The sequence below is a fragment of the Stegostoma tigrinum genome, chromosome 18 (assembly GCF_030684315.1).
Source record: "Stegostoma tigrinum isolate sSteTig4 chromosome 18, sSteTig4.hap1, whole genome shotgun sequence".
Lineage (NCBI taxonomy): Eukaryota > Metazoa > Chordata > Chondrichthyes > Orectolobiformes > Stegostomatidae > Stegostoma > Stegostoma tigrinum.
This window is the reverse complement of record NC_081371.1, coordinates 42,654,842-42,726,930: the sequence shown is the minus strand read 5'-3', so window position 1 is coordinate 42,726,930 and position 72,089 is coordinate 42,654,842. Positions and strand designations below refer to the sequence as shown.

The window sequence follows — 72,089 nt, the reverse complement described above, 5'->3', positions numbered from 1 at the left end:
ATATGCTCAGGTACGGCTGTGGGATTCCAGACATTGTAATGAAATGAGCAGTTACTTTTGCATTTTTAAAAAATTAGGTATATTCCTCACATTCAGCGTCATCGAACACTTTAGCGAACGAGTCCCATTCTTGATGATGTGGAGAATCTATTGAGTATGCCTCAACTTGTCCAATAGCCAGGCAAAGGTGTTGAATCACATGTCAAGCAGAAGATCTTCATCATCATAATCTAAATTATTGGACATGACATTTTCATCTATAGAGTTACCTAATTTTGAATAAACAGAAAGATGAACAATTTTGGCATGAAAATTACTGAATATTAAACAAAAAAAATTAGCAACATCAAAGACAAACAGTAAATTGCAAACTTTCATTGCTCCTAGAAATAATAAAAGCAATAAAGTCAGTGCATCTTTTTAGCTTGAAGGCATCGCCTGGCTTTGGAAAAGAACATCTGGTATGACATAGGCTGATATCTCACTCGCTCTGGGTGTTGAATGAACTTGTAAGTATCCTTTTATCTCTTTGTGTTCTGAAGAAGGAGCACTGGGCTTGAAATGTTAACTCTACTTTCTCACCACGGATACTGCCAGGCCTGCTGAGCTTCTCCAGAAATGTCTGTTTTTATTTCAGATTTCTTGAATCAACATTTCTGCTTTATCATCCTTTTGTTAAATCTACTCTGGTAAGAAATCTGGCACTTCCAACCTTAGCAATACAGACTTCCAAGCAAAGAATTTATCCGGGATCTTCCTTTGTTACGGCATTGATCTTCCTGTAGTCTATGCAGCATTTGGATGAACCATCAGGTTTAGGTGCTAATCCAGCTGGGAATCTCAAGGTGCTTTGACTAGATTCAATTAGGTAGTTTTTAAATATATATTGGATTTCTGTTTCATTTTGTGATATCATGCAGGCCTGTTTCTCTAGACCTAAGCAATAAGGATGCAGCTTTATCTGAGAGAATTATTCTATGTCTGTATCATGTAGTGGTAGAGTTGTACACGCTGGCTTGTCTTTTTAAATGTGATAAATAATCTTCTTAGGTTTGTTCATTCTTCAGCCACTAAATATGAAAGTATGGTGTTTTATCTTTCAAACAGTTCAGTGTCAACTAACTGGATAATAGGTGGTTCAGTTTTGCAATTAACTCATCTTGCTTTTGTGTTGTCCTTGGTATCCCTTCAGCTTCCACTGTCTTTATGCCCCTGGATTTGCTATCCTCTTCCCAAATGTTATAAAATGCTTCAACATGTTGACGTGACAAAACCAGTTGCTTTCCTTGATCATCCAGGATGTTAATTAGATAATTTGCCAACACTTTTACTCTGCTATGTGGAACACTGAATCATGCTATCAATTGTTCACCTTGTGAAGGCATTGATAATAATGCCTCAACCGCGGTTGAAATATTTAGGATTTGGCATGGTTGTAGTCCTTTCGTTTCATGGTTGTTTGCAATGCTTTAGAGTGTTCTTGGGCTATGTTGCAGGCTCATATGCGATGTTCCCAAAACACAGCTAGACAGTTTAACATCAAAGAATTGTCCTTAAATCCTAAAAAAAACTTGATTCGTTTCAGAAATCCCCTTATCTCATGACCGTAAACTAATTAAAGAAACTAAACTGGTAGACTCACTTGGTAAATAAATTCTGTTAGTCAAACAAATTAATTTAAGTTCTTTGTCCCAGTCATGAGGAATATTCATGACAGTATACCCAATCATCATTCTGAAAGTTGGATAGTATGTTTCTGAAGTTTCTTATGTATATTGGTGATCAGCTGAAGAATATCTATGTTATAGCCATACTTTGTAAAAAGTTTTAGGCATAGATTTGGAACCTTAATCTGACTAGACCAACACTTTGAATGAAGAACTGGATTAACTTCTCTCACACTAATTTAACAGTGAGAGTATGACCTCTGGAAATTGAACAGCATATCCTTAATTGTAAGGTTATATTGGTTTCCAGCTTTAAATTTGGTAATGTTCCACGCAATTTATTAACAGCCTACTAATGGTTTCTCAAAAAAAGTGAGTTAAAGGTGGCCATTTGATTGCTTGATGTAATTTTCTCACAATTTGACACTACCACTATAAAGGTATGGTTATAAACTCACTGCAAGGACCAGTTGCCAAAGTTCTGGCATTCATATCATCTCTGGAAGAGAAGTTATTCTTTTCCTCAGCAAAAGAACTTGAGTGGCCCTTGTATCTTTAAGTATGACTATAGGTGAACTTGCCTCACTTAACAACAATTCCCTATAACTTCCAGGTAGCTTGCTTACTTTCCCTTTCCCTGCATTCTCAACAGTATTAACACCTGATCTCCCAACTGCAGTCAGGGCAACTAGATCTGTTGGAGTCTAATCAGCGGCCTTTTCTCTGCATGGATCTTGTATGCCTTTATAAATCTTTCAGAAATTATGACAAAGATGTCCCAGATATGGAAACTAAACAATTCCAAACCTAGGCAAATGTCTGTGTGAAGTTTGCACATTCTCCCTGTGTCTGCGTGGGTTTCCTTTGAGTGCTCTGGTTTCCTCCCACAGTTCAAAGATGTGCAGGTTAGGCGGATTGGCCATGCTAAATTGCCCATAGTGTCTGGCGTGTGTAGATTAGGTGGGTTTTAGGGGATTGGATCTGGGCGGGATGCTCTGAGGGTCGGTAGGACTTGTTCGGCTGAAGTGCCTGTTTCCACACTGTTGGGATTCTATCAAAAAAAATGTCCTTGTTGGCGTTATCCTTTCAAGCCTCCACTTTTATGTTATGATCAAGGCTGAAGAAATGCCCTGCTTCTCTAGTCCTACCAATCTGAGGATTACAACATAAAATTAAAATGGTTTTTGCAGTTAGTGTAATGGCAATGTAAATGCCTTATCCATATCAAGTTTTAGGCAATAATATCTATCAATCGCGTTTCTGAATAAACAGTGATTGGTTCATTTTCAAAAGAATTGTACTCAATAAAGATGCAATAACTAGTTAACACACATTGTATGAAAGAAATGTAACATAAATGCTTGCAGCTTTAGATATTCCCAAACACAAACATTTATACACTCACTTTTCAAATAGAGGAAACAACAACAGATATAGAAATTGGCTTTCTGGAAAGAAAAATGCTTTGGTCAATGTGTCATTCTTGATTCTGAATGGATAAAGCTTAAGATATTTCAAAGTCTAATGCTCAGATGTTCTGGCATCTGTGGTCAAATCGCTAATCTTGCGTGGCTCTCTCTTAAGTCATTGAGACACAGTTTTTACAGGACCTTATCTTTCTTCAACCATTCTTGCAAAAGGACAAATCAGTTTTACTCTGACCTCAAGCATTGTTTTCTTTTCAAATATGACAGTGATCAGCTATGCAGCTGGCTCTTAACACGTTTTACTCCAACTCAGCTTGGTCTAACTAGGTTTTCTTCCACTTCAACTGGTTTCTAGCAGGCAGTTCTCGAATTCAATTAGATAAACCAAAACCAGATAAATCTATCCAAGTCAGTCACTGTTATTAACAGCCCCTGCAGAGTCTATGGTAAAGCCATTATCACAAGTCAGATGAAGCTTGTTAAAGCAAAGATTCCAACATCAACAGTGAACTTTCAATATCCTCTTTTAAAGAAACAACTTCAAGCATTCCACAAAATTTGAAATAAGCATATGTTGCCCAATCCTTCAAAACCCAAGTCCTCCAAGCAATATTAAAAGTATAGCATCTTCATGTTAATACCTAGGACAATAAGCAGTTGAGTGCTTGGTAATGAGGCACAACTCCTATGCCTCTTCATAATCTGTAAAAGAACACTGTATTGAAAAAAAAACATACAGACATGGATACAGATTGAGTCTGTACAATACCATAAACCATTTAGATTGGAGTTCGTGATTGTCCTGAGGCTAAGGATCTCAAAGGGGGAGCCACAATAATTTCAAATAGAGGTCTTGGAATGGTAAAGAGCTGGATTAATTTATTCTACCGGGTTAGCTCCCAACAAGAGGAGAAATTCCTTTATGAATTGTGATAATTCCAGCTGATGTTACTAACATACAATTCAGATCCCAGGCAAATCTAACTTGAGATCTTTAAAAATTGGATGTGGTGTTTTTGCAATGAAACATAAACATGCAATGCTACACTTTTGGTTTCAAAATAAATAGAATGTTATGACAGAAACAAAACTAAGATAAAACAGGACAAACTGAGCTATTTACATAAAACACAACTTAACGTTTCAAAATACATGGCAAAACAAAATCCCATCAATCACAACAGAATCACTTTGCAATACTCAAATACCAGAGAATTCCTGTCTGTATCACATCCATAGGTTTAAATTAACTGTTCCTTTCAAATTACTGTTTTGAGAACTTGATGGCCTCTTTCTTTATAATTCACATAACTGTGCTCAAATCTACTCAGCTCCAAATAACCCCTTTAGGGATCTAGCCAAACACTTCTGCTCTGGAATTTTCAAACTAAAATGTTTATGGCGAAGCTACGTATTTCCTAACTGCTCTGAGCTAGCTCCTTTCTTCAGGAGAAATTGTTCTTACATCTGACTCTTGCTTCTGAGAACTGCCTAAAGGATTTTCAATTTCTAGATTTTCCTAAGCTGAAATCAAACCTTGATTATTCAAAACCAAAAGCAAACTAATGCTTTTCAATGTTTGCTCTCCAATCATTAAATTCTGACAATACAAACTCATATTATCAGCCCCAGTCCCCTGAACTCTGGCACATACCAGTTTAAGCTTATGGCCCCAGGAAGATTGGCAATTTTTTTTAATCTTTTCATACACACAGAGCTAAATTCATATGCTACTAGTTCAAAATCACATACTGTACATCACAGAACCAAATGAAATTGTCCTCCATGCTGCTGCCAGAAGGGAATTTATGCATTTGAAATGCATCTGAAGCAAGCATGTTAATACATTGCTGATGGAGGACCAGAATGTTGATTATCAGTGATGACTGGGGGAATAGACTTGTTTCAATCAAAAAACATCAACATAATTCTGACAGGCAACTGCACCCTTCATCCCTCCTGCATTCTGATTACAACTGGCTTCTCCTGATTTAAAAGATCTACAGTCCTTCATTCAATGCCTTTTTATTGAACTGATTTACTTGCCTGGGTCTTTTAAGAGGCAGTGGAAGGTTTTCATATGTTCCTAAAGCTAACACTTTGTGAAATAACTGCAATTCATCAAGTTGAAACCTTCTCAGAAATCAGCAGGCAGTATTTTAATTCCAGCATCTGTTTTTGAGGAAAGATCAGATTGAACTTTCATGTGTTTTATCATAACAATGGACCAGAACCCCAAGCTACATAAGGACGTATTGGAATTTTGGACAAGGAGATTTAAGAAAATAAGCCACACTTGAAATGGTCCCAGGCACGGATGATAAAATAGGTAGATAAACATGCCAGGGACCTAATATTTCTGCCAGGACACAGTTCCTACCAATACCATGTGAACCCTTAAAAGTCTCCTATAGAAACCAAGAAACTCAGGCAAGCGAACTATCCAATTGAGTTCCCAGATTAGGAGAGAAAGCAAAGGCTATGACAACATGATAAAGCAGTACCACCACAGAGAAGGCAACAAGCACGTAACAGGTTTGTCCCATTGCCACTGACCTAAAGGACGAGGGCAGCAGAGGGAATGACTTGGAGGGAGACGATGTGAGGCTCACATTGAATCCCCTAACACCCAGCTCACCAATGCAGAAATAGAATCAGACGGAGATTCTTTATTCACTCACTGGGGCACAGAAGAGAGAACAGACTTGAAAAGGCTGCCCACTGCAATAAAAGGCTTATGGTGTACAAGCTAGGCTGTACTTCCCGAGCTCTACATAGTGTGAATGTGAGATTGACTCCTTCCCTAAGTCACTGCCCCACTTGTTTTGGCCTAGAAAGGCTTGCTCAGGTTTGATAGGAGGTTAACTACAAGTTGGGGGAGCATCAATTAACACAGCCTCACAGAAGCTGCTGGAGCTCCCAGTTATGCTTGTCCTCTGGCTCCAAAAGGCTCTTTAATGACTACCAGATCCAATCAGATGACCAGAGCTGACTCCTATCTGATACCTGGGCTAGAAAGGTGCAAACCTTAAGTATGCAAAGCTGCCTATACTATTGAGGTAGATTTACTCAAGAGATTCTGGCAGGTTTCCTTGACTGGCTGTTATGCCTGTGGTGTGTTGAGCTTTTGTTTTCACCACATCACCGCAGCGTCTGTTCACATGCTGACAAATCAAATAGTGGCAAAGTTATTTAAGTGTGTAGTGTACCTAGACAATTCCCCAGTGGACAGTGACACTTGGAAAATGCACTTAGAACAACTGGAAACTCTCTTCCATGTAATACAGTCAGCTGACCTCGTGGAATGTGAGGCTGGATGAACACAGCAGGCCAAGCAGCATCTCAGGAGCACAAAAGCTGACGTTTCGGGCCTAGACCCTTCATCAGAGAGGGGGATGGGGACAGGGAACTGGAATAAATAGGGAGAGAGGGGGAGGCGGACCGAAGATGGAGAGTAAAGAAGATAGGTAGAGAGGAGAGTATAGGTGGGGAGGTAGGGAGGGGATAGGGCAGTCCAGGGAAGACCAACAGGTCAAGGAGGTGGGATGAGGTTAGTAGGTAGGAGATGGAGGTACGGCTTGGGGTGGGAGGAGGGGATGGGTGAGAGGAAGAACAGGTTAGGGAGGCAGAGACAGGTTGGACTGGTTTTGGGATGCAGTGGGTGGAGGGGAAGAGCTGGGCTGGTTGTGTGGTGCAGTGGGGGGAGGGGACGAACTAGGCTGGTTTAGGGATGCAGTAGGGGAAGGGGAGATTTTGACACTGGTGAAGTCCACATTGATACCATTGGGCTGCAGGGTTCCCAAGCGGAATATGAGTTGCTGTTCCTGCAACCTTCGGGTGGCATCATTGTGGTACTGCAGGAGGCCCGTGATGGACATGTCATCTAAAGAATGGGAGGGGGAGTGGAAATGGTTTGCGACTGGGAGGTGCAGTTGTTTATTGCGAACCGAGCGGAGGTGTTCTGCAAAGCAGTCCCCAAGCCTCCGCTTGGTTTCCCCACTGTACAGGAAGCCACACCGGGTACAGTGGATGCAGTATACCACATTGGCAGATGTGCAGGTGAACCTCTGCTTAATGTGGAAAGTCATCTTGGGACCTGGGATAGGGGTGAGGGAGGAGGTGTGGGGGCAAGTGTAGCATTTCCTGCGGTTGCAGGGGAATGTGCCGGGTGTGGTGGGGTTGGGGGGCAGTGTGGAGCGAACAAGGGAGTCACGGAGAGAGTGGTCTCTCTGGAAAGCAGACAAGGGTGGGGATGGAAAAACGTCTTGGGTGGTGGGGTCGGATTGTAGATGGTGGAAGTGTCGGAGGATGATGCGTTGTATCCAAAGGTTGGTGGGGTGGTGTGTGAGAACGAGGGGGACCCTCTTTCGGCGGTTGTGGCGGGGGCGGGGTGTGAGGGATGTGTTGCGGGAAATGCGGGAGACGCGGTCAAAGGCGTTCTCGAACACTGTGGGGGGAAAGTTGCGGTCCTTGAAGAACTTGGGCATCTGGGATGTGCGGGAGTGGAATGCCTCATCCTGGGAGCAGATGCAGCGGAGGCGGAGGAATTGGGAATAGGGGACGGAATTTTTGCAGGAGGGTGGGTGGGAGGAGGTGTATTCTAGGTAGCTGTGGGAGTCAGTGGGCTTGAAATGGACATCAGTTACAAGCTGGTTGCCTGAGATGGAGACTGAGAGATCCAGGAAGGTGAGGGATGTGCTGGAGATGGCCCAGGTGAACTGAAGGTTGGGGTGGAAGTTGTTGGTGAAGTGGATGAACTGTTCGAGTTCCTCTGGGGAGCAAGAGGCGGCACCGATACAGTCATCAATGTAACGGAGTAAGAGGTGGGGTTTGGGGCCTGTGTAGGTGCGGAAGAGGGACTGTTCCACGTAACCTACAAAGAGGCAGGCATAGCTGGGGCCCATGCGGGTGCCCATGGCCACCCCCTTAGTCTGTAGGAAGTGGGAGGAATCGAAAGAGATGTTGTTGAGGGTAAGGACGAGTTCGGCTAGGCGGATGAGGGTGTCGGTGGAGGGGGACTGGTCGGGCCTGCGGGACAGGAAGAAGCGGAGGGCCTGGACGCCACCTGCATGTGGAATGCAGGTGTATAGGGACTGGCCGTCCATGGTGAAAATGAGGTGTTGGGGGCCAGAGAATTGGAAGTCCTGGCGGAGGTGGAGGGCATGGGTGGCATCACGGACGTAGGTAGGGAGTTCCTGGACCAAAGGGGAGAAAATGGAGTCCAGATAGGTGGAGATGAGTTCGGTGGGGCAGGAGCAGGCTGAGACGATGGGTCGACCAGGGCAGGCAGGTTTGTGGATTTTGGGAACGAGATAGAAACGGGCCGTGCGGGGTTGGGGAACAATGAGGTTGGAGGCTGTGGGTGAGAGGTCCCCTGAGGTGATGAGGTCATGGATTGTGTTGGAGATGATGGTTTGGTGCTCGGGGATGGGGTCATGATCAGGGGGCGGTAGGAGGTGGTGTCGGAGAGTTGGTGTCTGGCCTCGGCGATGTAGAGGTCAGTGCGCCATACTACCACTGCGCCTCCCTTGTCTGCAGGTTTGATGGTGAGGTTGAGGTTGGAGCGGAGGGAGCGGAGGGCTGCCCGTTCTGCAGGGGAGAGGTTGGAGTGGGTGAGAGGGGTGGAGAGGTTGAGGCGGTTAATGTCTCGACGGCAGTTAGAGATGAAGAGGTAGAGGGAAGGTAGGAGGCCTGGGGGTGGGGTCCAGGAGGAGGACTTGTGTTGGAAGCGGGTGAAGGGGTCAGTGGAGGGAGGGTTAGGCTCCCGGTTGAAGAAGTAAGCGTGGAGGCGAAGGCGGCGGAAAACCTGTTCTATGTCCAATCGTGACTGGTATTCGTTGATGTGTGGTTGTAGGGGGACAAAGGTGAGCCCCTTACTACGGACTGACCGTTCGTCCTCAGTCAGTGGAAGGTCTGGGGGGATGGTGAAGATGCGGCAGGGTTCAGTATGGCTGTCTTCTCTGGGGTTGCTGGCTGTGGAGGTTGTGGGCGGAGCGATGAGGTCGTCGGCCATGGGCGGGGTTCCGTCGGCGTCGGCGGTGGGCGGGGTTCCGTCGGCGGTTGGAGGATCGGGGTGGGCGGCAGCAGCTGCGGTGAGGGTGGTGTGTGAGGTGTTGTACCTGGAAGTGGAGGTGGTGACTGCAGCAGCGGTTCCGGAAGTGGTGAGGCCGGCGGAGGCGGATGTGACGTCATCGGTGGGGTCTCCGGCCGTGTCCTCATGGTCAATGGTGGCGGGTGCATGGTGGGGGAGGGGCAGGGACAGACTCGGGATTTGGGAGGTGCAGGAATCCTCTTGTGGGTGGCAGGGGCCAGTGACTTTGTTGTACTTATGATTTTTGGTGTCCAGCAAAGCTGAGTGGAACTGGGTGTTCAGTCTGTGGATCCTGCGGTGGATAAAAAACAGCAGGGGTCCTTTGCAGGTCTGGGAGAGGGAGGCTCTGAGCTGGGGCAGGCTGGATTGTGGAGGTGCCGGCGCATGGCTGCGAGTGTCTGTTTCAGGACTCGCAGGGAGAAACGCTTCTGAAGGGTCTGGATATTCTGGGTGTAGAGGTGGTCACGGTTGGGGCCAAATTGGGAAGGCTGAAATGTAGACTGTAGTCCATTGGGGATGATCCAGTTCCGTAGGCAGGTGCTGAGGAAGGTGATGTGGCTGTGGTACCTGGTTTGCTTCAGGACATGGTCGAGCAGCTTCGAGGCCGAAGAGATTATAAGAGAGTTGCAATGGGAGAGAGATTCCCTGAGGTTGGTCCGGAGGGAGGAAGGTAACTTCTTCAGGTTAGGCATCCCTGGAAGAGGCTTCGCAGTGAGATTAAAATTGTATCACGAAACGTCAGCTTTTGTGCTCCTGAGATGCTGCTGGGCCTGCTGTGTTCATCCAGCCTCACATTTCATTATCGTGGATTTTCCAGCATTTGCAGTTCCCATTATCAGCTGACCTCGTGGTCTGTCTTAACAAGAGTGAGTTCAATAAGATCTCAAGTGATCTATCTCGAACACATGTTTGTTCAAGGATGAATACTTATCAGGGCTGCAAAGGTATAGACAATAGCACAGTTTACCATTCCCACATCAAAACATGAAATCATGAGTTTCTTGGGTATATGTGGGCTTTCTCAAAAATGGGTCCAAAACTTCAACACAGTAGCCAGGTGATCCGGACAAATAAAAGCAAAGGATGTGTTGTCTGAAAAGTGCTAGACAGCTTTTGAAAAGTTGCAGGCATTTAACTAGTAAGCCTGCTCTTGCAGTTTCAAACTTTAGCCAAGCAATGAGAATACCCATCGATGTGAGTGACTTCAAAGTAAGGGTGTTCTCCTTCAGCAAAATAAAGCTGGAATATAAAGATCAATCAGTTATAACCCCCAAAAAAACTAAATAAGCATCAGAGGTGGTACTCCCCATTACAAATTACTAATAAGCTCCCTCAGATTATTACTAACTTTGAAACACATTGAGTTATGTGTTCACAATGGGAACTGAAAGATCACATTCTGAACTGACCACAGCCAGTGGAATGTGTTTCAGGCTCAGAATGCCAGATTTTTCCATTGGAATATGTTCCTTTGACTATATCACCTGAAAAATCACCATGTTTCCAGAAAGTCAAATGTAATTCCAGACATCTGTTCAGAACTTAAACAGAGTTAGCACTCAAAAGATGATATCAGCTGAGGCTAATAGCATGTATGTATGGGTTTGTTGCTTCATATACTGAAGTCTTTTTCTCCATTCCCACATTTCCTCATTAGTGATGAAGTGAGAATGGATTTTGCTTCATTCGTTGAGCAGGAGAAGTGTCATGATGATGTATCAGAACTCGACTTACTTAGGGATGCATTGAATTCTGGACCGGATGTCTTTTGTTTTAAACAAAGGCTGCAAGCCAGGCCTGACTGATAATATAACTTCTAAGAATGGAATTTACTTAGTGCTGAAGGATTCCCTGTGTGAGCCCATGTCATGATACGCCTTGTGAGATGTCAAGGAAGCTTCAAAGAGACAGAATTCAAAAGGCAGAGTGGGCAAGATAATTTAGTTACCTCCACTCAATGGGAAAATATCTCTTATGGATTCCAGACTGTAGACATGTATCAAAAGATATGTTTGTGTTTCATCCTTCAAAAAATTTATAAAAAGAAGTGTTCAAAACTAATTCAAACCCTTGGTCTGTGTGTGTCAGTGGGCTCTTGAGCTAGTGTGCAAGGAAGGTTAAAACGAGAAGACAGCAATTAGGCATTCCTGCACTGCAGGTGAAGAGAAAATTCACAATATCGCTGAGTACTGGAAGTTAGTCACCATCAAAATGTGAACACGATGAAAGAATTTCAGCTAATCTGCCAAGACAAGAATCAAAAATAACTTCTCAATTGCTAACATCAACATATCATCCAAAATAACATCCACAATGTTCCATTATCTATTCTTCATGGTCAAACCAGAAACTATATATTTAAATTTATACTGCATACATTTAAATTTTTGCCTTTTTTGGCTCACTTCTCATTCTGGCACATATGTGTTGCAACATTATTTATTCTCAAGTTTTGTAACTAATAAACTCACTTTTTATTTGACTCAAGAAAGCCTGGTTAAATTGGCTCCTTTTAAAACATAAAATCATTTAAGTTGAAGACAAAAGTAACCAGAACAGAACCTTATAGATACTAGTGATAATGGGAACTGCAGATGCTGGAGAATCCAAGATAACAAAGTGTGGAGCTGGATGAACACAGCAGGCCAAGCAGCATCAGAGATGATATTAACCTTGTTGTGACCAGGGGCGGTGGCTGAATGAAGAAAGGGAGCCAATCATTTCTGCTCACCCAGAAACATAAAAATTTTGGTTATCCATCTGGAACAGTAAAATATTGGAGCCAGCAACTGCTTACATCTGAGATAATGGGAACTGCAGATGCTGGAGAATCCAAGATAATAAAGTGTGAAGCTGGATGAACACAGCAGGCCAAGCAGCATCTCAGGAGCACAAAAGCTGATGTTTCGGGCCTAGACCCTTCATCCGGGTCTAGGTCCGAAACGTCAGCTTTTGTGGTCCTGAGATGCTGCTTGGCCTGCTGTGTTCATCCAGCTTCACACTTTATTAACTGCTTACGTCTAATGTTTTGCCGGCATTTTTTTGGCGGGATGTTTAAGATCTACACCAGCATAATTCCATCCATTCCGTGGCTTTAGATCAATGGACAGACATGTCTCACTCCTTTGTTCAACTCTTTAAGGCTCACTTCCACGTTTGAATTTTACAACATCATTGTGTTCTGTATCTTATCAATGTCATTTCCTCATCTACTATATCTATACTCACTTTGGTTGGTACTTCTGGGTTGTTAGAGGGAGATGCCCAATGTGATTAGGCACTCAACAACAGTGTGTCAGTTCTCGCCTGATTACACATCTCTGAAGAACCTTGGGATATTTTGCAATGTTAATGGTGGTACATAATATAAGTTGTTGTTATTAATAGGCATGCATTCTCATGACTTCAGAGACTGGCAGAGTAAATCCTACACCTCTTTGCCCATCTACCAGGTTAGAGTCAAAGCTAATCATTGCCATTGCTTCCTGTTCACCTGGTGTTAAATTTGGTATTTTTACACTCTCTACTCCTGATGCTGTGCTTTTATCTTCTCTTGTTTTGGGTATACATAGACTTAATTGACACTGCAGTCTCTAGATCCTGCAATCACAGACAGTGAGAATTCATGCAATGCCTAGGATATGAATCTTCAATGCGTTAATATGCATTGTGAGACAATTAACATGTGCGCTGATTCAGGACTTGCTCCTGGGAAAAAGGATACAATATTATGTGATATCCTAAGAATATCGATTGACCATCATTCCTTTTAAAAATATCCACTTTTCCCTCATTTCATCTTGCTTTAGCTTTGATGTACAAAAGTATTCCCTTCTTTTTCCAACGCTGTTGGATATTTAAGAAAGTGCATTATGATTTTATGAAGCAATTTTACCTCATGTATTTTGTGGGATTGCTAATAAATTAAGGGAACCATCACACATATTTTGGAGTTATTGCAAACTAGTTCTAAGACTGGAGATTCATATGCATGCTGGATGAATCTACAGAGAGTTTTAACCATGCAGTGCCTACAATTGGGGGGCATTGTCAAACCTAGGCTTTTATTTTGCCAGGTGTGAGGAGGAAAGGATCAGTGCAGTTTGGTTTGGCTGTTCAGTAGAGGCTATTATGGCATTCAACCTACTGCCAAATGTTGGTCACTTTAATTGGGTTTGGTACCCCTAGTCGCTGGTGAATGGGTAATTACTCTGGAAGGAGGCCAGGGCAGGGGCATGGGGCAGTTTGTGTTGAGGAATTTTCCCTCTTATTTTGGGAGCTGGGGATAATTGAATCTTATTACACAGAGTGTACTCTCCTAGCAAAACGTTTTTTAAAAAAAATATTGATTTGTGGGATGCGGGCATCCAATATTCATTGTCCAGCCCTAGTTGCCCTTGGGAAGGTGGAGATGAGCTGTCTTCTTGAACTGCTGCAGTCCTCCTGTTGTGGGTTGACCCACAATGCCACCCACTACGGAGGGAATTCCAGGATTTTGACCCAGGAGATGAAATAGTCCAGGTTTTGAAACACCTGGGCTGGTACCTCGATATGACGCAGATAAGGATTCTTCTTTCCCTTTCCCGACCCTGTGCTCCTGGCCCAGGCCATGTATCCTGCAGACTGTAACCCCAGCTATGAACGTTATGAGCTTCAGCACTCTGGAGTAATGTGGTATCAATAATTCTGCTTCCAATTACTCCCAATCCTCTTCCCCTTCCCCTTACCTCTACTGAACAGAGCCCTGGTCTCAGATGAGATGTCCTTGGCAGCTGGCCAGTAATCAAACTTTTGGTTGTGCACATCAGCACCAAGTCTGCGGCGGTTTTCAGCCAAGAGGTGCGTACAGAGATACTCCAGTAGGGGCCACTAGAGTGAGACTGAGAAAACAAACACACTGCTACCAACTGTCCTTTCAATTTGGTTACCAACAACAAACACGCAAGATTCACTTTTCACACGTTGACTTTCACTGGCAACAAATTTTAAAAATACGTGGAATTCCCAATACATGCAAATCCAAAGTGAGCAATCACACACGCAGATTGTGGAGGAGTTTAGATTATAGAACTGCAATGAAGTGTGCTACAATGCGGTTAAAAACGAGTCTTCAAACATTCCAGATGCATTGGTAAATGTTGGCTTCTCATCTTTTAACTGGAATGTGAGTTTAATGTCCTTTAAACGGACAGGTTTTTTTGTATGTGGTCAATATTTGCCTTCGCAACGGACGTTTCCCGAATCAATATCACGATGTTAAATGATACTGCTTTCCTGTTGGGCTGTGAAGATTTCTGGTCAAAACGTCAATGTTGTTTTTGAAACAGGTGGGAGGCTTTTAGCCGTGGCATTGGGCCAAACCATTTACTCGGCATCTCCGGCATTCAGAAGGTCACAATTAATGAGTAAACCATCGGTGCAATGGAATTTTTTTTATTTGTAAGAGATTTTCCGGGAATGTCGGTTACAGAAGTGAAGCCCTCTCCGTGGGAAGGAGTAACTAAAATTAGCCGAAATCAACAAGGTAAAATTATCATGTGCACTGACGGTCATTTATGTATTTGCAAGGCTGGAGAAGAGGAGATAAGTCATTTGTATTTAATGAGATGGGTAGCAATGGGGCACCTTTATGTGCTTGTTTCAACAGGATCAGAGTTTCAGCCAGCCGCATTGAAACAAGTTATAAAGTGTAGCGTAAAGTAAGACTTCAGTCTAACTTGCTGTTATACTAGGGACAGTGTCAACAACGCTTTTTATGGTGAGCAACAGAGACTTTTCTACAGATTCTTGCTCGACCTCTTATAACAGTTTGAACCTGCATCTCTGATCCTCAGGTAGAGACACTATCACGGCGCCGCAAGATCTTTGGAGAGACTGCAGCTAATCTCTACTTTTTACAATGATGCGAATTTGATTTGATTAAAAAGAGTACATGAACTCAGAAAATGCTGGCAAAGTAACGGTGCGCACTTTACATTTAAAAAAAAACACGCAATTTAGAGGTACGTAAATTCATACGCCACGAGTTCTGAATCACCAGAACTCGCTGGACAATTTGCACAGCCTCGTCGGAACTGAACGAATGACCACCCCCCGCCCCGCGGCCTTATACAGTGAGTCACCAAATTGTTGGATTTATGTTGTCAATAGAAATTTAATTTCAATCATTTAGGCCTCGTAATTAATGTCAAAGAATGGTGTTCATGATATGATTTATGGTCCGGGCAGGTCAACCAGACTGGAATAAATAATAGTAACAAAGTGTGGAGCTGGATGAACACAGCAGGCCAAGCAGCATCTCAGGAGCACAAAAGCTGACGTTTCGGGCCTAGACCCTTCATCAGAGAGGGGGATGGGGAGAGGGAACTGGAATAAATAGGGAGAGAGGGGGAGGCGGACCGAAGATGGAGAGAAAACAAAATAGGCAGAGAGGAGAGTATAGGTGGGGAAGTACGGAGGGGATAGGTCAGTCCAGGGAAGATGGACAGGTCGAGGATGCGGTATGAGGTGGTAGGTAGGAAATGGAGGTGCGAGGAAGGGATGAGTGAGAGGAAGAACAGGTTAGGGAAGCAGAGACAGGCTGGGCTGGTTTTGGGATGCAGTGGGGGGAGGGGAAGAACTGGGCTTGTTTTGGGATGCACTGGGAGAAGGGGAGATTTTGAAGCTTGTGAAGTCCACGTTGATACCATTGGGCTGCAGGGTTCCCAAGCAGAATATGCGTTGCTGTTCCTGCAACCTTCGGGTGGCATCATTGTGGCACTGCAGGAAGCCCATGATGGACATGTCGTCTAGAGAATGGGAGGGGGAGTTAAAATGGTTTGTGACTGGGAGGTGCAGTTGTTTATTGCGAACCGAGTGACGGTGTTCTTCAAAGTGGTCCCCAAGCCTCCGCTTGGTTTCCCCAATGTAGAGGAAGCCACACCGGGTGCAATGGATACAATATACCACATTGGCAGATGTGCAGGTGAACATCTGTTTGATATGGAAGGTCATCCTGGGGCCTGGGATGGGGGTGAGGGAGGAGGTGTGGGGGCAAGTGTAGCACTTCCTGCGGTTGCAGGGGAAGGTGCCAGGTGTGGTGGGGTTGGAGAGGAGTGTGGAGCAACAAGGGAGTCGCGGAGAGAGTGGTCTGTCCGGAAGGCAGACAAGGGTGGGGATGGAAAAATGTCTTGGGTGGTGGGGTCGGATTGTAGATGGCGGAAGTGTCGGAGGATGATGCGTTGTATCCGGAGGTTGGTGGGTGCTATGTGAGGACGAGGGGGATCCTCTGGGGGCGGTTGTGACGGGGTCGAGGTGTGAGGGATGTGTTGCGGGAAATGCGGGAGACGCGGTCAAGGGCGTTCTTGACCACTGCGGGGTGGAAAGTTGCGGTCCTGGAAGAACGTGGACATCTGGGATGTGCGGGAGTGGAATGCCTCATCCTGGGAGCAGATGCGGCGGAGGCGGAGGAATTGGGAATAGGGGATGGAATTTTTGCAGGAGGGTGGGTGGGAGGAGGTGTATTCTAGGTAGCTGTGGGAGTCAGTGGGCTTGAAATGGACATCAGTTACAAGCTGGTTGCCTGAGATGGAGACTGAGAGGTCTAGGAAGGTGAGGGATGTGCTGGAGATGGCCCAGGTGAACTGCAGGTTGGGGTGGAAGGTGTTGGTGAAGTGGATGAACTGTTCGAGCTCCTCTGGGGAGCAAGAGGTGGTGCCGATATAGTCATCAATGTAACGGAGGAAGAGATGGGGTTTGGGGCCTGTGTAGGTGCGGAAGAGGGACTGGTCCACATAACCTACAAAGAGGCAGGCATAGCTTGGGCTCCACGTAACCTTATCCCATTATCACTGGAATAAATAATGAAGCTGTGGAGAGTTAATCACACAACGTAACTTGTTCCCCGAGGCATTTTCTTTCAAAGGCTGTAGTGTTATTTCTGACTTTTCTGTTTTTGTTTCATTCATTATCTGTTGATAATTCAATGCTAATTCACTGTACTTCCCTTCTCTGTTTTTCATCTATCTACCTGTCTTCAAATTTCATCGAGGCCATAGACCATTAGACCTAACACTCAGGAGCATCTTGATACCCAGTTCATATAAAATGGGATAAACATTAAAAAAAATCTAAATCATGCTGTCGGTCACTGGAGTGATATCTGAAACATGATTTCAAGGGCTTTTGTCACAATGTTACAAAGTTAGAGAAGTGAAGGAACTCACTGACTGCTTTCTCATTAGAGAGAGACCACTAGTGGTAGTTTAACCTGAGGGAAAAGATTGAGAAGGAGACTCCTTCTTTGTGATCTGATTTGATTTGATTTGATTTATTGTAGTCATGTGTACCAAAGTACAGTGAAAAGCTTTGTTTGCAGGCAGCACAGGCAGATCATAGTAAGCAAGAACATGCAGAGTGTAGGATGCTTTCGTCAGAGTGAGGAATACAGATTACACTGCACCGGAGATGCGTGAAGCAGGATCAACACCAATAAGAGCAACATTACTTGAAAACAAATGAGAGAACTGTGGATACTGTAAATCAGGAATAAGAACAGAAGTTGCTGGAAAAGCTCAGCAGATCTGGCAGCATCTGTGAAGAAAAAATCAGAGTTAATGTTTCAGGTCCCGTGACCCATCCTCAGAATAGTTCTCAGGATGAAATATTAATTCTGATTTTTTTTTCTTCACAGCTGCTGCCAGACCTGCTGAGCTTTTCCAGCAACTTTTTTTGTTCAACATATTTTGATCTTAGAGAGTACATTCATCAGTCTAATACTGGCAGGGAAGAAGCTATTCTTGAACCTGTTGGTGCATGTGTTCAAGCATCTGTAGCAGCTGCCTCACAGAAGTGGGTCATAGGAGAGCATTACTGGGGAGGGACGGGTCTTTCATGATGTTAGCAGCCTTTCTCTGTCAATGACGAATGTAAATGGAGTCCATGGATAGAAGGCTGGCTTCCCTGATGGTCTGGGCTGTGCGCACAACCACAAGTTTCTTAGGGTTCGGGGCAGAGCAGTTGCCATACCAGTCGGTTATGCACCCAGATAGTATATTTTCTATGATGCATCTGTAAGAGTCAATGAGAGTTCTTAAAGGCATGCCAAATTTCCTAAGTCACCTGAGGAAGAAGAAATGTTGTGCTTCACCTGGTTTAAGAATTGAACGTACTCTGTTGGTTTACATTCAGCAATTATTTTTGCAAAAAACATTGCTGCATGAAAGATGTAATTATCAATATGCCTTTCATGCAGCAACATTTTTTGAAAAGAAAACGCTGAATGTAAGATAAGTTTGGTAATGCCCAGAAGCCAGCTAAGAAATAGACAAGTTGGGACAATGAAATGTCCATGTATTTTCTCTATCAACAAAAAGGTAAACGTGTATATTTTATTCTAGAATAAGCAAAAATCCATGTGTAGACTTGTACAAAAAATAACCATTGTTAAGTGTTCTTGTAAAATAATGGCTTGTTTTTGCTGATCAACAGCCTTGGTTAACACTTGCTTTTCCTCCCAACACACATTTTTCCAATAAATATTTACACAGTTTAAAGTATGTTTGACCTGCAACTTGAAGTATTGTAGAGCGAAATAAATAGCCGTTGAGTCATCTAATATATTCAGCTCTATAAATGTTCTTAGGTGGGGACTATGGCTCAGTGCTGGCATGCTTGCTTCTCTGTAAGAAGGCTCTAAATTTAAGTTTTGCTGTACACATTACAGCTTGGATTATAATGCTGATGCTTTGGTACATTACTGAAAGAATATTGCACTGTTAGAGGTATAATTTTTCCAGTGAGATAGTCGGTCAAGTTTTGTGTTCTGAAGGGAACACAGTATTAACCTGACACTACTGTGAAGAAAAGCAGCATAATTCTTTCAAATTCCTGGCCAATATTTATTACTCAACCAGCAGCAGTAAAACAGATCATCTGCTTATTACCATTTATGTGATGTCATTTGACACAGTTGGCATCTGTATTTATTATGTTTCGACAATGACTGCAACTCAAAAATATTTAATTACATTTATACCTGTTTTAACATCCCGAGGTTGTGAAAAATACCGTACAATTGCAAGCTTAGTTATTTTAAACCCAATATCTGGTTACTGCAATCATTGTAATGATTTATAATTCTGATCTGTCCTGTTTTCCTTTTATTTTTGTTTTGGTCTGTCTGATTAAAGAAGCTGATCTGCTTCCTTTTAGTTAACCAGCTACTCTGCTTTTAAGTGTGTGGGCTTGCTGCTTAATGTTTTTATTTTGGATTTTCAGCATCATTGCATATATTTCTTTTTGTATCTGCATTTTTTGTCAAATTTACTAACTTTTGGGATTGATGAGTATTTGGCAGCATGGATTAGAAAAATGGCTAAAAGGTGGGAATCACAGGGTTGGTATGGATGATCATTTCTCAGATTGGAGACTAGTTAAAAGCGAGTGTTCCACAGGGATCGGTATTGCGACTCTTGCTTTTTCTACAAACGATTTGGAGATAAATGCTGAGGGCAAAATCTCTAAATTTGCAAATGACACTAAGCTAGGGAGAGTGGTGAATTGTGAAGATGATGCTGAGTGACCTCAGAGGACCATGTTGGCCAAATGGGCCGATGAATTTCAATACAGAGAAATGTGAGGTAATGCATATTGATAGAAGAAACACAGAGAGGCAATACAGACTTAATAGTATGACCTTGAGGGGAGTACCAGTGCAATGACCTCACAGTTCATGTGTATGATGCTCTAAAGGTGGCCAGGCATGTTGAAACAACTGTTAAGAAGGCTTATAGGATCGTGGGGTTTATAAATAAAGGCATAGAATAGAAAAGCAAGCAAGTGTGACTGCACCTCCACAAAACACTCGTCATAATGTATTTGGAGTATTGTGTTCAGTTCTGGGTACTTTTATTTGAGGAATGATGTTAAAGCCCTGGAGAGAATTCAAAAGAGATTTAGTGCATTGAGGGATATTGGATGCAAGGAAAAATAAGAGAAATTGGGCTTATTCTCCTTGGAGCAGAGAAGATTGAGGTGACCTGAATTCAGGTGTTCAAAACTGTGCACAATTTTGACAGGGTAATGAAAGATATTTGCTTCTAAAAATAGTATGTGAGTAACTAAAGGTCGTAATTTCAAGACTGTCAGCAAAAGAGCTAGGAGAGTGATGAGGAGAAACTTCTGCTCTCAGAGAATTGTTAGAACACAGAACAGTGCAGCACAATTTCAGCAGCGGGCATGGTGAGTGCGCGAGCCAGGGGGCAGCCGGGAAGATAAGGTTCCTGTATAAAAAATTTGCCTCGTGAATCAGTGGCCTTCTTAATTTCAGCGGTGGGAGTCATGAGCATGTGACCTGGGGGGCAGCCAGGAAGTGAACAAGTGTATTCTGTCATTCTCACATTCCAATGACTTAATCTGAACTACAACATAAAAACCAAAAGAACTGTGGATGTTGTAAATCAGGAACAAAAACAAAGTCACTGGAAAAGCTCAGCAGGTCTGGCAGCATCTGTGGAGGCGAAAACAGAGTTAACATTTCGGGTCCAGTGACACTTCCTCAGAACTATCAACATCTTTTCTCCTCCAGCACCCTACACAAAATATACCATAAATGCTGCCTCTCTTCACACTTCACTTCAGCTCTGATGAAGAGTCATCTAGGCTCAAAATGTTAGCTTGCTTTCTCTCCATGCATGCTGTCTGACTCACTGTGATCGCCAGCATTTGTTGTTTTTGGTTTTAGAGTAACATCCTTGATTTTGTACTCTATCTTCATGTTTTTCTACCAAAACATAATGCCTCACACTTTTGTACATTGAACTTCATCAACCACCTACTTATTCAACCATTCCATCTGCAATCAATGTCCTTTTGATGTTCTACACCATTCTCCACAAAGTTTACAACATTTCTAAATTATTTTTTCATAGGCTCCTACAGTATGGAGACAGGCCCTTTGGCCCAAACTGATTTATGCCAACAAAATGTCCATCCACGTTGACCCCGTTTCACTGCACTTGGCCCACATGCTTCTAAATCTTTCCTATTCAGGCATAGTTCCAAATACCTTTTAGATGTTGTTAATGTACCCACCTCAACCACTTCTGATGGTGTACCACCCTCTGTGTAATAAAAAACAAAGTTGTCTCTCAGGTTCCCACATGTTCTTTCCCCTCTTACTTTAAACTAATGCCTTCTAGTCCTTGATTCCCCAATGCTGGGAAAAGGACTGACTGCATTCACCCTATCAATGTCTCTCATAACCTTATACACTTCTACAAGATACCCCCTCAGTATCCTACACTCGAAAGAAAAAAGCCCTAGCTTGTCCAAACTCTCCTTATAATTCAGTCCCTTGAGTCCTGACAACATCATTGTAAATTTTTTCTGCACTCTTTCCAGTTTAATAACATCCTTCCTATAGCAAGGTGACCAAAGCTGAACACAATACTCCAAGTACAGCCTCACCAATGCCCTGTACGACTGCAACATAACGTCCCAATTTCTGTATTCAGTGCACTGACTATTGAAGGCCAGTGTGCCAAAAGCCTTCTTCATTGCCCTGTCTACCTGTGATTCAGAGAACTGTGCACCTGAATTCCAACGTCTTTCTGCTCCATGACACTCCTCAAGGTCCTACCATTCACCATGAAACTGCTACCTTGATTTGACTTTGCAAAATGCAACACCTCACACATATCTATATTAAACTCCATTTGCCATTTCTTGGCCCACTTCCCCAGCTATCAAGATCTTGGTGCAATTTCTGATAACTTTCCTCGCTGTTCACAATACCACCCATTTTAGTGTCACTACAAACTTACCAATCATGCCATGTACATTCTCATCCAAATAATTGATATAAATAACAAACAGCAATGGGCCTAGCACTGACCTCAGAGACACACCACTAGTCACAGGGCTCCAGTCCAACAAGCATCCTTCCACTATTACTCTCTGCTTCCTATCATCAGGCCAATTGTGTATCCTATTTTCCACCTTTCCCTGGATTCCATGTGATTTAACCTTCCAGAACAACCTACCATGTAGAACCTTATCAAAGGCCTGACTAAGATTCATACAGATATATCTACCACTCTGCCCTCATCAACCTTCCTGGTCACCTCAACAAATTTGTGAGGCATGATCTCCCATGCATGCAGCCATGCTGACTACTCCTAATCAAACCCTATCTTTCCAAATGAATGTATATCTTATCGCTCAGTATGTTCTCAAGTAACTTCCCTACTGCAGGTGTTAGGTCTATACTCCCAGCTTTTTTCTTTACTAGTACTACTATCCCTTCTTAATTAAGGGCACAACATTCGCTACCCTCCAGATCTCCGGGACCTCACCCATGGCTAACAATAATACAAATATTTCAGCCAGGGCTCCCGCAATTTCTTCTGTAGCCTCTTGCCGGGTTCTTGGATATGTCTGGTCAGGACCAGGAGATTTATCCACCTTCGTACATTCATACATTCTAATACTTCCAACACCTCCTCTACGTGATATGGACTGTCCCTAAGTTATCACCACTAACGTCCCTGAGTTTCAAAATTGTCTTGTATTTCTCCATGGCAAACATGGAGCAGAAATATTCATTGAGGACCTCACCCGTCTCCTATGGTTATGCACATACATGTCTACTTTGGTCTTCGCAAGGTACTATTCCCTCTCCAGTTATTCTTTAAATATATTAAAGGAAAAAGAATCTCTTTGGATTCACCCTGATCTTCTCGGCCTAAGCTATCTCGTGCCCCCTTTTCACCCTCCTGATTTCCTGCTTCAATAAACTCCTGTATCCCCTACATACCTCCAGGGGTTCCCTTGATCCCAGCTGCCTGTATCTGAGCCATGCCTCCTTTTCTCTGGTCAAAGCCTCAATATCTCTTGTCATCCAGGGTTCCCTACTCCTGCCAACCTTGCCCTTCACCATCACAGGAACATATAGACCTTGAACTCTGGCTATCACACTTTTAAAAACCTCTCACTTACTAGAGGTCCCTTTGCCTGCAAACAAACTACTCCAATGAATCCCTGCAAACTTCTGTCTAATTCCATTTAAATTCACCTTTCCCCAATTTAGAACTTGAACCTGTGGACAAGTTTTGCAGTTCTCCATAACGGTTTTAAAATTAATAGAACAATGATCACTGGTCCAAAAGTGCCTCCCCCCATCACTTCAGTCATCTGTTCTGCCCAATTTCCCAAGAGTAGGACGAGTTTTGCCCCTTCCCGTGTTTCTATATACTGCTTGAGGTAAGTTTCCTGAACACATTTAGCAATTGCACCCCATCTAAGTCCTTTACACAATGGCAGTCCCAGTCTGTGTTAGGAAAATTAAAATCCCCCACTATGACAACCCTATTTCTCCTGTAAGACTCCCCAACCTCCCTGCATTTTGTTCCTCTAATTCCAGTTGACTATTTTGGGCCTGTATTACAAGCCTAATAACATCACCATCCCCTTCTTATTTCTTAGCTCCACCCACAAAGCCTCACTGAAGGATCCCTCAGTTATTTAATCTCTGACTACTGCTGTGATATTCCCCTTGATCAAATGCAACTCTCTCTCCCTCTTTCCTCCACCTCTGTCCCACCGAAAGCACCTGTACCCTGGCACATTAAGATGCCAGTCCTGTCCCTCCCTTAGCCATTTCTAATCATCTCCAAGACTTTTGAATTGTCTCTTGCACGCCAAGATATAGATCATCAGCAGATTCAGGAACAGCTTCATCTTAGCCATTATTAGACTAATGAATGGACTCTCTAACCTCAAATAATGCTGACCTTGCTAACGTTGATCACCGAGCGCACGCCCTGTGCAATGTAACCTGTACTCTGTCTGAGTCTTTCTGATCTGTACATCCTTGCATACTATAATCCATCTGTACTGCTCGTAAACAAAGCTTTTCATTGTACTTCGTCACACATGACAATAAATCAGTCAGTCAAAAATTGGGAAATGTGAGGGCTCTGATACTGACTACAGGGAACCCTACTATGAAGTTTTCTGCAGCCTGAAACATAGTTATTAAACATTACACTGTTTTGCAAAACAATTCTTTTTTTAATTCCACTTTTTCCATTGTTCCCTTTATTTCATAGATGCTAACTTCAGCCTGTTATACAGCACTGTATCAAATGCCTTTTGGAAATCTACATATATTACATGAAGAGCATTATTCAGATCAATCTGCCTGTTTCCTGTTCAAATAACTCCAGCAAGTTACTTGAATATGATTTTCCACTTGGAAATGCATGCTGGCACTTTCTAATTAACCCATTTGTTTCTCTATGTGATTACTAATTTTATCCCGCTTATTGAAATATTATTATTTCTAAAAGTATCCCCATTATCAAAGAGTGGTGGACGTGTAGAATGTGCTGCCGGCAGTGGTGGTGGAGTCAGATACTTTCGAGACTTTTAAACGACTCTTGGATAGGCACATGGAGAATAGTAAAATTTAGGGTATGCAGCGTAGATTGATCTTAGTAGGATAATAGGTCGGCTCAACATCGTAGGCTGAAGGGCGTGTGCTGTGCTGCACTATTCTATGTTCTATGATCTGACTGGTCTGTGTTGTTGACTTCTTATCTTTACAAACCTTGTTTTGAGCAAGGGCATAATATTTGCAATTCCCCAGTCCAGTGACATTGTCACTTTGTCCGGAAAAGACAGAAGATTATGGTTAGTGCCTCTGCAACTTTCACTCTCACTTCCTTCAAAATCCTTGGATGCATCTTATATGGTTCTGGCCCCTTGTCACCTCTTAAATTCCAATGACTTATGTGAAACCTTTATTTTATTGTGAGCCCTTCCCGTGGCTGTGTTTTGTCCTATCACCATGATCTTGGTGACACCTGCTTCCTTGGTAAAGACTGGACCAAAATAAATAAAATAATTTAATACTTCATCCACATCCCTTCACTTTATGTAAGTCTCCTTTTTAGTCCCTAATCTTACCTATTCCTCCTTTTAGTACCCTTTTACCATGTTTCTACAATACAACAGTTTGAGATTCCCTTTATATTTGCTAGTCTTGTTCATATTTCCTTTTTGCTTCACTTATTTGCTTTTTCATTTCCCTTCTGAAAATTTTGTACTGAGCTTGGTTCTGAATTGTATTTTCTAACCTATCATAAACACACTTTTTCATCATTTTTACCTGAACTAGAATTAATAATTGCTGGAGAAACTCAGCAGATCTGGCAGCATCTGTGGAGAGAAAGTAGAGTGAATATTTTGGGTCCAGTGATCCTTCATCAGAATTGAAACAGTTTTTCCAGCAACTAGGAGATAGTTGGGATTCCAGATCCGGCAGACATTCACCTGTATGTTTTCTAACCTGGTCTTGCGTCATTGCTCCCGATGCAGTTTCCTCTACATCGGAGAGACCAAGCGCAGACTTGGTGACCGATTTGTGGAGCATCTGCATTCTGTACGTTCCAATCAGCACCACCTTCAGGTTGGCAGCCACTTCATCTCCCCCTCCCACTCCCACGGTGACATATCAATCCTGGGCCTCCTCCACTGTCAAAATGAGGTTTCACATAAACTGGAGGAACAACACCTTATATTCCGCCTTGGGAGCTTACAGCCCAATGGCCTCAACGTAGAGTTCACCAGCTTCAAAATCTCCCCACACCCGGCCTCATCCTATTTCCAGCCATCCCTCTCATCCCTGCCTCCTTGACCTGACACAGCCTATCCACCTTCCTTCTTATCTATTTGCTCCACCCTTCCCACTGACCAATCTCTACCACCCCCTACCTGAATCCACCTATCATCATTTCACCTACCTTACCCCCGAGCCCCACCCAGCTTCCTTCCCCTTCCCTTTCCCCTTCACAGTCCTGACAAGAGGTCCAGATCCAAAGCATCGACTTTCCAGCTCCTCCGATGCCATGTTCCTCCAGCTTCACATTTTGTCAGTTTTTCTGACAATTTCTGTATGTTTCATATTTCCAGCATCCACAGATTTTTTTTATTAATTGTTTCAGAGTAGCTTATTGTTCAGCTACTGTCTTTCCACCAATTTTTGTTGCTTGTCTATCTGGTTCAACAGTGTTCTTGCCCCATGGAAGTTGGCTGTCCCCCAGTTAATTATTTTTATGCTGGATTGTCCTACACTGTAATTGTAAACCCTATAATAGATACAATGATCACTGTCCCCTGCTTGTTCCTCCATGGACTCATGACTGACTTGCCCCACCTCATTTTCAATGGCCAGTTGTAGCAGTGCTTCCCTTTTGTTGAAATGGACACATAACTGGTGTAGGAAACTTTACTGAACATAACATTAGAATGCTTATCCCTCTCTGTCCTTAGCACTAAGATTTTCTGAGTCATTTTCAGGTAATTTAAAGTTCCCCATTATAACTATTCCATAATGCTGGCACTTCACTGTAATTTCCTTACAGATTTATTTGTTTACATCCTTCTAGTAGTTTTTTGAATACACCCATTAACGTAATTGCACCCTTCTTATTCTTTAGCTTTAGCTTAATTGTTTATTTCCTTGAACCTTCTCAAACATACTTTATTCCTCTAGCAATATAACATTCTCCTTAAATATGCCAGCCACCACTGTTTCTTCTATTTCTATCTTTCCTGAACAACCTGTAACCAGAAAAAAAATAATATTTGGTCCTGCCCTTGCTTCAGCTAACTATTATTGCCACAACATCATAATTCCACATGAAATCTGTGCCTGTAACTCCCCATTTTACTTACTATATTCTGTGTAGGATATACACATAGACTCATTTACTTAGGTCGCAGGTTCAATTCCAGCTTGAAGGAGTTCCCACCTTCCTTGGGGTGGCACAGTGGCTCACCAGTAAGCACTGCTGCCTCACAGTGCCAAAAGCCTGCGTTCGATTTGGCCCTCGGGCAACAGTCTGTGTGAAGTTTGCACATTTTCCTTGCGTTTGCGTGGGTTTCCTCTGGGTGCACTGGTTTCTTCCCACAGTCCAAAGAGATGCAGGACAAGTGGATTGGCCATGCTATATTGCCGATAGTGTTCAGGGATATGTGGGTCTGGATGGGATTCTCTGAGGGTAGGTGTGGACTTGTTGGGCCAAAGGGGCTATTTCCACACTGTAGGGATTCTATTATTTTATGAAAACAGTGTAATCTTGATTTAGAATGTTTTAAATTTCCCTAATCAGTTACTCCTAAGTCAGCGATCTGTTCTCTATGCTTGTTCTATTTGTCTCTTCCAGTAATTTTTGCACCTAGTTTTACTCATTCATTCTTTCCTGGTTCCCAAATCCCTGCAGAGTTAAACAGCACTAACAAAGTGCCTTATAAGGAACTTGGTCTCTGTCTTGTTCAGGTGCATTGGCTTATGCATTTGCTGTCTTCCCCAGAGTTAGGCCCAGTGCCCCAGAAATTTGAAGCCCTCCCTTTTACACCATCTTTCCAGCCACTAATTCATCTCTCTTATCCTCCAATTTCTCTATTCATTTACAAGTGGTGCTGGAATTTTTCACAGATTACTGCTTTTGAGGTGCTGCTTGTTAATTTTCTACATAGCTCCCTAAATTTTTATTGCAGGACCACATCTCACGACCTCCTTACATTATTGATACTGATTTGGACTGTGACCTCTGGCTGCTCTCTCTAGCTCCAGAAGAACGTGCAATTCTGTGACATTCTTGACCCTGACACCATGGAGGCAACATATCATCCTTGAGTTACTTTTGTGGATGCAGAAGTGCTTGTCTGTTCCCCGAACTAATGAATCACCTGTCACAACTGCTCTTTTATAAGATAAGAAAGTGTGAAGCTGGATGAACACAGCAGGCCAAGCAGCATCTCAGGAGCACAAAAGCTGACGTTTCGGGCCTAGACCCTTCATTCATCAGATGATGAAGGGTCTAGGCCCGAAACATCAGCTTTTGTGCTCCTGAGATGCTGCTTGGCCTGCTGTGTTCATCCAGCTTCACACTTTATTATCTTGGATTCTCCAGCATCTGCAGTTCCCATTATCTCTTATACAACTGATCTTTTACTCTCTTCTTCCTTCCCTTCTGGCTTACTTGTAGTGCTATGGTCCTGGCACTTGCTACAGTCTTCTGAGGAACTATCAACTTCATTAATATCCAGAACAGAAAACTGATTCTTAAATGGGACCTCAGGGGATTCCTGCACTATATTTCTTGTTTTGCTGGGCTCTGTGACAGTCACCAATTATCTGCCTGCATGCCCCGAACCCGCAGTGCCACTGCCTCTCTGAATGAGTTATCCATGCAACTCTCAGTCTCGTGGATGCATCACAATGATTCCAACTACTGTCAAGTTCTGAAACTCAGCTCACGTTTCTGCAGCCAGTGACACTTGGTGAACTTTAATTAAGAAGTAAATCAAGTGTTTCAGGATAAGACAGGAAAATGGAGGTTAGGTTTATCAAATCAGCCATGATCTCATTGAATGATATAGTAGACTCAATTAATAAATGGTTTACTTCTGCCCCTCGAACTTGTGGTCTGTCTTGTGGTCATCCAAGTCATGTGAAGTGTCCACTATTCCCCAGATGTCATAAAGTTGGCTCTCAGCATGGGTGAGCTGCTCTGCTACTATTTAAGCTTACTTTAGTGTTTTAAAATATAAACAGAAGATTAGAGATTAGTGACCTTACGGTTCTCCAAAGATGTCACTCTGATATTTTCTCTTATCAAACTGAACCCCCTCAGGCAACTTTTCACAGTAACTTTTCACTTTTCCTGGAGGTTAACAAAGAAAGAAGGAAAGCCAAAAGAAAAATCACCTCCCTCCTTTTCTCACTGAATTCCTTTACTCACCCAGCTTTCAGTGATTCCATTGTGAGCACAAGAGTTGCAGTCATATCTCTGGTCTGTGTTTCCCTAAAGACCAGCTCTTTGCTGCAAGTGTGGGATTATGGACCTTCCCCTTCATAACCTGGAAAATAAATTAGTTGGCCGAGTTGTGTTCTCACAGATCAATACCTGCATTTGTTTTGCAAATAATATTTTATCTTTAGTTATTCCAAATGCCAAAATTCTGGTATTAAGATGATTAAGACTCAAATCAATCTACCCCATCAATATGCAATATGCAACAATAAAGGTTAATATTAATAGACATGAATGATTTATTTGCCGTGGATTAATTCCAGATTCTGCATTTGTTTTTGTGGCCAAACTGCCTCAATGTAATTTCATGCTGTTAATAAAACTGTGAAGCAATTTCCTATCCAAGTTAAAGCTGGATGGGCATGAAGCCAAAACTCCTTCGCATTGATACAAAGTATAAGATACTTTTAGTGTTCTGTTGAGTTTAATATTGTTCCACCCTTTTTACTGTATTCTTAGACTTACTACCCTGGAGTAGAAGGAAACCTAGCAAGTTTTGAATTACACTTGCAGCTAGCGCTCCAAATACCAATGGAAAGACCTCCAATCATAATGACATCTTGTGTATTGAAATGCTGTATCCCTGCAGAAGAGTACAAATGACAGCATTTCTGCACGCTTATCTATCTAGAAAATTAATTTTTTTACATTGAATACTCAAAACAGGAGCCTTTCAAAGATACAATCGCATACAATGTTGGCTTAGAGCATTCTCCATCCTTGAAGAAAAAATTAATCATTTGTTAAAATGAGAACTCATCTGTCAAAACAACAATCAAATATACAATAGGCTAAACATAAATTAATTGAATGCTGTTTGACTCTTTGTTTTCATGTTCCTCATCAGTACTTAACAACCGAACCAATCAATTAAATTTCTTGTTTCTTTTTAAAAAATACTGATTGTGAAATGGCAAATAATACTAGAAGTACTTTAAAAATGTTGACACACATCTAAACTGAAATATACAAAAAATAAAGCCAACAAGTCATCCAGTCCATCGAGCCCACACCAACCCTCTGAAGGGCATCCCATCCAGACCCAGCAGCCGCACTCTACCCCTATAATGCCAAGTTTTCCATGGCCAGTCCACCTGACCTGCACATCTTTGGACTGTGGGAGGAAACTGGATCACCCAGCGCAAGTCCATGAAGACATTAGGAGAACATGCAAATGCCACTCAAGACTGGAATGGAACCTGGATCCCTGGCACTGTGAGGCAGAGTGCTAAGTATTACTGTGTCGCTGTGCTGCCCCATCTCCTCAGGACTGCTTTTGTTCTGTCAGCTGCTATGAGGAAACTAGATATTGACAATTTCCAAATGAAGATGAGTGTGGTACCTAGTGACTTCAGCTCTATGATAAAACCGTATGGAGCTGGAAGAAAACAGCAGGCCAGGCAGCATCAGAGGAGCAGGAAAGCTGACATTGTGGGTCCTAACCCTTATTCAGGAAATGCTATCTCTGACTTCAGCTCACTGTTTGGTACCTCCCAGGCTGTCATCTTAGGCACTCTGTAACAATGTCTTGAGGTATGCTCAAGGGCACCAGCTGGATGCTAGTGTGGCATCTGACAACTGCTAGCCTCTCAGAACCCCTGTGGCATCTTTCTGATCCATGTGCAGGATGCTTCTGTTCTCTAAAGATGCGCTTCAGGGCACACCAGCAGCTTACGTGGCAAACACATTGCATATGCTGCAAGCAAATGGCAACGTCTCAAAGTCAGAAATGACTGGTCCTCAGTGAAGCGCATGGAGGTACTCATCAGTCAGAATGTTGTAACAGTTGGTCAAGAGCATTCTTTGAGATGAGTTCAGCAGTTTCGCCATGCTCAGACATCCTGTTGGTCCAGGAGCCCATGCTTCTGCAGTCTGTGGAGTGGTTTGCAGTTAGTCCCGTGGCTCCTTAATACCAGTCTGAGAGAGGGAAATAAACAGGCATTTGTTGAGTATTGGCAGTTCAAGTGGTGTCCAGTTCTGAAACGCAAGGGGGTGATCTGCAGCCAATCAGTTATCTGTGAAATAAAGACAAGAAGTTAGAATAAAGGGGACTTCTGCTTTGGGATGGACGGTGGGGAACCTATTCATGGAAAGATTGGGGCCCCGAGGATAGAAGGCAGGAACGATGACAATCATAAAGAGGTGCAAATGTATATGTAAGTGTGGGGGTGATGGTAAACCATGGATGAGGATGTGGTTATGCTGGAGAATGGGTATTATTCGGAGGTAAGGACGTCAGGGGTGAATGTATGACCACATTTGACATAGTCACATCGTCCAGGTACCCAAGGGAAGATAGCAGCTGCAAGGTTATATAGACTGATTGTATAGAGCCTTTAGGGGGCTCTATATCCGTTTTGGATACTGTTGGGGGTGATGACTGCTCAGAAGGAAAGGGGGAAGAGGAGCAGAGCATTAGTCATTGGGGACTCCATAGTTAGGGGGACAGATAGGAGGTTCTGTGGGGACGAGAGAGACTCATGGTTGGTGTGATGCCTCCCAGGTGCAGGGTGCGTGATATCTCTGATCGTGTTTTTGGGATCCTTAAGGGGGAGGGGGAGCAGCCCCAAGTCATGGTCCACATTGGCACCAACGACATAGGTAGGAAGAGAGATGGGGATTGAAGAGAGAAATTCAGGGAGCTAGGATGGAAGCTGAGAGCTAGGATGAACAGAGTTGTCTCTGGTTTGTTGCCCGTGCCACTTGCTAGTGAGGCGAGGAATAGGGAGAGAGAGGAGTTGAACACGTGGCTGCAGGGATGGTGCAGGAGGGAGGGTTTTGGATTCTTGGATAATTGGGGCTCTTTCTGGGGTAGGTGGGACCTCTACAAGCAAGATGGTCTTCACCTGAACCAGAGCGATACCGATAACATGGGGGGGAAATTTGCTAAGGCTATTCGGGTGGGTTCAAACTAATTCAGCAGGGGGATGGGCACCAGAATTGTAGTTCGACTATAGAAAAGGTTGAGAGTAGTGTGGTCTGAAATAAAGTTTCAGGGAAGCAAGATGGCACCGGCAAGCAAGAAGTTGGTTTGAAGTGTGTCTACTTCAATGCCAGGAGCGTCCGGAATAAGGTGGGTGAACTTGCAGCATGGATTAGTACCTGGGACTTCGATGTTGTGGCCATTTCGGAGACATGGATAGAGCAGGGACAGGAATGGTTGTTGCAGGTTCCAGGATTTGGATGTTTCAGTGAGAACAGAGAAGATGGTAAAAGGGGCGGAGGTGTGGCATTGTTGGCCAACGACAGTATTACAGTTGCAGAAAGGAAATTTGGGGGCTCGTCAACTGAGGTAGTATGGGCTGAGGTTAGAAACAGGAAAGGAGAGGTCACCCTGTTGGGAGTTTTCTATAGGCCTCCGAATAGTTCCAGAGATGTCGAGGAAAGGATAGCAAAGATGATTCTCGATGGGAGTGAGAGAGACAGGGTAGTTGTCATGGGGGACTTCAACTTTCCAAATATTGACTGGGAACACTATAGTTTGAGTACTATAGATGGGTCAGTTTTTGTCCAGTGTGTGCAGGAGGGCTTCCTGACACAGTATGTAGATAGGCCAACAAGGGGTGAAGCCACATTAGATTTCGTACTGGGTAATGAGCCTAGCCAGGTGTTAGATTTGGAAGTCGGTGAGCACTTTGGTGATAGCGATCACAATTCTGTTATGTTTACTTTAGTGATGGAAAGGGACAGGTGTATACCACTGGGCAAGAGTTATAGCTGGGGGAAAGGCAATTACGATGAGATTAGGCAAGATTTAGGGAGCATAGGATGGGGAAGGAAACTGCAGGGAATAGGCACATTAGAAATGTGAGCTTATTCAAGGAAAAGCTCCTGTTTGTCCTTGATAAGTATGTACCTGTCAGGCAGGGAGGAAGCTGTAGAGTGTGGGAGCCATGGTTTACGAAGGAGGTGGAATCGTTGGTCAAGAGGAAGAAAAAGGCTTCTGTTAGGATGAGATATGAAGGCTCAGTTAGGGCACTTGAGGGCTACGAGGTGGCCAGGAAAGACCTAAAGAGAGACCTCAGAAGAGCCAGGAGGAGACATGAGGAGTTGTTGGCGGATAGGATCAGGGTAAACCCTAAGGCTGTCTATAGGTATTTAATGAATAAAAGAATGATGAAAGTAAGATTAGGCCCAATCAAGGATAGTAGTGGTAAGTTGTGTGTGGAGTCAGATGAGATGGAAGAAGCGCTAAATGAATGTTTTTCAACAGTATTCACTCTAGAAAACGACAATGTTGTCGAGGAGAATACTGAGATACAGGCTACTAGACTAGGTGGGATTGAGGTTCACAAAGAAGAGGTATTAGAAATCCTTCAGAGGGTGAAGATAGATAAGTCCCCTGGGCCGGATGAGATTTATTTTCGGATCCTCTGGGAAGCCAGGGAGGAGATTTGCCGAGCCTTTGGCATTGATCTTTAACTCGTCACTGTTTACAGGAATAGTGCCAGATGACTGGAGGATAGCAAATGTGGTTCCCCTGTTCAAGAAGAGGAGTAGAGACAACCCTGGTAATTACAGACCAGTGAGCCTTACCTCAGTTGTTGGTAAAGTGTTGGAAAAGGTTATAAGGGATAGGATTTATAATCATCTAGAAAAGAATAAATTGATTAGGGATAGTCAGCATGGCTTTGTGAAGGGAAGGTCGTGCCTCACAAACCTTATTGAGTTCTTTGAGAAGGTGACCAAACAGGTAGATGAGAGTAAACCGGTTGATGTGGTGTATATGGATTTCAGCAAGGCGTTTGATAAGGTTCCCCACAATAGGCTATTGTACAAAATGCAGAGGAATGGAATTGTGGGAGATATAGCAGTTTGGATCGGAAATTGGCTTGCTGAAAGAAGACAGAGGGTGGTAGTCGTTGGGAAATGTTCATCCTGGAGACCAGTTACTAGTGGTGTACCGCAAGGGTTGGTGTTGGGTCCACTGCTGTTTGTCATTTTTATAAATGACCTGGATGAGGGCATAGAAGGATGGGTTAGTAAATTCGCAGACGACACTAAGGTCGGTGGAGCTGTGGATAGTGACGAAGGATGATGTAGGTTGCAGAGAGACAAACATAAACTGCAGAGCTGGGCTGAGAGGTGGCAAATGGAGTTTAATGCGGACAAGTGTGAGGTGATGCACTTTGGTAGGAGTAACCAGAAGGCAAAGTACAGGGCTAATGGTAAGATTCTTAGTAGTGTAGATGAGCAGAGAGATCTCGGTGTCCATGTACACAGATCCTTGAAAGTTGCCACCCAGGTTGACAGGGCTGTTAAGAAGGCATACAGTGTTTTAGCTTTTATTAATAGAGGGATCGAATTCCGGAACAAGAGGTTATGGTGAAGCTGTACAAAACTCTGGTGCGGCCGCACTTGGAATATTGTGTACAGTTCTGGTCACCGCATTATGAGAAGGAGCTGGAAGCTTTGGAAAGGGTGCAGAGGAGATTTACTAGGATGCTGCCTGGTATGGAGGGAAGGTCTTACGAAGAAAGGCTGAGGGACTTGAGGCTGTTTTCATTCGCGAGAAGAAGGTTGAGAGGTGACTTAATTGAAACATATAAAATAATCAGAGGGTTAGATAGGGTGGATAGGGAGAGCCTTTTTCCTAGGATGGTGACGGCAAGCACGAGGGGGCATAGCTTTAAATTGAGGGGTGAAAGATGTAGGACACATGTCAGCGACAGTTTCTTTACTCAGAGAGTAGTAAGGGAATGGAACGCTTTGCCTGCAATGGTAGTAGATTCGACAACTTTAGGTACATTTAAGTCGTCATTGGATAAGCATATGGACGTACATGGAATAGTGTAGGTTAGATGGGCTTCAGATCGGTATGACTGGTCGGCACAACATCGAGGGCCGAAGGGCTTGTACTCTGCTGTAATGTTCTATGTTCTATGTTCTCTGAAGCCTACAGGGTTCATTGAAAGGAGGCTTGGATATTTCAGATCTCACATAAAGGTGGAATCCCTGCAAATGACCTTCCAAGATGAACTTGCTGTCACCTTCCATTGTCTCGGACATTGCAGCCATGCAATGGGAAACTAAATAACCACAACTGCACAATAAGTCGATGGAGTAGCTATCTTGAACTGACGGAGAGGGCTGTAAAACTCAGTGAGGCCCTACAAGGGACAACACTACTTACATACATTGACATAACAATCCTTAACAATTCGGCCCATTAAGCCTGCACTGCTCTCCACAGCATCCCATCCAGACCCCTATCTTTTCCCCAGAACCCTGAATTTACCACGGCTAATCTGCCTAGCCTATACATCCCTAAATACTAACTGGACTTGCTACCGCAAATTACCCAAACCTGCATATCTTTAGACTCTGCGAGGAGACCAGAGCATCTAGCAGAAACCCATGCAGACACAGGGAGAATGTACAAAACCTACACAGATGGTCACCCAAGGCTGGAATTAAATCCAGGTCCGTTACACTATTAGGGAACAGTACTAATCACTGAGCCATCGTGCACCATTACTCATAGTGAAGACACACATGCTGGCTACCAATCTCTGGCGACCCTTGTGCATTGCCTCACTGTTCGCTATACATCTCCCAGGTTCACACATTGCTGGTGTGTGAAGAGGCAACTGAGACCATTTCCGCCAAATTTACCCATTTCTCAATGCAAACTTCACATTGCAGACATGTGATGCAAGCATTACTCCGTCACACATGCAAACTGATGTCTGAATATTACAGTCAGGAGACTTCTGAGGAGTCTGACCATGATGACTCATCTGACTGAATGCCTACTGGCATTGCTTTGTCTCTTTGAGAGGTTGGGGCACCTCGGGTGAGAGCTAGAGTGATGAAGTACTGGTCTGTGCATATACCAAACAGATCCTGATAATTCCCACTGACAATCGCCAACCTATCCAGATGATTGCATGCTTGCAGCCGCTTGATCCACATAGCATAAATATAGCCTCTTGGCTATGAGGGCCATTGCCTCCCACGGACCTGGCTGTTGATTCTGAGTTGGCTTCTGTGTGTGCATTGAGTCTCTGATTGCTGATGCTATGGAGTCCTCCTCCCTGAGCCCGAGTGGGTGACTGGTCTCCAGCAATTTTTGTGTGCCAGCGGCTTGTGGCATTTCTTCCTTGACCAGCTTCAGAGATATGTCAGTGATGTGCTCATCACTTGTGTTCCTGTCTTGAATCTGGCTAATATACCCCTCACTGCATCAGCATATGAGCTAGTTGCGGGTGCAAAAGGTAGCCTCTATGATGTTTCATCTGGGGTGTCTGCACGCTCTTCTGGAGAGCTGCTTTTGGGCCTACCTGACCATCTCAGTCAACGGTTCTAAGTTGTGCACAATAAATGAGTAAATTGGTCCTGGATTCTTCCTTGTGGGAGTGAGAAGCCAAATGTTGCACACCCCACCGTCTAACAGGGCCCTTCCCATCCTGTTGTAGGCTATAATTTTCCTGGAATTAGAGAAAGCAGGGAATGACTGAGATGGAAGTAGGTAGCAAAGCCCTTGGTTCTGGTGCATGGGGAAGAAAGTATTAAGGTGTCTTCAATGAATGAGAAGGCAGGGCTGAGGACATGCAGTGACAGTAGTCTGGGAGGTTTGGTGGCAGTGGTGTGGTGAAATACGTGAGGCTAGATGTTGGGTGCAGCAAGAGAGTGGAAGAACCTTGGTTGTGGATGGACAATGTAGTAAGGACAGGGTAGGTGTGAAGTACCAGAGAGAAGATGGTGGCACTTGTCCTGGAGGAGCAGAAAATGTCATGGACCTTCTTACGGCATTGCTGGACATTCCTTCTAATAAATGAAGTTGCAGTGATGCGGTTGGCAACCTCGGATCAGGTTGGCAGGGGTTGATGGTGTGGTACCCTCTACTGGTTGTGTAGGAAGAGGACATCCTTCCTCTACACCACTCGATTGACCAGGTCCCTGCCTGCAAAGCAGGGTGCCAATTTTCCTTTGTTTGACATGCCTGGGGAAAAAATATTTGTGAATGATGCAGGGAAGTTTCAGAATGCCAGTACTAATTGGGGTGCTTACCAGCTTTTAAAAATGGTGCAGGCACCAGGGATGTCAGTCCATTTCATGTTATACAATGAGTGGCAAGTATGAGATGGTAAAACTGGATGAGACAAGATGGATTCCATACAGGCATGATTGGGTTTTTTTTAAGAGTAGATTTGTAGCTCAGGCTGTGGATGTTGTGGTTGGTTGGCTCACTGAGCTGGTTCGTTGTTCCCAATTGAATTGGTGGTTCTCCTTATCCATGTGGACTGAGATGAGTGAATATTTGTCATTTTTGTTTGTTGCCAATTGATATTTGTGTATCTTTGTGGTTAATTTCCTTCTTGTTTGTCCAACATAGTGTTTGTCACAGTCTTTGCAGAGAATCTTGTATATGAAATTGGTCCTGTCCATAATAGGTCATGGGTCTTTGGTTTGGGTGAGCAGTTGGCGTAGGGTTGATGTGGGTTTGTGTGCTACTCTGAGGCTCAATGATCGTAGGAGTCTTGTAGTCAGCTCAGATGTGTTCCTGTTGTAAGCTAGAATGGTGAGTGTGTTGGGCATGTAGTATGTCCTGGTGTCGTTCATGTGATAGGCATCGTCTGACCCTGTTTTTTAGGTATCCATCGTACTTCGTACTGCGTGATAATACCTGGTTCCTGAGGCATCCACACAAGAAGTAGAGTTGTTCACGGGTTGCGCTGTCTTGTTTGGCATAGTTTTTCCCACAAACAAGACTCAGGCACTTAGTCAACAAGTCACCCCACTCTATGCACTCAGCCCAAGAATTCCTCAACTCCATCAAAGATATAAGGATAGACGACAAAGAGACCATGATATTGTTTGATGTCACCACCCTATATACATCAATAGACATACCACTAGCAAGGGAAACAATGACAACACCACTGGAACAAGAGCAATACCCTAATGAAACCATCTTCAAGGACAACATGCTCAAACTAATGGACTTATGCCTCACCACCGACCTCACTTTCAACGGCCAAACATACAAGCAAATCAATGGGATACCCATGAAATCACGTATAACTGGACTTCCTAGCAGAAGCAGTGATGCAAAGACAAGAAAGGACGGCCCTTCCACAAGTCCAACAAAAACTATGGATACGCCAAGTAGATAACAACTTTGTCATCATTAAATGGACCAAATTAGAGGAGACACAGAAACTTATAAACAACATACCTACTGGAATAAAATTCACCACAGAGAAGGAGAAGGACAAACAGCTCCCATTCCTGAATGTCATGGTAGAGCACAAGACAAATGGGGAACTGCAAAAGAAAGTACACTGAAAAGCTACACACACAGACCAGGTACTGAACTTCATCATTAACCATCCTAGCACAGACAAACAAAGCCGAATGTGAACACAATTTAAAAGGGCAACAACGCACTACAGCAACATGGAACTACGCCAAGAGGAAGAAGAATACCTCTTCCAGGTTTTCAAGGATAATGAATATCCAAAAAACTGGGTCAGAAGATGCCTACACAAACACCATCAGAAAGATACTACATGCCCCGACACACTCATCACACTACCCTACATCAGGAACACGTCAGAACTCACCACACAACTCCTACGACCGCTGGGCATCACTGTGGCACACAAGCCCACATCAACCCTATGACAGCTGCTCACCCGAACTAAAGACCCACTCACCACCATGGACAGGACCAATGTCATCTACAAGATCCACTGCAGAGGTTGTGAGAAACACTACATCGGACAAACAGAAAGGAAACTAACAACAAGAGTACATGGACACCAACTGGCTACAAAAAGATACGACCAATACTCACTGATCTCAATCCAAGTAGACAAGGAGAACCACCATTTCGACTGGGACAACACCAAAATCCTAGGGAATCCTGGGACAAGCTAGGCAGAGACAGGTACGAGAATTCCTAGAAGCCTGGCACTCCACGAAGCATGCTATTAATAAACATATTGAACTCGACCCCATGTACATTCCACTACAAAGGAAAACCGGAAGTGAGGCAATCCATCTCAATGGACTCCAGAGTTTAACAACCAGGTGGAAAAACCCAATGATGCTTCATCGGAGGCAGCACTGAGGATATTACCCAGCGTGGTAACGAAACATCTGCAAAACAAGAAACCAGCTCAGTGAGAACCATCAATTCGATTGGGACAACACCAGGATCCTGGGACAGGCAAAGCAGAGACAAGCATGGGAATTCCTAGAAGCCTGGTACTCCACGAAGAAAGCCATCAATAAACACATAGAACTCGACCCCATATATACTCCATTGCGAAGGAAAACCAGAAGTGAGGTAATCCAGCTCAACGGACACCAGAGGTTAAATAACAGGTGGGGAAACACAAGAGCACTTCATCAGAGACTGCACTGATGATGTTACCCAGCAGGGTAATGAAACGCCTGCGGACCAACAAACCAGCTGGGTGAGCCAACCAACCACAGCATGATAGGTAGTTAATGAGGAGAGTATGGGATAAGGCAGCAATAAATCTTGCTTGGCCTCATGGAGAGCAAATCACCATTAAATACAACACTTAGTCGAAATATTATAACATTCAGCCCATTATCAGAGTCGGCACTGCCAGATATGTCTCCACAGGCAACTGACCTGACTAAAACATTAATGCTAGTCCATCTACCATGCAACCAGCAAGTGCTGTGAAGGAGGAATGGAATAAGCTACATTCAAGGAAATTGCGACCATTATGCCCTTCCTGGATTTACGGGAATTTCTGTGCATATAAAGAAAATGTAAGGGTTACTCTGAGTGGGCAGGTACGGAGATTGCTGGGAAAAAATATATGAGGCAGGTCCATTGCTTGCTCATGGATTTGCTGACCAATTGTTCAATGGAGTCTTGCAGCAAATAATAGGCTCCCAGTTAACACAGGCCAATTCCATTTTTAAACATCTACCTGGAATGACTTAAAAAAAACTGCCCCACCGCCAAATTTGGCAGTAACATGAACATCTGTACAGGCCTTTCTGCTGCTCGGATGCTTGACTCCCACTTTACTCTTGTAAAACAGACAAAACATACGCAAGTCGATATACTTACAAAAATATTATCCATATGTACATAATGAAATATGTAAATTACGAATGATACCTGTATACATCATTATGCCTTTGTTGTTCTCAGGATACTTATTCTGAATTTAAAAGAAAAATCAACAAAATTAAGACATACCGCTAAAATCTATCAATATGTTTTATAAGGCTGGCCAAAAGAGAAATGGGATCTTCCACATCCATAATGAATTTTTTAAAAAATTCATTCATGGCATCTGGGTGTCACAGGCTGGGCCAGCATTTCTTGCCGATCCCTAATTGCCGTTGAGAAGGTGGTGATGAGCCAAGTTTTTGAACCATGACGGGGCATGTGTGTGCAGATGTCTTTCCACGTAGGCAGAATGTAAATAGGCATGTACAGATAATGTTGACCTGATTGTTCATTTGTTTTCCAAGCTCTCGTATTTTCAATGTACGAGATATGAATGAACAAGTGCTTTATGAAGCACTCAAAGTAGCATTTAGCCAGCAACACAGAGTAATATTGTGTTTACAGTGTTGTAAATTGCTGCAAATATTTTCCCAGAGAAGCCAGTTCCTCTGTTGGCTGGACCTTCAGCTATTGAATTGGGCTTTGTTCATTTCACTTTTTATTTTTCTGATAATACTTTTGTTCCTCCCAATTGGCTACAGTCCATACAGTCCATAGAAAATCTTTCCTTTCTTCTAATTGGGTCCACCCTGGGCTAAACTTTACTCAATATTCCCAGGCTACTGTGATATGTTTAGAGTAATTCCCAGACAGCTGTGACCATACCTGCAATGTACTGCAGTCCACCCAATCTTTCAAGGCCAATTCTAACCCACCCTGAATTGTTTCCATCCTGAATAAAAACCAAAAGAACTGTGGATGCTGTAAATCAGGAACAAAAACAGAAGTTGCAGGAAAAGCTCAGCAGGTCTGGCATCTGTGAAGAAAAAATCAGAGTTAATGATTTGGGTCCGGTGACCCTTCCTCAGAACAGCTCTGAGGAAGGGTCACAAGACCTGAAACGTTAATTCTGACCTTTTTCTTCACAGATGCTGCCAGACTTGCTGAGTTTTTCCAGCGACTCCGGTTTTTGTTGTTTCCATCCTGACTGATTCATGGCAGGTTCACTCTCCACTCTAAACTCTTGATTAGTCAGAATGCTTTCTTAAGGCCATTTCATTTGGAGTTTTCTCAACACTGCAAAGTTTGACTCCTCTTCTATATTTGACAGTGGTACTTATAATGCTGTATAAATAATCAGGCATGTTGTGGGCAGAATGATGGCTCAGTGGTTAGCACTACTACCTCTCAGTGCCAGGGACCCAGATTCAATTCCAGCCTTGGGTGACTGACTACGTGCAGATTGTACATTCTCTCCATTTCTGTGTGGTTTTCGTCTGGGTGCACCAGTTTCCTCCCACTATCAAAAGATCTGTAGGATAGGCACATTGGCCATGCTAAAATGCCGATGATGTGCAAGTTAGGTGATTAGCCATGGGAAATGCGGGGTTACAAGGAGAGGGTAGGGTGGGAACAAGGTGGTGTCGGTCTAGGTGGAATGCATTTCGGAGTCACTGTATTCAATAGGCTGAATAATCTGTTTGACACTGTAGGAATGCAATGAAATAAGATAGTGAGGAAATGGCCAGAGAGGAAATGGCTGAGGTGGCATGGTAGGGTTATGACACAGATAGAAAGCACGGGATTGTTGAATAGCAATGGAGAAAAATGTGTGTGAACAGCAATGAGAGGAAGAGTAAAGTAGCTTAGTGACAGACAGAAAAATATGTTAAAATGTTCCAGTGTCGTTCAACTTATTTAAAGTGGCAAAATGCTTGATATTTGTGGTTCAGGCTTGGCCGAAAATAATTTTGAATAATTAAATTATTTTGGTGACATTTCCATTCCTGACAATATCACACTAAATAGCTCCAAAGAGATCTGAAACAGTCTCAAAACAGTAGGAGAGATAATGGGAACTGCAGATGCTGGAGAATCCGAGATGACAAAGTGTGGAGCTACATGAACACAGCAGGCCAAGCAGCATCTTAGGAGCACAAAAGCTGATGTTTCGGGCCTCGACTCTTCATCAGAAAAGGGGGATGGGGAGAGGGTTCTGATCCCCTGAGGTTTGTCTGGAGCAGGGAGGATAATTCCTTCAGGTTAGGCATCCCTGAAAGAGGCTTCACAGTGAGGTTACTCCAGCATCTGCAGTTCATATTATCTCTGATACAATTTTAACCTCTTCCAGGGATGCCTCACCTGAAGAAGTTACCCTCCTCCCTCCGGACAGACCTCAGGGGATCAGAACCCTCTCCCCATCCCTCTTTTCTGATGAAGGTTCTAGGCCCGAAACGTAGGCTCTGTCAACAGGCAGATGAAAATTTATTTAAAGGAAATATTTTTATGGCTATGACCTCCTCCAGTGCTACAAGGAACAAGGGCTTGCAATAAATTTTGTAGCTTTTTTAGAGTTACCACATATACATTGGGTCAAATAGTCTCCTTAGAAATTATAATCTTCTTGGATAAAAGATAGCTGAATATATAAGGAAAATATTTAGTTCAAGGTTTCAGAATTTGCTACAACTTAATTAGGTTTACATGCTTACAACATTTTCTATGTCAAAATTCACACAACACCAGGTTATAGTCTGACAGGCTTATTTGAAAACACAAATTTTCGGAGCCTCAGTCCTTTGTCAGGTGTTAGTGAGACAGGTAGTATCAAACACAGAATTTATAAGAAAAAGGACAAAGGTTCACACCATTGATGAAGATTTTCATTTTCTAAGACATGCTATGCTTTCAGTTTCATCATGTTCTGTCAGCAGTAGCATGTCCGAACGGCTCACCACCTAGAAGCATCTTCTCGGTTCTTTTAGGTGCACCTTCCTTATGTTATTTCTTGAGTATGTCTTTGCTTTGTTCTAGGCTGGTACTTGTTCTGTTCACTTGTTTTGCCATTTACAAACCTGGGCTAATACTTGGCCCTAGGATCAAAAATTTGATCTTGTATTCCGTCACACAATTTCTGTTCTTCTAATCCCATAGACTGTTCAGTGCATCGAACTTTGCTCACCTTCCAGTGTTCCTGTACAACACCAAGACACCATAATTTCCCTTAATGTGCCTGAACTTTCTAAACTCCTACATCCTCTGCCACACCGAGTGTTCTTGCACCCATTTTAAATGCTACTCTGAATATATCCATGTCCAAAATCATTTCACTCGTCCCATATTATAGCAGACTAACGTGTTCCCAGTTCCTCAGCCCTTGTTCTGCAACTTTCACCTCTTGCTGAACTAACATCTGCCCCTGGCTTGTCTTCAGGCTCAAGCCCCCTGCTTTTATCGGATACATGGCTCCTTCCACTTGCTGTTCGAGGTGCAGCATGGATAGTTTCACTTACTACTCCAAAATAATACAATCAGTCCACCCACCATTCACCCTCTATCCCAATGCCCCATATGCACCAATATTCCTAACCAAGATGTGCCGATATACATCTTGTGCATCAGGATTGGGGAAGTTTGGATTCGCTAACAAGATACTTTTAACAAATCCCATCTGTCAAATGTAGGCTTTGAAGTACCACAGTAAAACGGTCTTTTCTAAACAAGTTCAAGAGTAGCTGGAGACCCTATAATCCAAACCTCCAAAACTGGTTTCGTGGTACAAATCTCGCATGCATATGTGCAGAGACATCAACAAGATTGCACATTTCCGAGGAGTGACATCTCTACAAACTAATTGGCAAATTACTTGCCGTAACACAGCAAAAAGGAGATAATCACTTGGCTCTGGGGATTTGCATTCACTAACTAAAACCAAGTGCAACTTAAGCAATACCATAAGACAAAATTGTGATAGAAGATGAACAGATCCTACATATGCCTTAGTTAAAATGGTATTTGAAATGTTAACCAGAGTAAGTGGTTCCAAACTCTCCAGCTAGAAGAAATATTGTCAATGTTTTTATTCCTTCCAATAATCTCTTCCAACCACCAGGTGTTAAGCAGTATATTTTTTGCATTATCCATTGATGTACTACAAGTTTAAGTCATGTGTGTTTATTTAAGGGACATGGGTTTCTCTGGCTACACCAGCTGACCCTAGTTGCCCTTGAAGGTGGTATTGAGCTACCATCTTGAACTCAGCAGTCCATACGCTGCAGGTAGACCCACAATGTCATTAGGGAGGCAGTTCCAGGATTTTAACCCCTTAAGAGTGAAGGAACAGTGATATATTTCCAAGTCAGAATGGTGAATTACACAGAGATGAACTTTCACATGGTGTTCCCATTACTACTGACTTTGTTCTTCAAGATTGTAATGGTCATGGATTTGGAAGGTGCTGTCTAAGGATGTCTGCAGTGTATCTTGTAGAGGATACGCACCGCTGCTAGTGAGCATCGGGATGGTGAAAGGATTAAATGTTTATTGATGTGTTGCCAATCATGTTGGCTGCTTTATCCTGGATGGTGTCAAGCTTCAAGTGTTGTTGCAGCTGCACTCATCTCAGAAAGTAGGGATTATTTCATCATTCTCCTAATTTGTGCCTTGCAGATAGTGGACAGGCTCTGGGGAGACAGGAGGTGAGTTCCTTGCTGCAGAATTCCTAGCCTTTGGTCTGCTTTGATGGCCACTGTATTTAAATGGCTAGTCCAGTTGTGTCTAGACAATGGTAACTCCCAGAATTGATAATCAGGATTCAGTCACAGTTATGCCATTGAATGTCAATGGACGATGGAAGATTCTCTCTCTGTCAAGATGGTCATTGCATTGCATATTTATGATGTTAATATTACTTGCCATTCAGCCCAAGCCTAGATAATGTTGAAGTCTTGCTGCACATGAACGCGCATTGCTTCAGTATCTGATGAATCATGAATGGCACTGAACATTGTAAATCATTGATGGACATCCCCACTTCTGACTTTACAATGAGACTATTGATGAAACAACTGAAGATGGTTGGACCTAGGACACTACCCTGAGGAACTCCTACAGAATTGTCCTGGAGCTGAGATGACTGACCTCCATCAACCACAACTATCTTCCTTTGTTCTAGGAATGATTCCAACTAGCAGAGAGTTTTCCCCTGAATCCAGTTGACTGCAATTTTGCAAGGGCTGCTCAATAATACGCTCATCAGATGCAGCTTTGATGTCACGAACTGTCCCCCTTTCCTCACCTCCGGAATTCAGTTCTTTTGTCCATGTTTGAACCAAGGCTTTAATGAGGTCAGGAACCAAGTTGCCTTGGCAGAACTCGACCTGGTCATTTCTAGGCAGGTGCTGCTTCATAGCATTTTTCAAAACACCTTCTATCACTTTGATGATCAAGAGTAGACTGATGAGATGATAACTGACTGGATTGAATTTGTCCTACCTTTTGTGTACGGAATATCCCTGGGCAATTTTCCATATGCTGAATAGGAGCCAGCGTTAAGGGTGTGGCAGGTTCTGGAGCAAAGTCTCCAGTACAATTGCTGGAATGTTGTCAGAGCCCCCAGCCTTTGCAGCATCCAGTGCCTCCACCCATTTTTTGATATCATGTGGACTGAATCAGATTGGCTGAAGACAGTTTCTGTGATGCATGGTCTCTAGAGAAGGCCAAAATTGATCAAATATTTAACAATGCTTTCGGAAGATTGTTGTGAATGCTTTGTCCTTCTCTTTTGCAGTAATGTGCTGCTTTCCCCCCTCATTGAAGATGGAGATATTTGTGGAGCCATCTCTTTCAGTGAGTTGTTTAATTGTCCACCACTATTCATGACTAGATAGAGCAGCCCTGCACAGTTTTGATGTGACCCATTGTTTATAGAATCACTTAGCTCTGTCCTTCACTTGCTGCTAATGCTGTTGGGCATGCAAGCACTCTTATCTTGTAAATTCACCAGGTTGGCACTTTATTTTTAGGTGTGTTTGGTGCTGCTTCTGGCATGCCCTCCTGCACTCTTGTTTTGGCATAAGCCATTTAATGGCAGTGGTATTTGGGAAAGAAAGAGAAAAATAATGAAGAGGAAAAGTCAATTAAAACTGAGCTTCTCGATGTAATGGTCATGGAAGTGAGAAAGTTTCACGACAACCGTACAGTGAGTGAGAGGAGAGCAAAAAGGATGCAAACAAGTAATGGGCACCTACTCAAAGCATAACATAAATAGCATTGGAGATTTGGAAACAAGCTGAATGCGCTTGTTGAATTATGCTGAAAATTCAGAGTTAGAATTGATCACCATGTGGACAGAGATACTTAGACCATTATTCCCATTCCACTCTTTCCCAGAGTGAGTCTGACTTTACCTAACCTGAGTGCAAGTCTGCTTTGGAGTTCAGGTTATTTATGACAGCCAAAGGATTGCACCAGCATTGTCCTTCAGAGGTCCCTGCAAGCAGGAATCCAAAGGCATCCTGCAGTAATGGCTGACAACTGTGACTAGTTGTTGGGAAAGAACAGAAGTCCAAAAGCCACAGCCTGATTCTTGTTTGTAATTACATAAAGGCTTACCTGCATTCTGCAATAATTGGCACCCTGTCCTGACTCAGTTCCTCTAAAATATCCATGCCTGCACACAAAGTGTAAGGTTTTGAGGCATTATTTTAAATATTTGTTAACCTGGCAGTCAAACAGGAAGATATGACACACAGACCTGATTTAGTTCTCCCACTGTACTTCCATTCTATGATATTACTTAAGTCCACTTCCATCCCATGCACAATGAAATTTACTATGATAGGTTTCTGGCGTTCTTTTATTTATCTCTGCAGAACTAAACTTTACCAGTTGCATGACAAAAAGAAAATCAATCCTTTGTAGATAGGCTCTTGATTATCAAGGGTTACGAGGAGAAAGCAGGAAAATGGGGCTGAGGAACTCATTAGCCATGATTGAATGGCAGAGCACACTCGATGGGTCGAATGGCCTAATTTCCACTCCTATGTCTTTTGATCTTATTTTGCTGATGCACATTTACATAGATGATCAATATTATGCCATACGCTACCTGACACCATGGTCATGTTATTCTGAATCTTTCAAACTATTGAGAGGTACGGTATAAGAGATAAGCAAATATTTATATTTTCAGATAATAATCCAGTTAGTGCATTTGGAGCTGTAGAAGCTATACTTTTTAAAGAATTCTCATTTCTGACCCACAGCTGCATCTATCAATGTGGAAACTTGCCTTTTAAATAGCTATTAAATGCTAATTGACGTCACAACATGGTTTGGACGCTTCCTCATAGGAAATCTATGAACACAAGTATACAAAAAGCGATAAAAAGGAAATGGCACGGCTGTGAACAAGAATTTCCAATTCTTTCTCCACCCCCGCCACTTAATTCCCCTGGAGAGGTGAAAAGGAGGGTATTTAAAAAAAACTTTGCTCAATTTAAGTAAAGCTCTCGTAAAGGCTCTGAATTTGGAAAGCAAACTAAAATGATTCCAGCTACCTTCCTGCTTTTACAGCATCAAATATACTCTCTCTGAAATGCTTTTGAAGGTTTATATGAAATTTGTGTTTACATGTTGTTAACCGTGAATATTTCCTCACACCAAATCTAACATTGTTGATTCACTTTATATTCAAGCTTTCTAATTAAAAAAAAACCCATCAGTAATAACTTACCTAACTTAGCAAGATCTTTATTCCTTCTACTTATGAATGTCTCTTCATTGAGCCTGTGTTTCTCAAAGAAAATACATCCAAATCCTCAAGCCTTATAACTGGGAGCATTAGGAAGGACTACAGCATTTCTTGAGCAGTTAAGCATATTCTATGGGCCTTGTTGTCCCTCAACGTGTGTATGATTTAAAACTCATTCCAGAATTGTTCAAGACTTTGTACAATAATGTAGTTTTATATAACCTGCACTAGCAGTAAAACCTAAAAGCTCACACTTGTTCTTTTAGAGTTCACATAAAGCAAAGCAGCTACTCTAGAGATTTTCCAATAGCATCCATAATTAGGCTCAAATTTTACATAGCATATGGTTATTTGAACAATTTACTGGACCCCAAACTTCCTACGCATTACTCAAGACAGCGAGAAAAAAGTTGAAGAAATGCTTAGAAGATTCAACAACTCATCCAAGTACTATTACCACCTGACTGCAAATAGTCTTGAGTTACATCCCAGCAGCTCTGGATCTACAAAAATTTCCGAGATGCTGAAAAGGTTCCACCAAGTGCAAATGTATTGAAAACAGTATTCAAAAAAGGAGTTTGACAGCAAGTAGCAAGCTACAGGCCGGTCAGCCTAACAATTGTCATTGGGAAAATGCTTGAATTCATTAGAAAGGAACTAGCATGTGCAAAATCATAATACAACTAAGCAGAGTCAGCCTGATGTTATGAGTAGGAAATAATGTTTAAAAAATTTATTAGAGCTTTTTGAGATTGTGCTGGCAGGTAAAGAGAAGTAAATGTCCCACATTTGGATTTCTAAAAGCATTTGATAAAGACCCATAGCTCATCATATTGCGGGTAATATGTTACCATTGATAGAAGATTGGCTAACTCACAGAAAATTATGAGTCAGATAGTGGAGCACTATAGTGCAGGGGCTTGAATTATTCACAATCTATTTTAATAGCTTGGATAAAGGGAATGAATATACATACAAATAAGTGACAAGAGTAAGCCACATGGCCCTTCAAGCCTGCTCTGCTATTCTGTAAAATCATGGCTGATCTGATTTTTATTCTGATCCTATATTGCTCATCCCTGATAATCTTTCATTCCCTTCATTATCTACCTACCTCTCCCATTTGGAATATTAGTTAAAGATTCTGTATTCACTACCATTTAGGGAAGGGAATTGTAAAAACACTCAACCCTCTGCCTCACAAACCTTACTGAGTTCTTTGAGAAGGTGACCAAACAGGTAGATGAGAGTAAACTGGTTGATGTGGTGTATATGGATTTCAGCAAGGCATTCGATAAGGTTCCCCACAATAGGCTATTGTACAAAATGCGGAGGAATGGAATTGTGGGAGATATAGCAGTTTGGATCGGAAATTGGCTTGCTGAAAGAAGACAGAGGGTGGTAATTGATGGGAAATGTTCATCCTGGAGACCAGTTACTAGTGGTGTACCGCAAGGGTCGGTGTTGGGTCCACTGCGGTTTGTCAGTTTTATAAATGACCTGGATGAGGGTGTAGAAGGATGGGTTAGTAAATTCGCACATGACACTAAGGTCGGTGGAGCTGTGGATAGGGACGAAGGATGCTGTAGGTTGCAGAGAGACATAGATAAGCTGCAGAGCTGGGCTGAGAGGTGGCAAATGGAGTTTAATGCAGACAAGTGTGAGGCGCTGCACTTTGGTAGGAGTAACCAGAAGGCAAAGTACAGGGCTAATGGTAAGATTCTTAGCAGTGTAGATGAGCAGAGAGATCTCGGTGTCCATGTACACAGATCCTTGAAAGTTGCCACCCAGGTTGACAGGGCTGTTAAGAAGGCATACAGTGTTTTAGCTTTTATTAATAGAGGGATCGAATTCCAGAACAAGAGGTTATGGTGAAGCTGTACGAAACTCTGGTGCAGCCGCACTTGGAGTATTGTGTACAGTTCTGGTCACCGCATTATAAGAAGGATGTGGAAGCTTTGGAAAGGGTGCGGAGGAGATTTACTAGGATGTTGCCTGGTATGGAGGGAAGGTCTTACGAGGAAAGGCTGAGGGACTTGAGGCTGTTTTCATTAGAGAGAAGAAGGTTGAGAGGTGACTTAATTGAAACATATAAAAGAATCAGAGAGTTAGATAGAGTGGATAGGGAGAGCCTTTTTCCTAGGATAGTGACGGCGAGCACGAGGGGGCATAGCTTTAAATTGAGGGGTGAAAGATATAGCACAGATGTCAGAGGTAGTTTCTTTACTCAGAGTAGTAAGGGAATGGAACGCTTTGCCTGCAATGGTAGTAGATTCGCCAACGTTAGGTACATTTAAGTCGTCATTGGACAACCATATGGACGTACATGGAATAGTGTAGGTTAGATGGGCTTCAGATCGGTATGACAGGTCAGCACAACATCGAGCGCCGAAGGGCCTGTACTGTGCTGTAATGTTCTATGTTCTAGAACAAACGTTTCCTCATCTCTGCTATAATTATGTGATCCCTTATTTTTAAACTATGACCCCCTAGTCCTAGTATATTTTAGTCTTCTTTGCACTACTCTTTCACGGGATTTGGGGTGGCATTTGTTGCCCATCCCTTATTGCACTCAACAAGGTGGTTTATTGGGCCATTTCAAAGGGCAGTTAAGAGTCAATTACTTTTCTCTGCGTAAGTCTACAGTAGCATGTGGCTAGATAAAGAAAGGTTGGCAGATTTCCATCTCGAAAGGACTTTATGAAGCACATGATTTTTAAAATTGGTGATAGTTTCAGGTCACCATTTCTATGACAAGTGTTCAGTTCAAATTATTAACTCAATTTAGATTCCATCAGCTGCCATGATTCCATATCCACAGAGTATTAGTCTCAGCTTCTGGATTATTATCTGGTGACATTATTGCTACACCACCTTAGCTCCTCCCAGGTTTGCTGACAATACAAAATTGAGTTGGAAGGGAGAACATACCTGGAGTCTTCAAAGGGATAAGGGCAGTATTAGTAAAATTGGGAAGTGTTGGCCTAGTGGTATTATCACTAGACTGTTAATATAAAGACCCTGGTAATGTTCTGAGGACCCAGGTTCACATCCTGGATGACAGTTGGTGAAATCTGAATTCAATAAATTTCTGGAATTAGGAGTATAATGATAACCATGTCACCTAATGATGACTGTTGTCGATTGTCAAGAAAAACCTATCTGGCCTTTTTGGGAGGGAAATTACTGTCCTGACCTGATCTGGCCTAGATGTGACTCCACGCACAAAGCAAAATGGTTGACACATCACTGCAATCTAGGCAAGTAGCAATGGGTAATAAATGCTGGCTTGGCCAGTGACATCCACATCCCATGAATGATTTTAAAAAAAAATGCACAAGTGGGAGGAATTGTATCAGTGATAATGGGAACTGCAGATGCTGGAGAATCCAAGATAATAAAGTGTGAAGCTGGATGAACACAGCAGGCCAAGCAGCATATCAAGAGCACAAAAGCTGACGTTGGGTCGAGGCCCGAAACATGACCTTTTGTGCTCCTGACATGCTGCTTGGCCTGCTGTGTTCCTCCAGCTTCACACTTTATTATCATAAGTGGGAAGAAATTGGCAGATGAAGTATGAGAAATGTTAGCTCATCCACTTCAATTGGAAGATTAGCAAAGTAGGATATTTAAATGGAAAGTACTGCTGACTGTTGCACAATAAAGGAATCTAAGGTGCCCTTGTGCATGAATCAATAAAAAATTAGCGTGCTGGTACAGAAAGTAGTTGGTAAGTAAAATAGAATTTGACATTTATTTTTCGATGAAAGCAGTATAAAAGCTGGTAAGCCTTTTGTACTGATTGGAACCATGACTAGGTAGATCTCATTGACTGAGATTCTTGATTTGGGCCAGGTTAACAATCCCAATCGGGGAGTCCTCGCTGACAGGTATAAACAGGGGATGCCCCTAGGGGCTCTGCTTGATACTGAATCTTTGGTCACATGGATGTTTTTCCTGGTGGTAGTATGTTAAAAAAAGTTGTTTGCACACCTGATGGTTTTCATTGTGTCTCACACCTGCAAATGCACAAAAGAAAAAATATATAATCAGAGGATTCAGAAGGTTTCCTCCATCTAGGGACTCAATTTGAAATAACTGACAGTTATTTCACCCTTTTAACTAGTAAAGGGTATGGGTGAGACCATATCTCCTTATTGAATTGGATTGAACTACAATTCAAAAAAGGTTCTCTGGGTTTGTCTTACGATGAGCAAGTCGAGCCTATATTCGTTGAAGATCAGAAGAATGAGATGTGATCTTATTGAAGCACATAAGATTCAGAGGGAAATTAACAGTTCAGATGCTGAGTATATTTCACTATTAAGGGAATTTAAAACCAAACTTCATAGTTGCACAATCATCTTTTCTTTAAAACAAAGGTGTGAAAGAATTTCTTCTCTCAAAGTAAGAAGTGTAGGCCAGGTCATTGACTATATTTCAAGGTTTCATGAGAGAGATTTTTCATCTAACAATGAGTCAAAGGTAATTGGGTGGGGAGAGAGGTTGAAAAGACAAGATATCAGAATTAGAGCCACAATTAGATATCAAGGTCTTACTAAATGATAGAGCAGTGTCCAGAGGTGAAATGGTCTACTCATGCTCCTGTTTCTTTAGTTCCTATGTACATTCAAATAATGAGAAGGCATCTGATGCGGGCTTGCATCACTTGACTTTTGTGAATTTGGAACTTGGATCAGGGACTATGTGAAATGTAACGTCTCTTTTCCACCATTGCAAATGGAACACTACTTCACTTTGACAGGAAAATAGCAAGGAAGCTGAAACGTTGTTCACATATTTACACAAGCTTTTTTGGGAGGTTACTGACAAATCTCTTAACATTTTTTGAGAAGGTATTCAACAAGTTAGACAAAGGAGAGCCAATAGCCATGATCTGTTTGGATTTCCAGAAGGCCTTTGACGAGGTGCTGCAGAAAAGACTGCTAAATAACATAACAGCCCACAGGGCAAGGTACTGGCATGGATAGAGAATTGGCTAAGTGGCAGAAGGCAGAGAGTTGGGATAACAGGGTGTTTTTCAAAATGGCAGCTGGAGTTCCGCAGTGGTCTTGGGACTGCAACTATTCATGTTATATATAAACAAATTGGACGAAGGAACTGAAGGCACTGTTGCTAAATTTATAGATGATACAAAGATAGATGGGGTTAGGTAGTGTTGAGGAAGCAGGGAAGCTGCAGGACTTGGACAGGTGTGCAAAATGGCAGCAGATGGAGTACAATGTAGGAAAGTGTGAGGTCATGCACTTTGGTAGGTAAGATAGAGGCACACACTATTTTCTAAATGGAGAAAGGCTTCGTTCAGGAGCCTCAAGATTAACGTGCAGTTTCAGTTGGCAGTTACAATGGAAAATGCGATGTTAGCATTCATTTCAAGAAGTCTAGAATAAACAGCAGAGAACACAGCTGGAACCATAAAAAGGTTCTGGTTAGACCACATTTGGAAGATTGAGCAGTTTTGAACTCTGCCTCGAAGGAGGGCTGTGCTGGAGTTGAGGGAGTCCAGAGGATTACAAGAATGATCCTGTGGATGAAGGGCTTGTCATGCGAGGATCAGTTAAGGGCTCTGGATCTGTAATCAATGGAATTTAGAAGGATGAGGGTGGATCTGATTGAAACTTACAAAGTACTAAGACCTGGATACAGTGGATGTGGAGATCTTTCTCTAGTAGGAAAGACTATGACCTGAGGGCATAGCCTCAGACTGAAGGGATGCCCCTTTTGAATTGAACTGAGGAGGAATTTCTTCAGCTGATGGTGGTTATTTTGTGGAATGCTTTGCTGCAGATACTGTGGAGCCCAAGAATATATTTAAGACAGGCAGAGGTTTTTAATTCATAAAGAAATCAAAGATTATGAGGGGGAAGCAGAAGAATGGGGTTGAGAAATTCATCATTAATGATCAAATGGTGGAGCATATTTGATGGGTGCAATGCTATAATTCTGGTCCTGCATCTTATGATCTTAATGCAGGAACTAGAATAGAAGAACATTGGACCATTCAGCCTGTTGAGCCTATTCCACCATTCAGTTAGATCATGATTCATGTGTAACTTGGCAAGAACACCATTAGATGAGTGCTTATTCTGCACATCTGCAACTCTGAACAATATCTTGTATTTCCTAATCTGGTTTAGCAAATTAAATTTTCTTGTTCATTAAGAGTGAAGTGGATTTTAAAGGGTGGGATACTTTGTTACAGTTGCCTAAGCTATTGGTGAGGTTACATCTGGACTACTGTGCACAGTTTTCGTCTTCTTGTTTAAGAAACTATGAAAATGCATCAAAGGCAATTTAATGAAAGTTTACTTAACTGATACGTGAAATGGGTGAAGCTGTAATGAGGAAGGTTTGACAAGTTGGGAGTTTAGAAGAATGAGAGGTGGACATATTGAAACAGTATTTTGAGGGGACTTATCATAATGGATATAGAAAGAATATTTCTTTTGTTGGAGAACCTAGAATTAGGGAACGCAGTTTATACATTGGGGGTAAACCATCTTTGGCAGATGAACAGAATTTTTTTTCTCTTGGCAGATTGAGTCTTTGGAATTTTCTTCCCAGAGAGACAGCATTGTTGAATATTTTTAGGATAGAATGAAATAAATTCTTGATGAACAAAGAAATGAAGGGATGACAGCAAGTAGGAAAGTAGAGAGGTCACGACTAGAGCAGCCATGGTCCTATTAAGTGGTGCAACATACTCAAAAGGGTCAAATCAATTTTGTATATTTTGTTTTCAGTTTATTAACTTTATTAATGTTATGCTAGTATGTTATGTATTACTAAATTAACAAAATTACATACGTCTGACTACAATAAATACCTGCATCTAATCTTCTCTGTATTCTTCACACAAATGCAATGCATTGGAATGATTTCTTGGAGCTTCTGCTCTGAAGTTAAAGCTTCAGGTTGTGAAATTGTTCTTTCTTTTTGTCTCTCTCCAATACATCAATATACTTTTGAAGGTAGGTTGACCAAAGTAAGACACAATATTTGAAGTGTGAATTTACCAATTCATTATACAGTCTTAACAGTCTAAACCATCAGTTCTTTTGAGATCAAAGTACCTGATTGATGTTGTTGATAACAAAATTGCACTTCTAATTCCATCTCTGTCTTTGACTCCACCACATATACAGCTATCACAAAACCTGTGAGTAGTGAGCTGTTGGAGTGCCCCCTCGAAAGCATGCAATTCTTATAATTTTATCCATTTAATAACTTGATGCCTTACACAGAATCAGCTTAGAACTTCACTCATCACTTCAGGTTACTTGTGGTAAAACAAACTTTGAAAGTTTGAAGCAAAAAATGAACACATTTTCTCTGAAGGCATTCTTTTTTGGGCTGTAAAATTAAATTCAAAGAATTAGATTTCAAAACCTCCGCCTCATTTCTTTTTACGTACACTAATTTTAGCATTCATTTTAAGAAACTAAGATCAAACATTGCAGCAGATTGCAAAATGACATTTTTATTTATAGATCCATTCAAAAATAACATGCCATTCTCATTTTTTTTAAATCCATTGTTCTAATCTAATCTGTTGAAAAGTCATTTTGAAGGTTTGGAACATACTATATCTAAATCAGGACTGTTTTTATTAGGTAGTAAAAAAGAACTCAGTAGTAAATGCTGAAAGTACCTGGAATGCATTTTTCTTCAAGGTTTAACCTATCAAAGTAAATATATTCATAAATAATCATTGGATTTCTTAAACATTTCTAAGTACCTTAATGTGTTTTTAGTTAAGTTTCAAAGGGAAAGGTTAAATCTGTGTCGTGAAACCCTAAATGAACACATTAATTTACCTGAAGGATGTAGTATGGAATGTTAAACAACATGCTTTGTAAAACATATTGTGTTCATCACAACAAAACAAAGTTTATAATTATAAGCCAGGTAGGCATATTTTTAACAGACGTGCATATTTAAGGATGATATACCATAGAGGATAATGAATTGTTTTGTTATTCATTATATAAAATAACCTGAAATTCTGAAAGATCTGATATCACATGTTATGGAACAAATATTCATAATGATGGAGTGTCGCATTTGAACAAGTACACGTCAAGAAGCCCCAGCAAAACCTGGAGTCAATGGGAATTGGTTGGAGTCATATCTCACACAAAGGAAGATGGCTGTGGTTATTGATCAGTCATCTTAGTTCTGAGTCACTTCTGCAGGACTTATTCACTTAATGGTAAGGTTCATGGGTGTGTTGCTAAACAAAGAAACCTTGGAGTTCAGGTTTATAGTTCCTTGAAAGTAGAGTCACAGATAAACAGGATAGTGAAGAAGGCGTTTGATATGCTTGTCTTATTGGTCAGTGCATTGAATAAAGGAGTTGGGAGGTCTTGTTGCAGTTGTAAGGACAGTGGTTACGCTACTTTTAGAATACAGCATTCAATTTTGGTCTCCTTGCTCTTAGAAGGAAGTTGTGAAACTTGAAAGCATTCAGAAAAGACTTAGAAGGATATTGCCCAATTTACAGGGTTTGAGCTATGCGGAAGGGCTGAATAGACTGGGACTATTTTCCCTGCAGCGTTAAAGGCTGAGGGGTGATCTTATAGAGGTTAATAAAATCATGAGGATAGGGTAAATAAAAAAGGTCTTCTTCCTGCGGTGGGGAAAGTCCAAAATTAGAGTCCATAGGTTTAATGTGACAGAAGAAAGATTTAAAAGGGACCTAAGGGGCAATATTTTCACACAGAGGGTGGTGTGTTTGGAACGAGCTGCCAGACCAAGTGTTGGAAGCTGGTACAATTACAACATTTAAAAGGCATCTGCAAGGGTATATGAATTCGAAGGGTTTACATAGAACATAGAACAGTACAGCACAGAACAGGCCCTTCAGCCCACAATGTTGTGCCGACCATTGATCCTCATGTATGCACCCTCAAATTTCTGTGACCATATACATGTCCAGCAGTCTCTTAAATGACCCCAATGACCTTGCTTCCACAACTGCTGCTGGCAACGCATTCCATGCTCCCACAACTCTCTGCGTAAAGAACCTGCCTCTGACATCCCCTCTATACTTTCCTCCAAACAGCTTAAAACTATGACCCCTCGTGCTAGCCATTTCTGCCCTGGGAAATAGTCTCTGGCTATCAACTCTATCTATGCCTCTCATTATCTTGTATACCTCAATTAGGTCCCCTCTCCTCCTCCTTTTCTCCAATGAAAAGAGACCGAGCTCAGTCAACCTCTCTTCATAAGATAAGCCCTCCAGTCCAGGCAGCATCCTGGTAAACCTCCTCTGAACCCTCTCCAAAGCATCCACATCTTTCCTATAATAGGGTGCCCAGAACTGGATGCAGTATTCCAAGTGCGGTCTAACCAAAGTTTTATAGAGCTGCAACAAGATGTCACGACTCTTAAACTCAATCCCCCTGTTAATGAAAGCCAAAATACCATATGCTTTCTTAACAACCCTGTCCACTTGGGTGGCCATTTTAAGGGATCTATGTATCTGCACACCAAGATCCCTCTGTTCCTCCACGCTGCCAAGAATCCTATCCTTAATCCTGTACTCAGCTTTCAAATTCGACCTTCCAAAATGCATCACCTCGCATTTATCCAGGTTGAACTCCATCTGCCACCTCTCAGCCCATCTCTGCATCCTGTCAATGTCCCGCTGCAGCCTACAACAGCCCTCTACACTGTCAACGACACCTCCGACCTTTGTGTCGTCTGCAAACTTGCTGACCCATCCTTCAATCCCCTCGTCCAAGTCATTAATAAAAATTACAAACAGTAGAGGCCCAAGGACAGAGCCCTGTGGAACTCCACTCACCACTGACTTCCAGGCAGAATATTTTCCTTCTACTACCACTCGCTGTCTTCTGTTGGCCAGCCAATTCTGTATCCAAGCAGCTAAGTTCCCCTGTATCCCATTCCTCCTGACCTTCTGAATGAGCCTACCATGGGGAACCTTATCAAATGCCTTACTGAAGTCCATATACACCACATCCACAGCTCGACCCTCATCAACTTTTCTAGTCACATCCTCAAAAAACTCAATAAGGTTTGTAAGGCATGACCTACCCCTCACAAAGCCGTGTTGACTGTATTTGATCAAGCCATGCTCTTCCAGATGGTCATAAATCTTATCCCTCAGAATCCTTTCTAACACCTTGCAGACGACAGACGTGAGACTTACCGGTCTATAATTGCCGGGGATTTCCCTATTTCCTTTCTTGAAGAGAGGAATTACATTTGCCTCTCTCCAGTCCTCAGGTACGACTCCAGTGGAGAGCGAGGATGCAAAGATCTTCGCAAGTGGCGAAGCAATTGCATTTCTCGCTTCCCAAAGCAGCCGAGGACAAATCTGATCCGGGCCTGGCGACTTGTCAATCTTAATGTTTGACAAAATTTTCAGCACATCAGCTTCGTCTATCTCTATCCATTCCAGCATGCACACCTGCTCTTCAAAGGTTTCATTCACTACAAAGTTTGTTTCTTTCGTAAAGACAGAAGCAAAAAACTCATTTAGGGCTTCCCCTACCTCCTCAGGCTCCACACACAAGTTCCCTATGCTATCCCTGATCGGCCCTACTCTTTCTTTGACCATTCTCTTATTCCTCACGTAAGTGTAAAATGCCTTTGTGTTTTCCCGGATTCCTTCTGCCAAGCCTTTCTCGTGCCCCCTCCTGGCTCTCCTCAGACCATTTTTGAGCTCCTTCCTTGCCTGCATGTAATCCTCTCTAGCTGAACTTGACCCTAGCTTCCTCCATCTTATGTAAGCTACCTTCTTCCTTTTCACTAGAAGCTCCACCGCTCTCGTCATCCAAGGTTCCCTAATCTTACCCCTTCTTGCCTGTCTCAGAGGGACATATTTACTCATCACTCCCAACAACTGTTCCTTAAACCGTCTCCACATGTCGATAGTTCCCTTACCATGGAACAACTGCTCCCAGTCCATGCTTCCTAACTCATGTCTAATCGCATCATAGTTTCCTCTTCCCCAATTAAATATCCTCCCATTCTGCCTAATCCTCTCCTTCTCCATAGCTATGTAGAATGTGAGGCAGTTATGGTCACTATCACCAAAATGCTCTCCCACCACAAGATCTGATACCTGCCCCGGCTCGTTTCCGAGCACCAAGTCTAGAATGGCCTCTCCCCTCGTCGGCCTGTCAACGTACTGCGTTAGGAAACCCTCCTGAACACACCTTACAAAAACAGCTCCATTCAAATCTTCTGCTCTAAGGAGGTTCCAATCAATATTAGGAAAGTTTAGAGAGGTATGGTTTAAATGCTGGCAAATGGCATTAGATTGGTGTAGAATATCTAGTTGGCATGGACACGTTGGACTAAAGGGTCTGTTTCCACACTGTATGCCTCTAAGACTATTGACTCCGTAACCAGGCAACCAAAGCTCCCTGCCAATGTTCACACCTAACAGTGACCATGCTTGTGGGGCATCATCACATTGGGATGGGATCTTGAAGTGTAGCAAACAGTAAGGGTTAACAATAAACTGAAAAGTGTCAGTAATTTCAAACTACTATAAACCATGAAAACGTTTAAATGATTTCAGAAAAATAAACGGTAATGTGTTATTGCTACTTTAATTTAATACAACTCTAATTTAAACGAAGACTGTTACATTTTAGGTTTGGGAGCAGAAATAACGATCTTTATCAGGGGGCAGAGATGTTCTGCGTGACTCGACTGGGGGTAAAGCGTTGGAGATGTAGGAAGTTTTAAGAAGCTGTTAACTTGTTTGTAGCGCTGTGGCAGCCAAGTGGTGGAAAAAGTACCAAGTGAGATGAACGTGCAAGACTTAATATGTTTACAACGTCCTCCGTTTGGGTCTTTTTCCCCCCTTTCAACGTTCAAAAACGCGTAAATATTCTGAATATATGGAAAAATTGTTGCGCGAGGTCAACACTCAAAATGAGATATCTGAGGGCAAACCTAATGGGGGACACCCTACTGTAATGTATCACTTGACTGAGGTGGAGCTAATGAAGAGATTGTTTGGGTTGAAGAGGCAATATCGTCAGAGTCAGAAAACGATGCAGAGTTGGGACAGTGAGCGAAGTTTTCACCCTGCAGGGAGTTGGTGAGTTTTTTTTAAAGAAAGAACTTGACTTTCCCATGATTTCATCTCGGTTCAGTTTTTGTGTTTTCCGAGAGTGGCGGGGTGGGCATATATATATTTGGACGTGGTTCCCTAATGTGAGTCTCCGGCTCCCTTGCAGATTTCGCCGCCTCCCCAGTGTAAAGCAGGTCCATGGGTTCCCCGGAGGGTGCCAAGCTGTCGGTGTGGGTATGCCAGGAGGAGAAGGTGGTGTGCGGGCTGACCAAGAGGACTAGCTGCGCCCAGGTGGTGAGAGCTCTGCTGCGGGATCACCTCGCCCACGCCGGGGACACTAGGCTGCTGCACGCCCCGGCCCGGGATTACTGCCTGGCCGAGAAGTGGAGGGGCTTCGAGAGGCTGTTGCCGCCCGCCACCAAGCTGCTCAGGCTCTGGCTGTCCTGGGGCTCGGAGCGGCGCAATGTGCGCTTCGTCCTGGTCAAGTGGGACGCCCGGCTGCCGCTGCCCGGCCTCCGGAGCGCCGAGGCCAAGGTGGTGCCGAGCAGCAGCGGCGAGGGTCAGCGAGGAGAGAGGCGTCCGGCCGGCCGCTCCGTGCGGGACCTGCCGCGGGACAAGCAAAGGAGGATGGTGAGGAAAGCCTTCAGGAAACTGGCCAAGATGAAGAAGCTGAGGCAGGGCCGGGAGCGCATGGAGACCCTGGTGCACCTGATCGTCTCTCAGGACCACACGATCCGCCAGCAGCTGAGCCGGCTGCGGGAGCTCGACGGCGACATCGAGCGGTTCGAGGGCCGCCTGCACTCGGAGCGGGTCCAGAGCGACGGGCAGAACTACGTGCAGGAGACCTACCTGCTGGAGGGCGGGCCCCTCCAGGAGTACCTCGAGCGGAGCGAGGCGGTTTACCGGCTCGAGGAGGATCTCGAGCGGCATCGCGAGGCCGTCCGGAGGCTGAGCGAGGAGCTCGAGCTGGAGCGCGAACAGCTGCTCGGCGGCGGCGGCGGCGACAACAGCGGCCCCGAGCGGCTGGAGGAAGAGGAGGAGGGCAGCTCGGACAGGCTCCCGGGCGAGCTGGAGAGGACCGCGTGCCGCGCGCGGCAGCTCAGCCGGAGTCTCGCGGACGTGCAGCGCAGGCTGCAGCAGCAGGAAGCCGCGCTGCACGAGAAGGCGGAGGAATACGAGCGCCTCGCGCGGCAGCTGGAGCACCTCAGCCTTGCCGAAGAGGCGGACGGCGGCGGTGGTGGTGGTGAAGCGCCTGGCCCCTGCCAGATCTCGACCAAGGGCTCCGTCACATCTCCGCCTGAGAGTGGCTTCGCCCTTTCGGAGGTGAACGACACCGATTCAGACACAGGGATCAGCTCCACTCACAGCCAGGACTCCGAATCGCCCTGTGTCGGTGTGTTTCCCGGTCCGCAAAACTATCTCTGAATCGACCTTTGGTTAAATTCTGTTTTCTTGTGAACAAACCAGGAGGGACAGTAACGCCCGTGGGACACGACGCATGAAAGGTCCTACACATCTTTCAGATGTTAGATGCGTCTTTTCAAAAGAAATGCCTTTAATAAGTGACTTTAAATTAAGTGCAGTTCGGAAATTTGTACCGTTCAGTTTCGAGGGAAGTTGAGACTTGTCCAACTGCAAACCGTTAATAGTATTCTGAAACAAAAACAGAAATTGCTGGGAAAGTATTCAGAAATTCTGTCATTGGGTTGTTACGGCTGGTCGTACATACTGGGGACAGAGATTGGACAAATTCCTAAGCACCAGATAATTCCTGAACAAATTCTTCCCACCTTTTTACGTTTAAAATTTAAAAAAGGCACTGCTAATAAAAGACGAGGGACTTGTAGAAAACCAACTGTCATTCTGTTATCCAAGGAATTAGCCAACACCATTGCAGAGCAAGTGCAAAAACCCACCACTGTAGTTATCCTCATTCAGAATGCCTGAAGCAACAGACTGAGAAGATTGCACTGTGAACGCACCTTTTCTTAAGTGTATAAGGTGTTGGAAATGCAGATCATGGAATCTCTGGTTGTTTAGGGTGATAATGGTTTGAAGATTAATCTACAAACAGTACACCCCACCTAAGTGCGCAGTTTCCTCTTACACACTTTATCTTGGACAAACCCATTCAGAGGTTTGTCTAAGTTCACTGCACTACAAAATACATTATTATCATGTAACTAATGATTAATATAAGCAGAATTGGTCTGGTGTTTCTTAGTCACAATAAAATAAATGATTTACATTAACATACTGACTTATTTTTGGTTAGGTACCAAAAATGAACAATAAGTTGCTAAGACTTGTTTTACTGCACAATTTAACAAATTGACATTTACTAAAGTGGGAGCAAGGTGATTGTTTTGCACTGTGTGTATGGACTGTAATATGAATTGACAGGATTTTCCAGAACAAAATAAAAATGAACACTGGAAGTTTTTTTTTAAAGAGAGCTCTGTAAAAACATGGATTTCACATTCACATTAGAAAGTGAAGTAGAGCGTAGAACATATTATGACACTCCACAAAAAATCTCATTGGTTTAAATGGGACCATTTTCCATTTTTTTTACAGTATTAACATCCAAAGTAAGTCTGCTGAAACTTTACCGCCTGAACACAAAGCACCAGTTGTGCTGAGACCAGAAAGCAAAAGTAGGCAAAACTGCATGGTAGTAACAGACCAGGACAGCTTTCCTCTTGTTGGAATCAGTTTAACTCAAATCCTTTATTCCTGGAATTGTGTCAACCAGACTTTCCCTTGCTCATAACACCCAGGTAATGTTTAACAGTATATTGATGATGAAACTAGAGATTTCTGCCTTAACTGATTCCAGAATTTTTAAGAATGTCTAATTGTGACTATATCCATTGTATGCTGTCCTATTGTAAATCTTAACGGAAGTTGTGTTCTGAGAAATGTAGCCATTTTATAGGCTCAGGTGGTTTCATTCCTTGTCGATATCTAGCTTCACAATACCATTTCCTGGATGAGCTACAACCAATACTAAAGAGCCCACTAACCCTTTAAGAATGCAGAGGAGCAGCCACACAACAGACTTGAGTACTCTGCTTGACATCCAACCAGTTTTCGGTGTTTCAGGGCTCCATTCAGCAAGATTGTCTGAGGTCGAGTATAAACCCAACACTGCCACTGTTGCACTGAATGTGGGTGATAGTGCTGTACTTGATGTCACCCTTTTACTTTGAGTTCATGTTCTAGTCTCCACCGACCAAGGCTGAATTGAATAGCATTAAAACCTTTCGGCCTTACTTTGGAGCAGTGCTTCCGTTCGTCAAAGACTCAGTTCTCCGATTTGTGAATAATGATTCAGATTTCCTAGATATACTGATATAAATGTGTGCATGTGTTTTAAATGGCAGTATTGCTGTTAAAAACCAGTAATTATTGCCCAACCCTAATCGTCCATGGAAGAAGGCAGTAGCGAGCCACTGCCTTGACAATGACATGCCAGGCCATTTTAGAGGCCAGTGAAAAGCCAATCATCCTGCTGCGATATTGAGTCATATGTAGACCATACTAAGAAAGAAGAGCAGATTTCCTAAAAGATATTTATGAGCCATGGGTTGCTCTGCTAATCCAATCATTTTTGGATGCTATCTTATCCTAAGATTTAATTAATTTAGTTTAAATCCCCAGCTGCATAGAAGTTAGTCTGACAGTTTGATTAAAATTGATCAATCTTATGATGTGTTTAACCGTACTAGTTCCCTAACACTCAGGAATTCAGTAGAGAGATTGTTGCTAAGGTATTTGATGTTCTTCAGTGGATGTATAAGGATGTATTTTGCAGAATTAGCTTAAAATGTAGGTAACAACATAAATGAAGCAAACAAAATTTATTTCATTTGCCTTACTTCTTACAACCCATAGACTGTGAAAGTTTATGTTCATTATCATCGAAAGGTTAAAAGCAAAATATTAGGGATGCTAGAAATCTGAGGTAAAAACAGAAAGTGCTGTAGGCATTTGGCAGGCGTGGCATCACCTGTGTAAGAGAAACAGTGAATGCCTTGAGTCCAAAGACTCTCCTCTTCCATTCCAAAGGAGAGTCTTTGGACTCAAAATGTTGGCTCTGTTTCTCTGTCCGCAGATACTGCCAGACCTGCCATTTCCAGCATTTTGTATTTAGATTACTTGCCTTATTCTTTCAGTGTTGGTAGAGTCCTTCACTTATGCCTCAATTTAACAAAAAAACTACACCAGCAGTCTCTGTGACTGATATTACTGTCCAAAAAGCTACCTTCTTATTAATTGTCAAAAATATAGAGCTCACGTGAATGAGATCGATGCAGGTCTCGGTTGTCAACAGCTGATTGACATTCTTCTTGACAACTGTCATCACCATCTATTTCACAAACTATTTTCAGTAAACAGAATGTTGTATGCTGAAAAATGCCAGGAGAACCTAAACTGGCAAATTACAATAAACATGTTTTGAAGTTGTTATCAGTTTTCATAATTGCAGATTTGTTATGTTGCTCCACCTCTGCATTGTACCGTAGGAAAAATGCACTGTATATTGTTCATAGGTGTCCTGGTCTGCTTCCAAATAATTTGTGTGTAAAATGTACCAAATGATTTCAAGAACGGTTATATTGACTCTATGGTGACACAGCAGTCTCATCTATAGTTTGTATAGGGAGACGACAAAACATATACTCAACAATATATTTCTGAGTTTTTTTTATGATCTGTTCCATACTCGAGATGAAATTCTGTAATTCTTAAACAATAATCATAGATTATGAAAATTTTCAGCCAAACAATTAACATAGATGGTCACTGTGTTCCAGTATCTCTCAATTCACTTTGTCTCGATTGTAAAGAAATAGTTTTCAACAATAACATTAACATAAGGTTTAAATAAGCTTCATTTGCAATGGATTTCAAAGTGATGGAATGTGCATTCTATTTGTCAAAAAAAGTCGTTTCAGTAATCTCAAAGAACAAACTATAGCAAATTCCAGAATATCTGTTGTACTAGCTTGTTACTAGTGCTTGTTCTTCCAGTTGACATGAAGCTTGCACTTCAAATGCATATCTGAATTTTTCTGTCATGGGTAAGCCAACATTTTGAACAAATTATTGCAAATTAAATTTAAAATGACAATCGCCTTTCTTTCAGAGTTATAAATTTATTACACTAGACACAAGTTTCTGTAACAAATTTCTGGTTCATCTTAACAACTTCTTGCACTTAAATATATTTGTTCATTGACATGCTTCAGAAAAGTTATTATGTTAAAGGAAAATTGATTATCTTGCTTGACATTCTGTGCCAACAACAGGGTAATAGAATGGAAAGGTTGATAAGATGTTAATAAAATATTTTTGAAAGCTTCCTTGGAGCAATTTCATGCTACACCCTGTGAAGAAATCAATTATAATAAGTATGACTTTGTTGTAAAAGTTAATCACTCTTTCTGTATTCTGTTATTTCATGAAAATGTTACCTCCTTTTATACTTTTGTGATCAGTTTATTGAGACTCACTTTGTACACTTGTGTAATTATGTTGCTGACTAAATAAAAATAAAACCTTCAAATAGATAAAGCATGAGTTTCAGCTGTCTTTTCAGTAATGTACAATGTAATTGTTCTATTATCTTTTATTGATCCATATCTTGTTAGAAAAATGATTGTTCATATCCATTTGTTCAAATTGTGAAGTGGCAGCTGAATAAATCACCACTTATTGATATGTTCATTTTTGTTATCCTCCTATCCAAGAACAAAGAACGGTAGAGCACAGGGACATGTCCCTCAGCCCACTAAGCCTATGCCAACTCATGATATCTTTCTAAACAAAAAACCTTGAGAAATTTCGCAAAAATTCTGCATAACAAAAAAAAGACATTTCCAGGAAATATTCTTGAAGAAAACAAATTACTTATTGAACTTTATTCCTCTCACAACTGTATGTCTAAAACCTGAAGTGTTATACTGTGATCGTTTACTTAATTGCTCTTTGATGAGCCATATGTGCAAACTAGCTGCCATATTTTGTGCATTAACACAGAGAAAATCAATCTCAAAACCATCAACTCAAAGCATAGTCTTGAACCAAGTAGATGGGCCCCAGCTATGCCTGCCTCTTTGTAGGTTACGTGGAACAGTCCCTCTTCCGCACCTACACAGGGCCCAAACCCCACCTCTTCCTCCGGTACATTGATGACTGTATCTGCGCCGCCTCTTGCTCCCCAGAGGAGCTCGAACAGTTCATCCACTTCACCAACACCTTCCACCCCAACCTTCAGTTCACCTGGGCCATCTCCAGCACATCCCTCACCTTCCTGGACCTCTCAGTCTCCATCTCAGGCAACCAGCTTGTAACTGATGTCCATTTCAAGCCCACCGACTCCCACAGCTACCTAGAATACACCTCCTCCCACCCACCCTCCTGCAAAAATTCCATCCCCTATTCCCAATTCCTCCGCCTCCGCCGCATCTGCTCCCACGATAAGACATTCCACTCCCGCACATCCCAGATGTCCAAGTTCTTTAAGGACTGCAACTTTCCCCCCACAGTGATCGAGAACGCCCTTGACCGCGTCTCCCGCATTTCCCGCAACACATCCCTCACACCCCGCCCCCGCCACAACCGCCGAAAGAGGATCCCCCTCGTTCTCACACACCACCCTACCAATCTCCGGATACAACGCATTATCCTCCGACACTTCCGCCATTTACATTCCGACCCCACCACCCAAGACATTTTTCCATCCCCTCCCCTGTCTGCTTTCCGGAGAGACCACTCTCTCCGTGACTCCCTTGTTCGCTCCACACTGCCCTCCAACCCCACCACACCCGGCACCTTCCCCTGCAACCGCAGGAAATGCTACACTTGTCCCCACACCTCCTCCCTCACCCCCATCCCAGGCCCCAAGATGACATTCCACATTATGCAGAGGTTCACCTGCACATCTGCCAATGTGGTATACTGCATCCACTGTACCCGGTGCGGCTTCCTCTACATTGGGGAAACCAAGCGGAGGCTTGGAGACCGCTTTGCAGAACACCTCCGCTCAGTTCGCAACAAACAACTGCACCTCCCAGTCGCAAACCATTTCCACTCCCCCTCCCATTCTCTTGATGACATGTCCATCATGGGCCTCCTGCACTGCCACAATGATGCCACCCGAAGGTTGCAGGAACAGCAACTCATATTCCGCCTGGGAACCCTGCAGCCATATGGTATCAATGTGGACTTCACCAGTTTCAAAATCTCCCCTTCCCCTACTGCATCCCTAAACCAGCCCAGTTCGTCCCCTCCCCCCACTGCACCACACAACCAGCCCAGCTCTTCCCCCCCACCCACTGCATCCCAAAACCAGTCCAACCTGTCTCTGCCTCCCTAACCGGTTCTTCCTCTCACCCATCCCTTCCTCCCACCCCAAGCCGCACCCCCAGCTACCTACTAACCTCATCCCACCTCCTTGACCTGTCCGTCTTCCCTGGACTGACCTATCCCCTCCCTACCTCCCCACCTACACTCTCTCCACCTATCTTCTTTACTCTCCATCTTTAGTCCGCCTCCCCCTCTCTCCCTATTTATTCCAGTTCCCTCTCCCCATCCCCCTCTCTGATGAAGGGTCTAGGCCCGAAACGTCAGCTTTTGTGCTCCTGAGATGCTGCTTGGCCTGCTGTGTTCATCCAGCCTCGCATTTTATTATCTTGGAATTCTCCAGCATCTGCAGTTCCCATTATCTCTGAGAATTATTGTTTCATTGTTTTGCTTAACAATTTCTAACTTTGTATATTTTTAAAATAAACAAAACATTTCTTATGCCCATATTATTTTTAAAGTATCCTGATTTCATTAATGCAATATCAAGATTTACATGGAAGCCATGACTGCCATTACAAAATATGATTTATTTATGGTTTGTAAAATGATTGATTTATGGTCATAGAGTGAAACTCAATGAAGGACTTAATAGCACAACCATTTCAAAATGTGGGTGTTTGTAGTTGTGCATGTAACAACTAGAAGCAAAATAACCCAAAAGGTGTGGGCTGTACTTTGTTTGCTTTTTATTGCATCAAAAACACATGACTGAAACAGAGCGAAAAATATCTTTGATTTATGTTGAAAACAATTTCAATCTTGCGTCTGGAGACCATTGATTATTAATGCCTTAACATATGAAACCTATTCTTGTAATTTGCTTAAACTTTAAAATGTTTACAATGATCTCATTTGGTTTATGACTGAACAGTGCCTTGACACTTCCCAGAAACAATCAATATTTTGATGAACAAAGTACTATGTTGGGAAATTTGGAATCCTAAATATTTTTGGAAAACGTTCTATGAAAAATATGTTAAGCATATCAACTGTAAATAAGCTGTATTCAAACAACAAATGAAATTGAAAAGCAAGATCAAGAAGTTAAATTAGCAATGTTCAATTGTTATTCAACATTGGAAACAAGTAGCTGGAATTATGAAGTGTTACACCTCAAGCTGTGCTTTGTTCCATTTGTGGAACTTGGTGGATGGATATTTTCTCCAATTTAAATATAAGAAAGCCCAAAGCCATTGATTTTGGTTCTCATTGTAAAATCCCACACTAACAGTATTCACTCCTCTCTCGCCACCTGTCTAGGTTGAACCAACTTGTTCACAAATTTGATGTATTTGATACAGAGATGAGCTTCCAACCATATTTCTTCACCAACCACAGACTGGCTGACCTATAAGACAACGTACTTCCAACTCTATATGATCATCCAATTCTATACCTATTACAACTCATATACTGCTGAAGGCCACATCTTCTGGTCAGCTGTGACTTGACTATTAGAACACAGTTCTGAAAGGCCTCTCACATTCCTCCTATTATTAACTTGATCTGATTCAAAACTCTGCTGCTTTTGTCTTCATTCAAACAAAGCCCTGTTAAACTGAGTTTGTTGGCTTACACTGGCTTCTGGTTAAGAAACTCCTCAGTTATAAAATTCACCGAGTCAAATCTGCCCATGGCTTCACCCTCACCATTTCTGAAGTCCTCTCCAACCCCACAATCCTCCAAGATATATGTACACCAACTTCTTAAGAAACAACAAAATTTATTACTTCACCGTTGATGACTATGCCGTCATCTATTTTGATACTGATATTATTTCCTTAAGCCTCTCCACTTTGGTTCCTCCTTGTATTCTTCTCAAAGATTATTTAATAATCTTTAATAATCTCATGACCAATTTTGCAGAAGTAGGTTGGGTGGATGAAAGTGCTACCAGCCCATAGGAGATAGATAACCAGTTAGGCTCACTGGCAACTTATTTGTGGTCAATTAAAGGAGGTTGACTGAAACTTTCCCAACCAGCATTCAGTATTTTATTGATGAGAGTCCCAAGTGACCCTACTTCTAAAGATTCCAATACAATTTCTCTGTTACAGTATAGAATTTCTTTTGCTGATGAAAATGTGATATTTGATTGCAAGTTACATTGTTTTTAATAAAGCCATTCTTTTAAACAAAATGTGCTTTCAAAATACTATTTTAACCCCATTTACACAGTAGAAATGGGCTGAGTGATTACGATCGTCATTTCATGTTATGTATCCATTGCTTTAATTGTCAATTTAGCTGCATTACTTTCCATTGCAGAAAAAACACCCATTGCTGATAAAAGGATTGCCTAATTATGGCTTAATATAAGTTTAAAACTTCTCTGCTTCTCAATTGCCTCCCATTTGAAATGACCCTGTGTTTTTTACTTTGACCTTATTAACATGTATCATTAATTTTCTACTCAGAGTTGGTACTATTCTGCTCTTTGTTTATCCTCCTTCTCACTCACTAAAAAATGTGCATAAATATAACACGCAATATCTTGCAATGCTAGTTGCATTTCAAAATATTTCTTGAGGGCAACAATGTAATATAGGTACTTGTTCGTTTTTTGACATTGTAGGCCTGAAGAGTGAGAAGGCTGCCAGCAATGTTCTGTGCCAAGAGCAAGCTAACCCTTCACAGAGCTGTCTAAGCACCAGCACAGCTACACACATACCACAGAAGCTAAATCAGTAGTGCCATGAGTTACAGTGCACAAATTAGATGGAACATAAAGCCTGCAATAAAAGAAAGAGTAGCCTGACACCCAGAAAACCACAAGTTGGCTACTGACAATCACTGCTTTGGGAAATGAAGTGGTGCAGTGGAATTAAACAACTTTTGGATGACTTTCAACTGTTTTTATGGTTTTTGATAGAACTCTTTGTCTGTAGAACCGGTTCTTGCTAATTTAAATGCATGCAACAAAATTACATCTTCAACATGTAATTTCCACAATTTCATAATTGTTTTCCCAAGCAGAATGTTGTGCATGTTGTTTAATCCCTTGAGAGTAAGAGGCAGTCATTCTAGTTTAAATGAACTACCATCCTTACATAATGGAAGATTGATAGGACTCACACAGTCACCTTCCACATATTGAGTTTCAATGTTCCTTTTGCCCACATAAAAACTGGGGGACAGGCCAGTTGGAATTCCTATTTTTTGTGCTGATCTATTCTTAAATAAAGAGTTATTTGACTTCTCGGATAACTGTAAATGTTCACATTTAATTAAGTGTTTGTTTGTGACCAAAGACTGTATGGAGCTCAAGATGTCAAAGGTAGCATGATTTGACACAGTTCTAATTGTCTGTTCGTGTCCAACTTTTAAAGTATTGACTCAACACTCATAATATACAATACTGAGACTTGACATATGGAATATATTCACTGCTCAAATCCTAATATTTAAGTCACATCTTTTAGCTTCACTTTTAATGTTAATATATACAATTTGTTTTAGCCTGTTATTGTGAAATGATATCAGTGTTTTCAGTGTTACCATTTCAGTGACCCTTCTTCAGAACTGAACTTTTCCACCCCTGCAGAAGGGTCACGGGTCCCCAAACAGTAGCTCTGCTTTCTTTCCACAGATGCTGCCTGACTTGCTGAGGTTTTCCAGCAATTTCTGATTTTCCTTGTGATTTCCAGCATCCACTGTTCTTTGCATTTTCTTTCAACATTTTAATGGCAAAATTTTATATCAGCCATGCCAATCATGCTGTAATTATGGGTCTCTGACCACAAAAGCACTGTTTCACTACTTTCTTCATCTTTCACATCTTCTGCATTGCCGGTTCTCTAACACATTGATTGAGCTGTTCTGCCTTTGTTTTAAGAATAGCTCCTCTCTTTAAATAGCTGTTTCTTTACAATAGCTAAAAGTCTTCCCTGTCTAGTCTGGATATCTCTGATGATTTTGACTACATAGTAAGTTTTGTGTATCTCAAGTTTAACATCTATGTTATTTAACAGGTGTATTAAGGTGTGTTTTCACTTTTATTCAGCAAGATCATAAGAATCCAACTTTTCAATACCTTACAAGTTTTGACTCTCCAAATTTTGTAACATATTAATTGCTGTATATCATATGTATGTTGTCTGTGTTACATTTACTTCTTGTAATGCTTTTCTTATTCCACTTTCCTTGTCACACCTTATGACTCTGTGAATAAAGTTAAACTTATCCTGTCACATTAAATTAGTGACGTAGTGATCATATACCCCTATCCTTAGAGGAAGCAATGGCCTCGTGGTATTATCACTAGACTGCTTAATCCTAAGATGCAGATGATGTTCTGAGGACCTGGGTTCAAATCCTGCAATAGCAGATGGTGGAATTTGAATTCAATAACTATTTGGAATTAGGAGTCTAATGATGACTCTACATCCATTATTGGCAGTCAGGAAAAAAATCCATCTGTTTCACTAATGCGCTTGAGGGAAAGAAACTGCTATCCTTCGTCTGGCCGCCATGTGAGTTGACTTTTAACTACCTTCTGGGCAATTAAGGATGGACAATAAATGCTACCTCACGAATGATACCCTCATCCGTGAATGAATTTAAAAAAGCATAGTTCTGTCATTGTAATAAAACATCTTCCAGTTTAACATAAGCAGTTTATCAAGGATCAGAACTATGCTTGCCCTTGCATTAGCTTGTTTAATAAACATGTGGCTTTGTTAGACCAAAGCTTTTCTGGCAACCTAATAATATTAACTTACCACATACTGAAAAAACATTTTAAGTCTCACCTTGATTATTTTTCCGTGCCACTTAGTTTTGGTTTCTGTCAGTTATAACCAACTATTTTAATGCTCAGGTGAAGAGAAGCAAAGATGATGTGTAAGAACAAACCTTCTGTATGTATAGATCACTAAATATGCATAAAAAC

The 72,089-nt window shown here is 42.5% G+C and overlaps 1 protein-coding gene and 1 long non-coding RNA gene across 6 annotated transcripts; one reads left to right on the top strand and one right to left on the bottom strand.

Annotated features, from left to right (window-relative positions):
- The first annotated feature begins 14,122 nt into the window (after window positions 1-14,122).
- On the top strand, window positions 14,123-65,383 carry LOC125460877 (ras association domain-containing protein 9-like). 5 transcript variants are annotated; one of them, XM_048549039.2, is made up of 4 exons: window positions 14,123-14,316; window positions 14,513-14,709; window positions 59,991-61,217; window positions 62,402-65,383. In XM_048549039.2, exons 3-4 carry the CDS (start codon window positions 60,023-60,025, stop codon window positions 62,464-62,466), a joined length of 1,260 nt encoding a protein of 419 aa, XP_048404996.1. In that variant the 5' UTR covers window positions 14,123-14,316; window positions 14,513-14,709; window positions 59,991-60,022; the 3' UTR covers window positions 62,467-65,383. The 5 variants fall into 5 exon arrangements, 4 of the variants coding, with proteins under 4 accessions (XP_048404996.1, XP_059508452.1, XP_059508451.1 ...); XM_059652469.1 differs by lacking the exon at window positions 14,513-14,709; XM_059652468.1 differs by lacking the exon at window positions 14,123-14,316 and having other exon boundaries at window positions 14,335-14,709.
- Window positions 29,257-60,999, bottom strand: LOC125460878 (uncharacterized). The gene is made up of 4 exons (XR_007249353.1): window positions 60,674-60,999; window positions 55,421-55,449; window positions 54,596-55,122; window positions 29,257-31,062 (listed from the first exon to the last, which is right to left on the bottom strand). It is a non-coding gene; the product is annotated as an uncharacterized LOC125460878 (long non-coding RNA).
- Window positions 65,384-72,089: the final 6,706 nt, after the last annotated feature.

Excerpts from the sequence above, each read along its gene's own strand:
- LOC125460877 (XM_059652469.1), top strand. The coding sequence starts at position 60,023 with ATGGGTTCCCCGGAGGGTGCCAAGCTGTCGGTGTGGGTATGCCAGGAG. Across the intron at positions 61,218-62,401 it reads CTCCGAATCGCCCTGTGTCG|TATTAACATCCAAAGTAAGT; the intron begins GTGTGTTTCCCG and ends TTTTTTTTACAG.